The sequence below is a fragment of the Hyaena hyaena genome, unplaced genomic scaffold (assembly GCF_003009895.1).
Source record: "Hyaena hyaena isolate Hyena2069 unplaced genomic scaffold, ASM300989v1 scaffold_5, whole genome shotgun sequence".
Lineage (NCBI taxonomy): Eukaryota > Metazoa > Chordata > Mammalia > Carnivora > Hyaenidae > Hyaena > Hyaena hyaena.
The window spans coordinates 2,544,531-2,616,619 of NW_024080637.1; the positions used below are offsets into that span (position 1 = coordinate 2,544,531).

Here is a 72,089-nt window from a genome sequence, read left to right on the forward strand (position 1 = left end):
AAATGTAGGTGTGTTGCAGTATCTACTTTTTTTAAATGTTTATTTATTTTTGAGAGAGAGAGAGAGAGCATGAGCATGAGCATGAGCATGAGCAGGGGAGGGACAGAGGGGGAGACACAAAATCCAAGCAGGCTCCAGGCTCTGAGCTGTCAGCACAGCTTGAGAGGCTCAAGCTCACAAACTGTGAGATCATGACCTGAGCCTAAGTCAGATGCTTAACCAACTGAGCCACCCAGGTGTCCCACAGTATCTACTTTTTAAAGTCTATATCATTTTGTTATAATTATCCTCCTTTGATTTCTCCTCTATGCTTATCTTTGAGTTTCATGGGTCGGTAGTATGATTTCCATTTCAAGATTTTTAAAAAGATATTTAAAACATTTATTTTTTTAGTGTTTTATTTATTTCTGACAGAGAGAGAGAGAGAGAGAGACAGCGTGAGCAGGGGAGGAGCAGGAGAGGGAGACACAGAATCTGAAACAGGCTCCAGGCTCTGAGCTGGCTGTCAGCACAGAGCCCGAAGCAGGGCTTGAAACTACAAACCGTGAGGGGCGCCTGGGTGGCTTAGTCGGTTAAGCGTCCGACTTTCGCTTAGGTCATGATCTCGCGGTTTGTGGGTTCGAGCCCCGCGTTGGGCTCTGTGCTGACTGCCAGCTCAGAGCCTGGAGCCTGTTTCAGTCTGTGACTCCCTCTCTCTCTGACCCTCCCCTGCTCACGCTGTCTCTCTCTCTCTCTCTCTCCTAGAAATAAATAAAACATTAAAAAAAAAAAAAAAGAAAAAAAAGAAACTACAAACCGTGAGATCATGACCTGAGCTGAAGTCGGACGCTTAACCGACTGAGCCACCCAGGCGCCCCTAAAACATTTATTTTTAAAAGTGGGTGTTGTAGAGTTAAGAACCACTGATGTAGAATTTTAGTCACATAAGGACTTTGGGTTTGATTCCAAGAGCATGATAGAGACTTAGGGCTCTAAGTGGGAGCCCTGGGAACATGGCGAGGGTCTTCTATGAAATCTCACCCTCCAGCAATGTCGTACCACGGTGGGCTTTCCTCGTTGGTTCTGCTGTTGGAAAAGCCCTCTTGATGAGCTCTGGGTTAAAAAGTAGTCTTTCTCACTATATAGCACATTTCACAAGGTAGAGTATGGGCTTTGCTCAATATCAAATCAGTATTGGACAAAAGCAAATCCTGGGCCAGTGAAACTGTCATAAAAGTGACCATTGTAAAATCTACTGGTTCACAGGCATTTAAGGTACCCTCGGTTTTCTCTTCCATAAAGTGAGAGAATCAAACCAAATGTATGTATGACAGTGTAGTGCAGCAGAAGGAACCAAAACTTTGGAATCAGGCATAACTGTGTTCGGTCTTTCACTCTGCCACCTACTGCTTGCGAGTTACTTACTCTGGGCCTCAGCTTCCTCACTAGTAAAATGGGGATAGTAACACTTACTTTGTTGGGTCTTTGTGAGAATGAGCAGTGATACTTGCGGTGTGCCCCTGACATAGAGTATTTCAATAACTGTTAGCTGCCATCTCCCTGCCCTCATGTTACCATGAAGGAACTTCTGAGACGTAAAAATTAAAAATGATCACAAATGTTTTGCCATTCTCCTCACTGAGAGGTGGAATCTAGATCCTCTCCTCTTGAATCTGAGCTGGGCTTAGTCACTTGCTTGACCATAGAATGTACCAGAAGTCATGTTCTAGGACTTACAAAACTAGGTCATAGGAAACCTTGCAGTCTTCACCTGGGCTTCTTGGAAAACTTGCAATGGAAAACAAGCCGTCTGCCATGTAAGTATCTGATTACTCTGTTCCCCATGCTTTGAGAAAGCCTAAGCTAGAGAAGACAGTGAAGGAGGGATGTCCAGCCAGTTCCCAGCTGGCCAATCATCCCAGTCCAGCTGCCAGACATGAATGCAAAAGTTTCCAACGACTCCAATGCCAGCCGTTATCTCTGACAATAGCCACGTGAAAGGCTCTAAGCAAGAACCACCCAGTTAAAACTGTCAACAGGCAGAATTATAAGAAAAAATACTGTATTGTTGTTTTAGCCACTGCATTATGGGACGGTTTGCTAAGCAGCAGTAGACAGCCAAAACATTCAGCTAAAGTAAAATCTCTACCTGTTACCAACTTACAAGTGGTTGGTGGTTTGCCAGTAGTTTAGACTCCATTAGCCCACAATCTTGTACTGGCCAGGAGGGTGGTCAAGGTTGTTGTTCTCACATGGCCTGCCCTAACTTCCCGTTTTGTGATCTATGAGCATTCTCTTCCTTCTCCTCTCTGATTTGAGTGCCTGTACTGGGGTGGGTGGGAAGAAGGCTGCTTGCCTCACTGATCTTGCCTGTCTATGACTGGGTAGGTAAGTGAGTGGAAGCCGATTAGGCTTCAAGCTGAGGTTACTTTCTCCAGTCTAGATCTGGTATTTTGACCTCTTTCTCTTTGACTCAACTGGCTCGGAACTAATAATGGGGAGCAAATTGGGACTGCCCCCTCAGAAAGACCCCAATGTCCCTTACAGCTCTGACATTCTGTAGAGCAAACAGGCACAGAGCAGGTTCCTAATTTTCCCTGTACCCTTGCTGATATGGAACTCTTGCCTACATTGCTAATAGTGTGTTTAATTTCCGCAAACTTCCAAACAAGCTAAAGCAATTATAATCATGGTTAGTAAGTTTCTGGTTTTCTCTTGATGCTTTCGACAGTTTGCTTGCATTAGTTCTCACAAAGATCATGACAAAAACTTTCTACCAAAGCCAAGCTGATAAACAGAGCCCTGGAGACTGCCATCATATCCTGTACATGACTCAAATATGACTTCTAATTTCCTCAGCCTCTGGGAAGATGACAGTGTGCATCTGCTTTATTAAATTCTGTTGGGCCTTCACTATTTATTTACTTATTTTTAGTGATTGTTGTATTGCTTCCAATCATTCTTGTTGCTCAGGGCATAGAGGGAGAACGGAAATTCTGTTAAGGTGGCAAATATGGTGGTTTTCTGCCTTCACTCCATGACAATGGTAATTCATCCATCTGTCCATCCATCCATCCATCCATCCAGTCATTCATTCAGCATGTCTTTATTGGGAGGCTTCTCTGAACAGAGACGTGTGCTAAGTCCTGGACATATAACTGTATGTGAGATACTTGTAAGCTCCTTCCTTGAAGGGAGTGCATCTAGTGATGGAGCGACTGAGTAGAAAGAGGCAATGCTGTATAATGAGTGTTCCAACCAGGAAATACATATACAATCCACATTCCTCTGAGGGAAAAAAAGTAGAGGCACTGAGGACACCAACCTCTGATAGCATTCTCCTTGGAGTATTCAAGTTTAAGCACAAAATTTGAATGTTTTTCGTGACTCAACTCACGGGCACATCTCACCATTGCATTTTGTGTCCTTCACGCACCTTATTTACAAAATCTTAAGCGACACAGTTGCTGGGGTTGGAAAATGAGTCTCTAATAAAATGTATTATCATAGTGATTGCAATCTACATCAGCTTAGTTAAGCCACACCACAGCCCTGTGAAGTGGCTTACTGTAGAGGCCTCTACAGGTTAAGTTACTTGCCTACGGTCGTACAGCCAGTGAATGGCAGAAACAAGACATGAAAACAGGTCTGTATGAGTCCAATTCCATCCTCTCTCTATCGAACTGCACAACAGGAAATTATCTACAGAAAGAGCACTCTACCCCTAACATTCAAAAATAATAAAATAATTTAAAAATAATAAAATCCTTACTGGGGAAACAATGATAAAGGACAACAGGAAGAATGGTAATCGTTAAATAATATTAAGAGACAAAAAAAAAAAAAAAAGCAAGTGTTATGGGCTGAATGGCCCACCCCCAAAATTCGTAGACTGAAGTCCTACTCCCCAATATGATGGATGGTATTTGAGGTGGAGCCTTTAGAGGGTGATTAGATTTATATGAAGTCAGGAGGGTAGGACCCTTATGATGAGATTAGTGCCTTTATCAAAAGAGGAAGAGAGAGAGATGGATTTCTCTATCTCCAGGAATATGTACCAAGGAAAAGCCATATGAAGACACATGGAGAAGGTGGCCTTCTGCAAGTCAGGAAGTGTCTCTCCCAGTCACCAAATCTGCCAGCACCTTGATCTTGGACTTCCCAGCTTCTAGAACTGTAAGATATAAATGTCTGTTGTTCAAGCTACCCAGTCTAGTTTTTTGTTATAACAGCCCAAGGAGACCATGAGAGCAGAATACAAAATTCAACACAAGCATAAAAATGTAACACAAACAAAACAAATATGTACAAAACAAAAAAACAATGTACAAAACAAAATAGGAAAAAGCCTTAAAATGTTAGCTCTATCTGAAGTGATAAAAATACTTTTTTCAAACTTTTCTACATTTTCTAAAATGTTTATAAAACAGCTCATATGAGCTTCAGTGGCTCTGAGGCTAATGTTTATTGAGCACTGAAGCCCATGCCAGGATCCATAATTTCAGCTGGTCCTCACAACAATCATACAGAGCAAAGACTACAGATTCCTCTATTTTACATAAGGGAAAAGTGAGGCCAAGAGAAGTTAAATAATTTGTTAAAGATCACACATCTGGGAACTGACAGAGTAGGTATTCAAACTTCATTCTGTATGGCTCTGCAACTAACTTGCTTATTCCAAAAACAATAAACTTTATGCTCTTCTTTGGCTTCATCCTAAATTGAGACTCCAAATATGTTATGTCACTACAAAATTTTAACCTTCATTTGTATATTTATATTTCGATACTGGGAAGACAATAAGCAGAGGTGGCTCAAAGGCCTGGACCACCCTGAGGGAGTAAATTCCTTAGTGTGAGGACATGAATTAATTCTTAAGGACCACTTAGTAACTTGTTTAATCCCAGGGGGTCTCCTTCATCCTTTCCAGCTTTTCCTTTCTGTTACCCTTCTCACTGGCTGACCTATTAAATCACAGAACCCTGAGGTTGGAAGGACCACAGAGACTATCTAGTCAAATTCCCCAGGGGATGCTGGAGGCCTTCTTTAACCCACCCAGCAAGGGGTACTCTAACTATACCTTGATTACATCTCCAGGGTAACTGCTGCCGTTAACTCCACGATTCCAGCACCACCCAGCTCGTAACTAGGACCGTGTTCTGGCTTTGAGGGAATCTATAACAACCACATTATCTGCAGAGAAAAATAAAGCAACTACAGTGCTGTCCTTACTTTTCCCTCATGAAAAAGGAATTTTAATGTGCTGCAGTAAATTGCTTGTCCAGCATACTCAAGACATTATTAGTGCTTAACTATGGGCAGAAATCATTGCTGATAATGCAGCCAAGAGGCGTCTTGCACGAGGCCTGGCTGCCTCTGACCGCGGGCTTCTTCTTCAGGCTGCTCCTGCTCCAGTGTTCCCCATCTCAGTAAACGACACCTACATCCTAGCTTAGCTCAAGCCAAAATCCTAGGAGTTATTCCTGTTGCCTCCTTCTTCCTCACCCCCACAGACAATCTGTCACCAAATCCTGTTGATTATACCTCTAAAATATAACTCAATTTCATCTACTTCTATCATCTACTCATGTCCAAACAGCTATCATTTCCCATCTGGACCCCTGGGCTCCCCTACTTTTGCAATACTCCCCCCACCAACACACACACACACGCACGCACACCACAATTCATTAACTGTCCAATACCCAAAGTGATCTCTTAGAAAAATATGCTAGGTCATATCACTTTTCTGCTTAAAATCCCAAAATGGCTTTCCATTGCCCTCACAATGTCATTAAAAATCCTCACTGATACTTCCAAGTTCCCTGTGATGGCCTTGGAACCCAAAAGCTACCTTTTGGCTTCGTTTCAACAGACAGCTTTTAATTCCTGCCTGCCTCAGGGCTCTCATCTCCCACCATCCTGGAATATTCTCCCTGTACTGCCTGCCTCCTTCCTTGACTTTTGTTTGCCTGGTTCCTATCCATTCTTCAAATGTCAGCTTAACTGTCACTTCCTCAGAGAGGTCTTCCATGATGTCCCAGTCTATATTAGCTCCCCGTGGAGGCCAGAACTCTTCCCTTTCAAGTAACAAAAACTCTGCTCTAACTGATTTAGTTAAATAAGCAGTTTTTCTTGGAAAAAGTAACGTTTTGACTGTTGGAACTGAGAAGTCTAGAATTGGTCTTGCTGCAGACACAGTAAATCCACCACTCAAATGATGTCATCAGAACTGGGTTCAACTCCATCTTTTCATTCAATCTAACATTCAAAGAATATTTATTGAATATCTAGTAGATATCAGGCACAGTTCTAGGTGCTGGGATATATCAGTTGTGAAAATTACCCTCATGGAGCTGTTATGCTAGCAACAGAAGATACACAATGAATGGTAAAGATAGTAATCAAGGAGAGTATGCTGTATATTAGAAGATGTAGAACAACATAAGGCAGATTGGTAGTACAGAGAAAGGGAACGGAGCCTGAAGTTTTAAATAAGGTAGTCATGGTAGACTTCTACGAGAAGGTGCCATTCGAGCAAAGAGTTGGAGGTGAGTAAGCAAGCCGTGTAAGTATCTGAGCTGGTGGGCTTTCAGGCTGAGGGAACGGCTAGTGAAAAATGACCCACACAAGAGCGTGTCTGCCATCCTCAGGACCAGCAAGGGAGCAAGAGTGACTAGAATAGGTGAGGGAAGAGAGCAGGAGGTCATAGGGAGCAGGAGTCCCAACCTAGAGAGCCTCATGAACCAGTTTTCAAGTAGAGGAGTTAAAGATCTGAACAATTCTGAAAGAACCGTTCTGTGTTGAGTGAAGATTTCAGGGGAGGGCAAGAGGAAAACCAGGGGTACCAGTTAGGCCCCTACCACAGTCTTCCAAAGGAGAGTAATGGGGACTTGGACCATAGTGAAAGCAGTGAAATGGTGAGAATGGCTGGACTCTGGACCCATTTGACAGATGGGATGTGGGGTGTGCCAGATGCCCAGGATTAAGACTTCATTTTCCAGCCTCTCCTGAAGGTAGGTGGAGTCACCAAATTCTAAGTTTTGGTTCATGGGACATAAGCAGAAGGAGATGGGCAATTTCTCAAAGGGATGAGGCACGCCTTCCACTTTGCCTCTTACCTCTGCCTTGCTGGCTGACTTTCAGCTGTTAACGCTGGTAGTTGTCTTGCACGTTGCCATCTTGGATCCCCCCAGCAGAGCCACAGAGTGACCCAGGGAGGGGCTGTCACAGCAGCGCTGATCTTCCAATGCATAATCTGTTGCTACATGAGAAAGGAAGACACCTCCATGTATGTGAGCCATTTTACTTTAAATCTATGCATAAGAAGGCAAATGTGTACCATATCGAAGACAATGGCCATGTGATCTTCATCTCATATATGCCAACAGGACTTTATCCTGAATGGGAAAGTCTAGGGTCAACCCAAGGGAAATATTTTGATGGCAGAAATTAAACCTTTTAGAAGTTACTAAAAGGAAGCTGAACATGTTCATACTTTACTTCCCTAATGAACTACTTCATTCACAAAATACTTTTTAAATGGAACTATAGTTGATGTACAATGATATATATTCATTTCAGGTCCACAACATAGTGCTTTGACAACACTATACATTCACAAAATACTTTTAACTACATTATTTCCTTCAATTCTTGAAACAACACTGTGAATATAGTGTTATCCTCCACTCTATTGTGATCACCCAGTGGATAGGGACTGTATTTTAATCATCTTTGTAACCACATCCCCCGTATCTTCAGTCCAGGGTCTAGCATCCAAACGTGTTTCATAGATATCTGATTAATAAATGGATTTGCAAATACTTGGATGCATGAAAAACATGGTTCTCCCATTTTCAAGATACTCAGAAAAATACCAAGGTGGTAAGTGACTTGCTCCAGGTCACACAGTTTGTAAGAGATCAAGTAAGAAAGCTAGGCTCTCTGAGTTGACACTTGGCTTTGGATTTTACCCAAAGAAGAAAGGACGCAGGAGAAAGATGGAGAAAGGGGGAGCAAGAGCTGAGGGAAAATAAAGGAAGGGAGAAATGGGGTGTAAGTAGGGACCTTACCCATTGACTGGGACACACTGCCTGCAGGGAAGGAAACAGATGCACTAGGGATTTCCTCACTTGGAGTCCTAGGGTGGAGCATGATGACATGGCAAAGGCACATCAAAAGCCAGCCTCTCTGAGGAGGGAAGCACGCCTCAGAGCAGACTTGGTGCTCTCAGCTGTCTGAACTCCAGAGCTGCTCTGAGTCACTTTCCCGCTGGCAGATTCCGGACACAGATACTCTCTCTGGGTAATGGATCCTTCTGTAATAAGGATCGTCTAAGAAAACCAGACCAGGAAAGCACAAGCTGCTTGTGTTTGCCAGGAACAGAAACTAGTGTGTCTTTTCCTTTAAATCGTTCTCGTGTGATTGTAAACCTTCCTGCTTGCACAACCTGAAAAGGAATTATTAGACCAGATTTTTTTTTTTTTTAATCATTCAGCAGCTTTAAAGTTGTCTGTCTTACTCATTTAGTGGGGAGAACGTGGGCAGGGTCCTGTGATATAAAGTAAGCAACAAGGCCACGATACTCATCTTGGGCCACAGCTGACAACACAGAGCCATGATGACCAGAAATCACAGAGCCCTCCTCCCTGGGCAGATAGCAAGGCTGATAGCTAGTGGTCTTAGCCACACCTTGCAGGCAGGCTGGTGCCCATTTGAAGGAGGAGCTGTTTTGAGCACAGACCTACAGCAGGCGTTAGGATCAAAACTAGCCCAGTGTGTATGGAGCGCAGCAGTAACCTAGATGGGCTGTAGCCTGAGGCAGCAACGTTTAAGTACCTATCATGCACCAGCCCCTGGGCTGGGCAGTTTCATTTCCATTATCTTTATTTCATTTTTGGTTCATATCATTTCTTCCTTGCAACAGCCCACTGAGATAGGGATGCTGACCCACTATTGTATATGGTGAAACTGGGCCTCGGGAACAAGTACCTTTCAAATGCACCCTCCTAATAAATGCAGAGCCAGAATTCCCTCCTGTTCACGTTGCACTCCACCATTTGTGGTCTACGCCAGCAAGCATCACCTATGCCGTTTGGAGAATCCACCTAAACTCCTATGGGAGAAGATGAAGGAGAAATAAAGATGAAATCTCTGCAGCAGGGGAAGCATAGGGTGGCTGTGCGCCTGTCTGCACTTCCCTGGGAAGCAGCTCAGTGACTCTGTGCTGCATTCCTGAGGCCCCACAGCCAGAATGGGAAGATGTAGACCACAGGGGAAAGGAGGGAAGGCAGCCCCTGCTCTGGGGCTAATGAGGTGTAACCACTGCACCCCAGGCACCAGAGCCCTCCAAGGTCTCTGGAACCTTTTATGGCAGGTCCACTAAGACTGCAAATCCGAGTGGCCATAGTATATTTTCAAAGGTTTAGCCAGCTGAGTAAGAAGAATGCCCTGGAATCTTCACTAATTCCATGAGGTCTGTTTCTAAGACATGAGGCTTAGAGTCCAAGAATCTTACTGAATATCATCTGGGCTGCTTAATCACAGTAAGTTCAAGGTGTCGGTGACTATGATGGAAATGGGCTCCAGTGAGCATGAAATTAAATCAAATAAAAGCGTGGAAAACCTTGAAAAACCCCTTCCTGTCTTAAATGAAAACCACAGAAAATGTATGTGAATAATTCCTTGATGTCCAGTTTTTTTCTATCCAAGTAAATCCTTTCAAAGGGTTAGAAGAGTTAGGGACTGCATGTGGTCATGCAAACACACCCTCACATGTAAATAATTAACACGGTATCTCTACTTTCAAAATTATTTTTACTACCACATTTACCGAAACCATTTTTTTTAAAGAAGTCCTTGGTTTTCTTTTGAATGTGATAGAATATAATCCATGGCATTGAAACAAACGTATAAAACACATTGTGGATAATCACACACATTAAATCTCGAGTCAGTATTAACAAAAAGATGGTAATATGATATTTTTGTTGATTCTGAATCGTAGTGGGTCTATTTCATGATACTTTGCAGATTTCTGAGGTAGATGATGAAATTTTTTTAAAAGACTTTATTTTTAAGTAATCTCTACCCCCAACACAAAGCTCAAACTCACAGCCCCAAGACCAAGAGTCACACACTCCTCTGACTGAGCCGGACATGTGCCCCTGGATCATGAAATTTTAATCCCATGAACTCTCCTATGCCAAGGCAGGTAAGGATACATAGAAATCTGTTCCATCTCATCCAAGAAACATTTGCTGAACACATATCAACCATACATGTACCAGGAACTGTATCAAGTATTAGGAAGAATCAAAGTTGAAGAAGCCAAATCACTGTTCACCACTCGGGAATTCACAATCGGGAGGGTAGGGATGGAATGAAATTCCAGGCATCAATTCTAAGTGATACATTTTCTCAAATCTCTGAAATCAGGATGGGATGCATCTTACAATCCACAATACGTCAAAATGTAATTGGCAGCACTTTTTTTTCTTAATGGCACATGAAATCAGGGAATAACCTACTATCGATGACAATGAAGTTTAGATTCGATGAAATATGGTAATTATTGCACCAGACAGAATATACTGCTAAAACAAAGAGGTCCAAAATTTCCTTTCAAGCCTAAATGTACCATCCCTCCCTAGAAGAGTAGTTGTGGTTAAAGAACTGAAGTCCAAATGGGTAATTAAGGGTAAGTAAGGTAGGTGCACTTATAAATTGTTTTGTTCATAATAATAAGACAATGAACATGCACTGCTATTTTATACAACTTTAATTAATAATAATAATAATGGATATTATATAATTCATTTCTATTCACTTCACTTCCTTGAAATTTTTCAGGAACCCCTGTCTTTTGGTAACAATAAAATGGCTGTAAATGTGTTTTATGTACCTGCTGATAATATGCATATTGAGAGCAGTGTTAGTTTCCAGAATTTGGTCTTTCACCCAAATATTCAATTTCGTCTTGTGTGCATGACTCACAGTTATTACTCAGTCCATGGGGCACTAATTTCCCAGAGATGAAGAACAATATTAATGCTTATTATTTTTTAATAATATTTATTACTTTTGAGAGACAGAGAGAGTTAGAGCACAAGCTGGGGAGGGGCAGAGAGAGAGACAGAGACACAGGATCCGAAGCAGGCTCCAGGCTCTGAGCTGTCAGCATAGAACCCAATATGGGACTTGAACCCACAAACCTGCGAGATCATAACCTGAGCCGAAGTTGGAGCTTAACTGACTGAGCCACTCAGGCGCCCCGAATGCTTACTTCTTTTTAAATATTATTTTATTTTTCAGGCAGGCTCAATGCCTGACGTGGGACTCAAACTCACAACCCTGATCAAGAGTTGCACACTGTACCAAATGAGTCAGCCAGACACCCCTAGGACTGTGTGAATGCTTATGGTAAGGAACAAACAACAAACACAACTTGGGGGTAACATTTTTCCAATATTTTCAGTCTAGTGAATCTGACAGGTATTTCTCAACAAACCTTGCCACCGGTTTTCTCTCCCTTGTGTCCTCCATACACCCCATGCATCTACCATAGCCACTTGCTGCCAATCCCTTACCCTGCCTTCTTGTATCATCCATGCTTCCTTGTCTTGTCTTCTGCATTTTTTTTTCCTTTTGCCTGGAATGCACTCTCCCTCTCTCTACACTTGAACAGCTCTCGCTCAACTTTCAAAGTCCAGGTCTAACTTAGCCTTCCCCAGGAAAGAAACTCCTGCTTATCTTAGGCTTCCCCAGGAAAGAAACTTCTGAGACCAGGGCTTTAGACACTCACATATTTGGCATGTAGTCCCAAGGATTATGAAGGGGGACTGGAAAGAGCATAATGGTAAAGGAGGGAAAGTCATTTCAAGAGTAAGTTATTGCTTTGTTCCATTCTGTGGCCAACCGTGGCTCCATCCCACAGGGATTTGCATCCTATTGGTGATCCGTTGTCTCGTCATCTCATGGGGTGTTAACACCCTTGGTTTCCCAGACGGCACATGCGAGCACTTTCTGGCGCAGAAAGTGAGAGATGCACGGTGCTGTCAGGTTATATCTGTGTGAGACTGGTTGCCATGGCTCATATCTATCTTCGGTCTTGCTAGGTCCCTACAATGACTCCTGGACTTGCCCAGAATGAAGCCAGAATACCCTTACGATGACACCTAAAACTCTACCACATGTGGCCCTATTACCTGTCTGGCCTCCTCCCCTCCTACTCTCCTTTTGTTCATTTTCCTCCACCTGGCTAGCCTCCACCAGGCACATTCTTGCCCAGAATCTTTGGGCTGCATTTCTTCCACGTGAACACTTTCTCCCGACATCTGTTTGGCAATTCCCTGAGCTTGGCAAGATTCTGCTCAAATGTTACCTTCCCAACAAGGTCTACACTGAAACTCCTATTTTAAAACCTGCACCCCTCTACCACTGTGAGCACTTGGGATCCTTATCCTGCTCTACTTTTGTTTCCTTTTTCCATAGCACTCAATCACCTCTAACAAATATATAATTAATTTATTATGTCTATTGTTTATTTCCTTTTCCCCTCTGCTAGGATATAAGCTCTATCAGGGTAGAAACTGAGGCTTTTTTATTTAATGGTGTAACCCAAGCATGGAGTATAGTGTTTGACACATAGAGGTGCTTAATAAACATTTACTGAATTGAACGAAATACCATGAAGCTCTGAGATAACAAGATGCTTCATAATATAGAGGGCATGTCATTCATCCAAACATTGGTAGGGCGCCTACTATGTCCTAGGTTTGGATAATATGGACATGATCCCTGTCCTCAAGGAGGTCCCAGGTTAGTGTGGACACAGGAAGGCCCACAATTACTGGTCAGAGTGATGGGCACTCCAACACAAGCATAAATTATGGCTATAGGGTCACAGAGGAGGGGGGTTGTGTGGGTGGTCAGGAAGATATTAAGGAAGGACACAACATTGAAGCTGGCTTTTCATATAGAAAGGGAGCTACCTAGGGGTGCCTGGGTGGCTCAGTCGGTTAAGTGTCCAACTTCAGGTCATTTCATGGCTCGTGAGTTCGATCCCCATCCCCATGTTGGGCTCTGTGATGACAGCTCAGAGTCTGGAGCCTGCTTTGTATTCTGTCTCCCTCTCTCTCTGCCCCTCCCCCACTTGTCGTGTGTGTGTGTGTGTGTGTGTGTGTGTGTCTGTCAAAAATAAATAAACATTAAAGATTATCTTATGATTTATTTCCCACTCTTTAAAAAAGAAAGGGAGCTACCTAGACAATAAGGACATTGAACTGGATTTTATGCACACACACTCGATCATGTATGAGCTATAGAACTGAGAGGTTAACACTTCATCTTAAACAGCCCTTCAGAATAAATACAGAATGAACTTTTCCCTTAAGCTTGGTTATCTGCCTTTTTCCTACCCTCAATTCCCTCCGAAAGTATAGGCAGTGTACAAAATAAATAGGCAGGCAATAGAACTTCATACACCTCTTCTTCACTAATGAGAAAGGGCTTTGGGAATCTATTTAAGTCTAAAATTTTTCCTTTCTCTGTTGGGATGTGTATTTTTTGTCAGGATCATAATGCAACTGTTAAGTGTGTGTGTGTGTGTGCGTGTTTCTCATTTAAAATATCCATTGATTACATATTTATAAAGTAAGTTTTTTGTATTCAATTAAAAAAACCTCTGGCTTTATTCTTTCTAGTTGGTTGACTCATTCATTCAACAAAAAATTGTTAAGTGATTATTATGTATCCAGCATTGTGCTAGATACGATGAATGCAAAGAAGAACAGAAACCTGGGGGCGCCTGGGTGGCCCAGCCAGTTGAGCATCTGACTCATGATTTCAGCTCAGGTCATGATCCCAGGGTCATGGGATCGAGCACCACTTAGGGCTCCCTGCTGAGCATGGAGCCTGCTTAAGATTCTCTCTCTCTCTCTCTCTCTCCCTCTGCCCTTTCCCCACTTGCATGTGTGCATGCTCTCTCTTTAAAAAAGAAAAAAAGAAACAGGTTCCCTGCCCTTAAGAAGACTCTAGTCTAGTGCCATACTCAGACCTGTGAAAAATAAGAATACTGAAGTATTACATGTAGTACAAAAGAAAGATTTAGGACACAGTCACAAGCTGCAGGTCAGATGCAGCCTACATATGTGTTTGGTTCAATACCGTTTTTTTTTTTTTAATTTGAATTGTTTTTCACAAATTAATCTTGATTTCTGGCTTGTCTTAAAAGAAAAATCAGAAGATCTGGCAACTCTGAGCCAGAATTCCAAAATGGCAACAGTTGACTAAAGCTGAGTCAGAACCAGCTCCTTCAGAGGTGGGAGAAAGAGAGGCAGAGTGCCCCTGGATCGGATGGGTTGGGAGTGGGGGAAGACTTGCAGACTCCAGGCAGAGGGAATATTTTGTTTATGGTCCATATTTAACTAAGCAGCCAATCATACACAACCCTGTGCAAACTTCCACAATTCTATCCCCGTTTTGTCCACAACAATGTTCCTAAATGTCTGTGAAATAAATAAGAACTTGATGAAAGCATTTCACCTCTGAAGGAGATTATTTCATAGATCATTTTATAAATGAAGAAGCAAGAGTCTAGAGAGGTTGAGTAAACTGTCCAATGTAGTGCTAACATGAGCCTGTAGCTGATAACATTTGTACTAAAGGCCTGAGGAAACAGAGGGGACTTGCAACACAGAGCAGTAGAGCGGGCATCTGTTGTTTTACTTAACCCAGCATCCATTCTTCTTCTCTCTGGAAACAGTACCCTTATTTTGTTTGGGGAGCCACCGTGCCTCCTTATTCCATGTGATGCTGATGGAATTAAGTCCACCTGGCTTCTTGGATGACATGTGACCCAAGCCTGGCCAGCTATACCCATCCTCCCAGAGCTATTAAGAGGCATAATCCATGTAGAGTATCATGTCTTCTGCGAAAAGTGAAAGCTTGACTTCTTCTTTGCCAATTCTGATGCCTTTGATTTCCTTTTGTTGTCTGATGGCTGATGCTGGGACTTCCAGCACTATGTTAAACAACAGTGGTTGAGAGTGTACATCCCTGTCGTGTTCCTGATTTCAGGGGGAATGCTCTCAGTTTTTCCCCATTGAGGACAATGTTAGCTGAGGGCTTCTCATAAATGGCTTTTATGATGTTTAAGTAAGTTCCTTCTATCCAGACTTTCTCGAGGGTCTTTAATAAGTGATTCTGTATTCTGTCAAATGCTTTTTCTGCATCTATTGACAGGATCATACAGTTTTTATCTTTTCTTTTGTTAATGTGATGTATCACATTGATTGATTTGTGAATATTGAACCAGCCCTGTAACCAATGAATGAATCCCACTTGATCATGGTGGATAATTCTTTTTATGTGCTGTTGCATTCGACTTGCAAATATCTTATTGAGGATTTTTGCATCCGTATTCATCAAGGATATTGGCCCGTAGCTCTCTTTTTTTGCTGGGTCTCTGTCTGGCTTGGGAATCAAAGTGATGCTGGCTTTGTAGAATGAGTCCAGAAGTTTTCCTTTGATTTTTATTTTTTGGAATAGCTTGAGAAGAATGGGTATTAACTCTGATTTACATGTCTGGTAGAATTCCCCAAGGAAGCCATCTGGCCCAGGGCTCCTATTTGTTGGGAGATTTTTGAGAACTGATTCAATTTCTTCACTAGTTATGGGTCTGTTCAGATTTTTTATCTCTTCCCGTGTGAATTTTGGTAGCGAGTGTGTGTTTAGGAATTTGTCCATTTCTTCTAAGTTGTCCAGTTTGTTAGCATATAATTTTTCATAGCATTCTCTGATAACTGCCTATATTTCTGAGGGATTGGTTGTAAGCCTACTAGAACTGATCCATGAATTAAACAAAGATGCAGGGTACAAAATCAATGTACAGAAATTGGTTGCATTTTTATACACCAACAATGAAGCAACAGAAAGAGAAATCAAGAAACTGATCCTATTCACAACTGCACACACACACAAAAAAAAAACACATAAAATATCTAGGAATAAACCTAACCAAAGATATCGGAGATCTGTATGATGAATGGTATAGAAAATTTATGAAGGAAATTGAAGAAGACACAAAGAAATGGAAAAACATTCCATGCTCATGGGTCGGGAGAATAAATATTGTTAAAATGTCATTACTACCCAAAGCAATCTACACATTCAATGCAATCCCAATCAAAATTGCAGCAGCATTCTTCTCAAACCTAGAACAAACTATCCTAAAATTTGTATGGAACCACAAAAGACCCTGAATAGCCAAAGTAATACTGAAAAAGAAAACCAAAACAGGAGGCATCACCATCCCAGACTTTAGCCTCTACTACAAAGCTATCATTATCAAGACAGTATGGTATTGGCACAAAAACAGACACATAGATCAATGGAATAGAATACAGAACTCAGAACTGTACCCACAAACGTATGGCCAACTAATCTTTGACGAAGCGGGAAAGAGTATCCAATGGAAAAAAGACAGCCTCTTGAACAGATGGTGCTGGGAGAACTGGACAGCAACATGCAGAAGAATGAAACTAGATCACTTTCTTACACAATACACAAAAATAAACTCAAAATGGATAAAGGATCTGAATGTGAGACAGGAAACCATCAAAACCCTAGAGGAGAAAGCAGGAAACAACTTCCTTGACCTCTTACTGGACACATCCCCAAAGGCAAGGGAATCAAGAGCAAAAATGAACTATTGGGACCTAATCAAGATAAAAAAAAACCTACTGCATGACAAAGGAAACAATCAATAAAACTAATAGGCAACCGACGGAATGGGAAAAGATAGTTGCAAATGACATATCAGGTAAAGGGCTAGTATCCAAAATCTATAAGGAACTCACCAAACTCCACACCCAAAAAACAAACAATCCAGTGAAGAAATGGGTGGAAGACATGAGCAGACACTTCTCCAAAGAGGACATCCAGATGGCCAACAGACACATGAAACGATGCTCAGCATCCCTCCTCATCAGGGAAATACAAATCAAAACCACACTGAGATACCACCTCACACCAGTCAGAGTGGCTAAAATGAGCAAATCAGAGAACTCAAGATGCTGGCGAGGATGAGGAGAAATGGTCACTCTCCTACACTGTTGGTGGGAATGTAAACTGGTGCAGCCCCTCTGGAAAACAATGTGGAGGCTCCTCAAGAAATGAACAATAGAACTCCCCTATGACCCAGCAATAGCACTGCAAGGAATTTACCCAAGGGATACAGGAGTGCTGATGCATAGGGGCATATGTACCCCAATGTTCATAGCAGCACTCTCAACAATAGCCAAAACATGGAAAGGGCCTAAGTGTCCATCAACTGTCGAATGGATCAAGAAGATGTGGTTTATCTATGCAATGGAATACTACATGGCAATAAGAAGGAATGAAATTTGGCCATTTGTAGCAACGTGGATGGAACTCAAGGTTGTTATGCTGAGCGAAATAAGCCAGGCAGAGAAGGACAAATACCATATATTTGCACGTATAGGAGGATTAGGAGGAACATAACGGAGGACCATGGGGGAGGAGAAGAGGAGAAATAGTTGGGAAGAGGGAGGGAGGCAAACCATGAGAGACTCTTGAATGCTGAGAACAAACTGAGGGCTGATGGAGGTGGGGGAGAGGGGAGGGGGAATGAGGGCATGGAGGAGAGCACTTGTTGGGATGAGCTGGGTGTTATATGGAAACCAACTTGACAAAAAAATATTTAAGAAAGAAAAAGAAGAAAGAAGCATAATCCTTTCAATGGGGGTTGCTGAGAAGAAAAGATGCAATTCTGAATGATGCTATTAGAACCTAACACAGGATAGCATGATGTCAGGAAAAAACGCCAAGCCACGGTTCCTTGGGCTTAACTATTCTGAACCTCAGTTACTACATCTGTAAGTGGAAATAATAATTCCTTACCTCAAAGAGCTGTAAAGAAATAATGTATGTAAAATGCCTGGCACACAGTAGGAGCTCATTAATATTGGCATCTTTTCTTTCCCTTCCAAATAATGTCAGATGGATGTAGCATTACTGTAATTAAAATGTAAGAAGTGCATTGGCAGACATTCCTTACGACATATTGAGAACAGCTTTTTCAGTAGCTACCTTATGTGATTTCAGGGAACTGGGGAGGGAAAATAAAATAAAATGCAGCTTGTTTTCCTGGAACAATTCAAGCCATATCCACTGCTTGCCAAGTGTAGCCCATAAGTAAGTCTACGTCTGCATTCATCTATTATCTCACCTCCTATAGATAAAGTGGTTTTCCTATCTGCTCACTGGCCATTTTATTTTTAAAATGGGAACTCTTTTGAATGCCTGGCAATCATTTAGCTGACAGTTTGGATCATAACGTAATAATAACATTAGTGAGCAGTTGTGTGACAGTTCCCGCTTTTAAAGCACTTTACAAATCTGAGCTAATTAGCATGAATGCTAACATGCCAGCTTTTTATGGATTAATATTGCAATTATACTTTGCTTTTTCAATAAAAATGCAGTGATCTTTTTTCACCAGAAACGGGGAGAAACGAAATCATAAACTGTCTCTCCAATGGATGCAAACACAATGTAGTTAAAATGTGAGACAGACATCTTACTGACTGAATGTTCCTCTAACAACATTTGTGAGGATTTGCAGATATGGCACCTCTTCCTAATTCTGCTTGAGGATCAATGAAGGAAATAGAATGTATTTATGGAGGACAGAAAAGGAAATTGCTAACCCAAGATAAGTTTCCAACCTTCAAAATACACTTTCTACTCACTTCTAGACTTAAGCACCTCAAAGAGATCAGAAAAGTAGTTGATTGTAATTTACTATTAAACCAAATGAGAAAATACCAGTTCATATAGTATTCCAAAAGGCCCTCTTCTTTATGTTGTGAATCAGAATATAATAGAGCTAAGTACAGAAGGATAAAGACCTGGGTTGGAATCCCATCTTGAGTATTCAGCTGTATAACTGTAACTCTATGAATTTTGGTTTTCTCACCACTAAAATGAGTGGAGCGGGGGGAAAAGAGGTGATAGTACTTACTTTGCAGAATTCCTGGGAAGCCTAAAAGTGATTCTACCCTACACAATATCTGGGATTCTACCCTACACAATATCTGGGATGTGAGAGGTGATCATATGAGCCATGAGCCATGCCCTCTGTAACTCATCTTCCTCCCTTTCTACTCTAAAAGTTATTCTGACATTCATTCAGTTTCAGTTTATGGAAAGCAGAGCATCATAAGGAATTAAAATGTTCTTCTCATGTTCGTGTTAGATATTATAAACGACTAAATTTACAGCGGTTGGAATAATTATAAAAGTTCATTTTGATGGGAAAAATCTAAACATGATAATTTGAAAACTTTCCTTTTAACATATTATGAAATTGTAGAGATATGGCAATTAAATTTTGTCATTTTGTCTCTGTTCTTTGTACAAACTTAGCAAAAACTGGTGTGAGGGGGTATGACAGCGGAGAAGCTGCCTGGGTCAGTTAGAAGGCTGTCTTGAGCACACTTAAATTGTTTCATTCATTCATTCATCACTTCAATATTTATTGAGCATCTATGAAGTATCAGACACCATGCTGAATGTTGGTGGTACAAGGACTGGTATACAGACTAGCAGATATAGTCTGCTAAAGAATTCACAGTCCAGAGGTAGAGGCACACAAGTGAATGAATAGTTACAATAATGTGAGTTGATAAATGCTAAGGTAGATGAATACTTTTAAAAATATTTTTTTAAATTTGAGACAGTGAGCATGAGCAGGGGGAGGGGCAGAGAGAGAGAGAGAATCCAAGCTGGGCTGGAGCCCAGCAACCGTTGAGATCATGACCTGAGCCAAAATCAAGAGTCCGCACTTAACCCACTGAGCCACCTAGGTGTCCCTAAGGTAGATGAATCCTTAAACCCAGTATCTAATTTCTTGAGTAGCCAAAATTTCTTTGAGAGAAATAGTGTTCATCTTTCACAGTTTCCTAACAACATGATTTGTAGAGGGTGAGCACTCAGTAAAGAGTCAAAAGACCCAGATTCTGGTGCTAGCTCTGTCTTTGACTAACTATATAGCCTTCGGTAGTCATTTCAGTTTTCTGATTCTGTATGCTCATCTGTAAAATGTGATGAGGACTGATGATACCAGTCCTCACTGGGTTACTGTAAAGACCAGTGGTTATGAAAGTGAATATTTAATTAATTGTAAAGATCTCTATAAAATCAGTTACATTCTTAAGTGTTGTTTGAATTTTAAAATAGAAGTTCAGTACTTCATATAATCGCTGAATGATTCTTTTCCTTAAAAGAAAAAAAAACAGAAAGGAAGGAAGGAAGGAAGGAAGGAAGGAAGGAAGGAAGGAAGGAAGGAAGGAAGAAAGAAAGAAAGAAAGAAAGAAAGAAAGAAAGAAAGAAAGAAAGAAAGAAAGAAAGAAAACCAGCAGGTAGGGGTCTTCCGTTGTCGCCTTTCATTGTTCAATGCAGGTCTGGTTTGACCTTTTCAGCACTCTAGATAGATATTTACTATTATTTCCATTTTACCAATGAGAGAAGTGAGGAGCCAAGAATTTGTCCGACAGCACAATCTCTTCAAAGCCCAGGCCTCAGCTGCTTCCCAAGGCCTTTACACGGCGGAAGAACCAAAACGCACACCGCTATAACCCCCTTTTTTCTGGAGGCCCCGCCGCCCTGCGCGGAAGGGGCTGGACGAGGCTTCAACTCCGCCCCGTGACGCACGAGGCCCCACCCCCAATCCTTCCACCTCTCGCGGGATCTCTCGGGAGCACGGATGGGTTTAGGTCCCATCATGGCGGCTGAAGAGGCGGATGTGGATATCGAAGGGGACGTGGTGCCAGCCGCGGCACAGCCAGGGTGAGGCGTGGAGATGGAATGTCGCTGGGATGGGGAGGAGCGCGGGTACGAGGAGAGGAACCTGGAAAGGCTGCAGGTCCGGCAGGGAACAGGGGACGGAAGACCATCAGCTGGGCCAGGGTCTCCTAGCGGCCAGACAGGCGCCGCGCCCATCCCGCCTGTGAGCTCCCTCTTGAGCCCCGCGGGCGGAGACCTGAGGCCAGTGTCGGATGGCTGTTTAACCTTTTGCCGGGATGTTGCGAGGGCGCCGATTTCGCCTAGCCCATTGCACTCTATGCAGCAGTTAGATTCCTTGTGCCGGTAGCTCCACCGCAGAATCTCGCCAGTATCCGCCCACTTGCCCCCTTCCGGACCATAACTAAAACAAGGGCGGCCTCTGGGCGGGACCTGAGCTCTAGAAGCCTTATTCCGCCGCCCGAAAGCTGTGTGACCTTGGGCGTGTCGTTTCATCCCTCCGGGGGGGTTAGTTGTGAAAAAATTCCCGAGAGGCAGTTTGACTTAAAGGGACGGGAAGGGACTTTAGAGTTGGACAGCTTTGGGTTCTCCAGCTTTGGCCGGCCTGGCCAGTTACTAGCAGTGTGACCTTGGGCCAGGCATCTAACTTGCTTGAGCTTCAGACAGCTCATGTGTAAACTGACAGTCGTGGTATGTGCCTCATGCGGTTCTTGTGAACATCAAATGAGGTAATTATGGGATGTCCTTTAGCATACAGTACAAACGATGTAAATGTTTTGTTCTCCACGGTCTCCCCGTGGAAGGTACTGGTGTGGACCTAGTGAAGGGGTCACTATTTATTTAATATAGATTCCTGCAGACCAGGCCAATGTGATTTTAAGCAGCAACCTCCAGCTTGAGAGATCTAGCCTTTTGGCTGCTTGCTTTCCAAGTAAGAAATTGATACACACTATTTTTAAAACGTGCTTCCCCAGTCACCTTTTAGAAAGGGAAGAGGCCTAGACAGGTCGGGAATCAGAAGACCTGCGTTCTAAACTCAGCCAGTTATGTTGCTTATAAATGCAACCTCATTAGAAGTGTGTTAGTTTGAATGAACCATGTGGAATTGCCGATATTAGACCAGTTTTGACTTTAAAAATGCAATTTCATATGGTCATACCTAATAGGAGGGCCTCTGTAAGTTATGGAGAATAGTACCAACCTTGCCCATGAGGGGTTAAGATAGTGGGTCTAAAACTCTACTCAAGTCTAAAGCAATGTGAGGAATAATTAAATTCATATAGTCATTCTCTCCCAAACCTTTAGGCAAATTCTGCAGATGAGTAGGGAGCCTTTTAACGATTAAACTAAATATGAAATAACTTGTTCATATTTGTGTAGACCAAGTTAATCTTGACCAGGTGCTCTTGCATTGATGATTTAATTTATTTCTCAGAATAAGTCTCTGTGATAAGTGAGCAGGGATGCCTATCTGCAGTCCAGAGAAAAGTGAGTTGGCCTTGGAAATTCAAAATATCTGACAGCATTGGCTCTACCCCTTTACCATAAGTTCTTTATTTTTCGGATCATGTTTAATTTCTCTCCCTTTCTCTTTTTCTTTCCTTTCTCTTTCTAGTGTGCTTGAGCCTTAGGTCTGCTAGTGACATCTCTGATCATCTTAGACTCATGCAAGCAGGACTACAAAAGTTATTGGTTCCTGATGGTCAGAGCCATTGCCTTACCCAACTCCAAGGAGCGTCATTAACATTATATTCTGCTGAGTGGTGTTCTCTGAGGTTGGAGCTCCAATCTTAGGGAATGTAGTGTGAATGGTGCCCCTTGAAATATGTAGTTACAGCTAATGACAACAGTTGTGGAACCCTTGAGAATGAATTGAAAACATACTTTTAAGTACTTGCTAAACTGGCTACCAAAGTTAGAAGGTAGCATTGAAACTTTGGTTTCCCTTTCACTTCTACCTTTCATTTTCATCTTCCTTTTCTTCTGCGTATCCTTTAAATCAGTGTTCCAAAGGGTTTTGTCATAAGACAGAACTAACACTAACCACACAGTCCTGGTTATACCATCTCTCAAGACTTAAAATTTCTCTCTCGTAGATTGGAACGTATAAAATTTTGCCGATGTTCAACCATTTTTGACCATAAAAAAAAAAAATGACAGCTATTTCAAGTTCCACCTTGAAATATGCTAATGTTTCCTAAATCTGTCACCAACCCAAATCACTCCTGAGCTTTAGATCCATTTATCTGATTCTCTGGATCTGTTTTTGGATGTTCCATAAGCACCTCAATTTCAGCATGTACACTTTTCCCACCACACCTGCCATCTGCTCTCCAAGTTCCCTAGGTCAGTAAATGGCACCATCCACTTAGTAATTCAAGGCACAGACCTAGACTTTATCCCTTTTCCTTACCTCTCTGCTTTCACCTCTTCTGTCCTATCACTTGCTATGAGTCTGTTGATTCTAAGTATCCTCTCAAGTGTACCCACTTCTTCCTGTTTATACTGCTTGTTCCCTAGGTCTAAATTACTGTCACCTCTCCAGTATTCATATAATCACTCTTAATTTGTCTTTTTGGTCCCCTTCTATTCTTTACTGAAGTTAGATCAGTCTTTCTTACATCCGAATCTGATCATGTTATTCCTTCAGTCCCTAATTTGCTTTATGATAAAATCCTCATTCCTTTACTCCTGCAGATCTGGGTGATCCATGCTCTACCTATCTTGTTCATTCAATCATTCAACAAAGGTTGATTGAGCACCTTTTATATGCCAAGGCCTAGGTATATAGCAGTTATCAGACTAACTCCTTGCTCTCCTAGAACCAACATACTTATTGGGTGAGAGACAGTAAAACTTACATATGGGGATATGTGGAAAAAGTTAAGGGAAAGTGTCAGCTTTATCTTGTACACTTCCCCAGGAAAAGTGGGTCTGAAACTATGGGACCTTCGAGGTCAGCGTGAATATAGTGGAAGGACTGGATTTGAAAAGGGAGGAAGCCACAAGGTTGGCAACAAATTGAGCATACATTGTGAGGAAATAAGGGCAGGCCCAGATTTCTGGCTTGGGCATCTAGGGCAATGGATATGTTTTGAGATAGGGAACAATGCAAGAGTAGTAGATTTGGGTGGAATTTCTCAGCTAAGATTTAAACATGTTAATGTATGCTACCTGTGGAAATTCAGGTAGGTGTCCAGATGCATACACCAGAGGTGTAGAAGTTGCTAATCCTTATTGAGGAACACTGTGTAAAACGATATCTGCATTAAACCTGACTTGATACTAGTCCCACCTCCTGCCCCCTTGGCAGACCTCCTTATGCAGAGGTTTCCTTCTGCTGACACAAGCCTCAGAATCCTTTGTTTAGCATTCCTGACAGCCTCTACCAAATCAGAGTTAACACCAGATTTAAAACCTTTTTGCCATCAACAGCGGAGAGAAATTACTGCTGTTAGTTCATTGTACATAATCCATTAGTCCTGCAATTTATTATAACTACTGTAGAACTGGTTGAAGATTCAAAAGTATAAACCTGTAGATAGGTTTTGCATCCTAAGGTACAAAATTCTTACCACTAGATTAGGTCTGGGAGAAGTCGGTAATTTTCTAGGAAACTTTATAACTTCAAGACATAAAAAAGCAAATATTAAATTTAATTATATCCTAGATTGGGCCCTCCAAAATTTAACTCTTTGGCTTTTTTGCATAAGAAGTGAACAATGTGACTTTAGAGAGTTTTTAATAGTTTGGTGACAGGAGTGAGAATGAACAAAGTTTAACCCCCCATGGAAGTAGAAAAGCCCCCAGATAACCCAGGTTAATTTTTTTTACTATATAAGTTGTTACTGAAACATCACATTTTCTGTTCTCTTTACTGTGAGTTTTTTTCTATTTCGGTTCTTCGATCTACTGTCTTGTTTCTTCATTTTGAGCGTGGTGGTGTTGATGGCTCTTATACCTTAGATATAACTAAAAGAATTAATTGTAAAGTTGAATTCCTGTATTCATATGCGAGTGCATCAGAAGAACAATGAAGTGTTAGTTCATGGCCATAGAACATGTTGTGGTTGCTGCAGCGGGGTGTTTTCTCAATGAAGTTGTTTACTCTTGGCAAACAGAGGTGAACAGACTTGCTGGTTAGCGGTTGAGATAGGGTGACTTAAAGCCATTGTATATATGACAGGCTAAAGAAGTAGAGAAGGCATTTCTGCAGGGTAAGTCTGTTTGTTAAGGGAAGAAGGGAACAAAATATTTGCAAAGCGTCTATACCCTACCAGTCACTGTGCTGTGTAAATTATATTCATTAACTGGCATAATATCCCTTTTTTTTTTAACCCATTTTCTTTTTTTTTTTTTTAAACCCATTTTCTTAATTATTACAGAAGTGATGAAAATACAACATCTGTTTTACAAGATCACTATCTTGATTCATCATGGAGAACTGAGAATGGTCTTATTGTAAGTATTTTATGAAAATATTAGGTGCATTAAGCTACTACTCCTTGCTCAGGTACCTCTTTTTTACTTAGTGGTTCTCAGCAGTTGTAGGGGTAATATTCTGAAACATTTTTCCTACTTTAAAAGTAAAAGAGGGGCGTCTGGGTCTTACTTCTTTTGACTTTGAAAAATGTTCTGTTGAGAAACAGCTTTGGATCCAGCTAGATTTAGATCCAGCTTAGGTATTATCTCCTTGAGCTACCACTTATCAGATTTTTGAACTCCAGTTTTTTCTAAAAGATGGAGATCATTGCAAGGCTCATTTTTTTCATTTAGCACTTATTTATTGAGTACTTACTGTGTGCCACTAGGCCAGGTTCAGGGATACAGCTATAATTGAGGTATAATCTTGCTCACAAGAAGCTTGTGTTCTAAAAAGGGAGTCAGGTGATAAATAAGTAGGCTAATTAATTATAGACCATACAGAACCTAAGACGCTGGCTGAGAGTAACGGGGAGGGAGCCTATTTTAGATGAAGGTGTCATTGAGGAAAACTGAGAAGGTGACAGTTAAGTTGACAAGTAACAGAGAGGAGTAGATACATGAGGAAAACATGAGGAGATGTTTTGAGGAAAAACATTCTAGGCCGAAGGAATAGCAGCACAAAGGCTCCTTTTGAAAGCCAGTGTCTAGAATATAGTGGGAACGGGGGGAGTAGCAGCTGTGATGAGGTTGGAGAGGCAGACCAGAGCTCTGTCGTGTTTGTATGAAGCAAGAGTAGCATCAAACAGACCAGGAGGGAAACATTTGCAATAATCTAAGCAAGAGTAGCAAGAGTTGGTGGCGGTATGGCCTGAGGTTGTGGTACAAGTATCAGATTTTAATTATATTTTGGACATAGAACTGCTTGGTAGGTTGGATAGGGGATTTGAGAAAAAAGGGAGAAGTCCAGAATGATTCCTAAGTTTCAAGGTTGAATAACTAGGTGACTAATGGTGCTGTGTACAAAATCGGGAACACGGGAGAAGCAGGGGAAGGTAAGTGTTAGTGAGTTTTGAATATGTTAATGTTGAGAAGGCTGCTAGGTATCTGAGTGGACATTTTGAGTGGACAGTTAGATATAACAGTCTATATGGAGCCTGAATAAGAGACCTGAGTTGAAAATTTTTAACTTTTGAGAGTTGACAATGAGTATGATCATTTAAGGAGAGATTGTGACTTAAGGGAAAAAAGAAGTGTAGTGCGTTTTGGAAATAGGTGAAATATCTAGCAACATGCTTGCTACCTGATAACTCCTCATACATGATAGCCGTTGTGACTTCGTGGTGCGTAGGAGCCTGAGCCTTGGAATCCAGCAATTGTGTGTACCAGCCCTCTGCTGTTCCACTTGAGACGCTAGCGGGGCTATGGATGCATCAGGGAAGGAATAACACCTACCTCACAGGGAATCAGAGATATGTCTGTGCTTAGTAAATGGTAGCTTTATTATTTGTAATCCTTGTATCATGTATTTTGTTTAACAAAACATAGAAGATAATTTCAAAAACCATAAATAAAAAGAAAAATACATTCTTTTTTAATAGCCTTGGACTCTGGATACCACTATCAGTGAAGAGAACAGAGCTGTCATTGAGAAGATGTTGTTGGAAGAAGAGTATCCTTTAATGATTTTGAGGAAAGTAAAACTTTCAGGGTTAAAAACCAATAAATGCAAGACTTACAAAAGAGATCTCTGTTACCACTGGATGGATCTTGTTTGGCCCCAGACTGCAGTTACATAATGTGTTACCTACCTGGGCAGAAAGTCACATTTTATTCCTTTGGTTCTGTTTTACTACAGAGTCAGTTCTGACTCAGTATGTTTGGGTTTCTGTTGTCAACCAACTCTTTTAATATCTGAATGTTGAGTAGGACTTGTGGACTGTTTTATGTCAGCTAGAACCATGTCCAAGAGTATTAGTCCGAGCCTCCATCTTCAGTTATAGAAGCTGAAACCTAGAGACAGTAATTTACTCAGAGACACAGAACTAGAATATGTAAAAGTTCTTATGCCATCAAATTACAGGTATTATGTGGGAGGAATCTAGGTAAAAAAGCACAAAACAAATACTGCAGGTTGAAGACTTTTTTCCCCTCAGAAAAAATCTATAACCGTAGATCTTTACCCACAGTTTAACTACTAGCTTCTTATCCTCGTTTAAATTTGATGATGGCAATTTAACTTCTTTGGGACTCTGTTTTCTTATATGTAAAATGAAAGGGTTGAACAAAATGATTTCTGATTTTATGATTTTTAAAGATTATTAATGATAGTCTAATAAATAGTGGTTTATTTTTAACTCTCTCATCTGTGTTTTATGGATATCTACTTCCTTCTTAAGCCAGAACTTTCTCTGTTCCCTTTATTAAGTTATTGCTATGTTGATTTCAGAGTGTCTATGTAGCTTTAATTATCCTAGATTAATTCCTTTTAGACTTTCTTATTCTCTTCCCCAACATCACAGCTATAGCCTAGATCGTTGCTTTTCAATAGAAAAATAGTGCAAGGCACGTATATCATTTAATATTTTCTAGTAGCCACATATAGATCAGGTGAAATTAATTTTATTAAGATATTTGATTTAATCTAGTATATATAAGATAATATTTCAACATTTAATCAATAGAAAAACATTATTGAGATATTTTACAGTCTTTGTTTACATGTGGCTATTGCCAAATGTATTGGACAGTGCAATTCTCAATTAGTGAATACTTAAGTGGTCATTGGCTCACTTCTAGATTGGGAAACAGAAATAATGAGAGTCAAAACTCTGTGAACTTTCAGAGGACAGGGATGTTTTCTTGTAGCTTTGTCCTCAGCTCCTAGTACCTAGCATAGTTCCTGACATACAAGGTACATAGTCTGTATTTTTCAAGGGAAGAACACCTCGGACTAATCTAAAAGGATTACAGTGGGCCAGTTTTAAGAAGTTTGAGAGGGAGGCTCCCTAGTAGAGTTGACCTAAGTTATTTTTATTAAGGTAGAGAACAACCCTGAATTTTGTTTTCTTTAGAACTATGAAACCATACTCCCCAGTTAATCCTGGCCAACCAGGCAGATTCATCCATTAATTTTCCCATATGCTTTAAGAATTATTTAAATGAAACATTTAAGTCTACTTTCTTCTCTTAGCCACTTCTAAGAGGGAATATAGGAGAAGCTAATTTTTTTGTAGCACAGGTTTTGTGATTATGTGATTTCACATGTAATATGTAATCCATATAACACCCTTGTGAGGTATAAATATTTTCATCGTAATTTTGCAGACCTGAAAGGATTTTAAGAAGAATTGATTTAGCCAGGTTCAAGTGTGATTTCCATGATAATGAGTGCCTACTTAATATAAGTCACTATAAAAATCACATGATTTTATTATTGTTTAAAAAGTTTCTTGGGGCACCTGGGTGGCTCTAGGTAGTTAAGCATCTGACTAAGGTTATGATCTTGCAGTTTGTGGGTTCGAGCACCACATGGGGCTCTGTGCTGATGGCTCAGAGCCTGGATCCTGCTTCAGAGTCTGTGACTCCCTCTCTCTGCCCCTCCCCTGCTTGCACTCTGTCTCTGTCTCTCTCTGTCTTTCAAAAGTAAACATTAAAAAATTTTTTTAAATAAATAAAAAATGAAAAGTTTCTTTAATAATAACACAGGTATTACTTATCTAAAAAATCACTTCCAGAAAATTTCTGGCTTGATCAAAAGGATGATGATAAAAAATACCTGAAGAGGTAAAATCAATTTTTAATACTCTTAAAATTATGAACTATATTTTTAAAAACTTGCTCACAAGCTCCCTTGTTTTCTTTTTCATGTGGTGCAGTCTACAGAAAACAGCAAAAATCATGTATGTACTTATATGTTTTACATTTTAAAATTATAGGAGAATTAAATAAAAATTATAGCCTGTGGAAAAACTCTTGACCTTGGGTTGTACAAAAATATAAAATCAAAATTTCTTATACAGATATTGGAATGCCACAAGATAATTTTATAATGTTATTTATACGTCAGAATTTCTTTTATGGCCCTACATAAGCAATTCCATTAGGTTATGGAAAAGATGGTTTCTTAGGGACTTGTGGGGAAATAACTTTAAAGCTGCTAATGTATTAGGAATTGGCTTGATTTCTATTGCCCTGTCAGTTAATTTTCACTCATTTCAAACAAAACTTTAATTTGAATTTGTGGCCTTCAAAAATTATCTAAAAAATTAAGTATTAACTATTTTATATTCTTTACCTATAATTGAAGAAAATTTCATGTTATTGTTTACAAACTTTCACGTTAATGGTCCTTCAAAGGGTAGACTTAGAAGGATAGATTTAAAATTTCCAAGGTTTTGAGCACTGAGCAGACTTTGGCTTTTGCATTTTGCTGAATAAAAACAAAGAAGTTAATGAAGATTAATGGTTTGCTTGAATTAAGTTAATGAGCTTCATCACTTTTTTATTTTTAATTTCTTAAGGAACTGCATTTCAGAAGTAATAAACATAATGCCACAATTTCTTCTTGCTCGATATTTACATAGATTTACATGGAAGAATCAAAGAGATAATATTTCTGGAGCCTATTTAAACACTCCTATACCTTTCAGGATTTGGAAATGTATTAATGTCTGCTGCTTTGTGTCCAGTGTAAGGAAGCCTGTTTGTTGGCTATCACATTGACTTCCTTTGATGTCTTTTAGTGTTATCTTCACTCAGACCCAAGGATTATGTGTTTTGAGGCTCCTATCCTGGGCTAGAGAAGTTTACGAGACAGGGTAAATCTGCCCCCAGGTAGAGGCTGCAGCCTTGTTTTTCTTCTTCTTTTTACTCTTAGACACAGTATTGAATTTAGCCTATGGCTATCTGTGTAACCTTTAGCTGCATAAATATGGAATGTTCCATTTCAGACTTTTTTTTTGCAATTCCTTTTTTTCCCTTCAGGGCACACTCTCCTACAAAACCAGCCAGTTACTCAGTAAAGTGGACGATAGAAGAAAAAGAGCTGTTTGAACAAGGGCTGGTAAATAGTGCAATTTTTAATTCATAGTAAAATAATTCTAGAAGCCAATATTAATAGAATTATAAGGTTAATTCACAGAGACCAGAAATTTCTTTTTAATGATCACATCTTTAGTCTTTCTGTAGTGGTGATGTTTGTAGAATACCATGCGAGAATTCCTTTTAACTCGTGCCTAAGTTACTAAAATATTAAAATAGATTTGGGTCAGTATTGTAGATAGTTTTCATTCTCTCCGCCTCCCCCCCTTTTTGGTATTAATAAAACCCAAGAAATTGAGCTCTGTCTGTATACATGACACTAACTACCTGGATTAAAAGGAACAATTATTTAGTTATCTGCTGTTTTCTCTTGGGGGAGAAACCAGAAAAACAAAAAAACATATTATTTGGAACTGTCTGCATAATCAGCTTAGTTCTTTTTTATTCAGATAATTTGGCATTGTGCGCACAGTCTGAATATTTTTTTAGTGGATCTAGTGGAAGACAGAAACATTTCTTTTGCACGAATGTTTCACTGAGATCTATTTAAGTGTCCACAAGTTACATAATAGAAAAAAAAATGTATGCCAGTTTCTAATTCTGAAAATTCTATTAATATAAAGAAACTTCTAAGAAAATATTTGGAAATTTTTTTCTAACTATTAAGAGTAGGTTGTATCTTTTTCTTTTAAGGTACACGTCACCCAATGTTATGCTAATTTTGAAATTATATATATTTATATGTAGGATATTTATGTAATATTTATGTGAGATTTATGAATTCAAATTGAAATGTCATTGTTAACATTTCTACAGATGGTGGGAAATAAAATGTATTTGTATTTTTACAGTTATCACCATGACATCTATATATTCTGTGATATCTTTGTATAAATAAATAAACTATCTTGAAGGTTTTATCTTGAGGTTTTTTTATCCTGTACTGTTGATGATTTTTATATTGGTATTTCATTGTGTTGCATGATTATCATTTTTATAACTGAACTTTAATTAACTAGTTACTTATGTAAGATTGCTGACTGCTTTTGGTGTTTTGCCCCTTACTGAAGACTGTGTGTGTGTGTGTGTGTGTGTGTGTGTGTGTGTGTACGTGTACATGTATACACAATAATGGGTTGTGAATTTTTAGATTACTGTTGACCCTGGTGGTAATGACAGGGGCTACATCTGCATGACTCAAAATTCAAAGGGTATCTAAAGTTAATAGGGTGTTAAGTCTCCTTATCGCTTCTATCTCTCCCTCCAGTTCTCTTTGCCAGAGGTAACCATTGTCCTCTGTTCTTTGTGTATGCTTCCGGAGATACCTTGTCCCTATATAAGCAAATACATATTTATTTACATACGTATGTAGGTGTCTACCTATATACATAAGATATTTTAAACTTAGAATTTTTTCCCACAAAACTAAATGGAACTATTGGTTGTATTTTAATCTCTTGATATAGTTTGTTTATACACTGAATTCTGTCAGGCTTTAGAGAAGGGAATTATGTGGTACTGAATGATGAAGGAAGATTTTTCTTTCCCTTTCTGGGGCATAGAGCTGTCTCTTTGCCCTATTTTGAAATTGGTGAGTTTTTTCTTTGTTCCCCTTGTTAGTGCACCCTCTCCACTTTTCATAAGGCCTAAGCTCCTACAGTCCTAATTGTCCAGATCTTTGCTGTGTCCAAAAGTGTTCCATGCTATGAAGTTATTCATTTGCCTTCATCCCACAATAAATATAACTAATTTTTCAGTAAGTTGACCTCAGCTAGGTGTTAGATAAGAACAAGATTATTTAAGATAATTGTTAATTACTTAATTGATAGTAGGAATTATCTTAGAAGTACTTTGAGGGTTTTTTTTTTAAGTTTATTTATTTATTTGGGGGTGGGGGGAACGTAGAGAGAGGTAAAGAGAATCCTAAGCACACTTTGCACTGTCAGCACAGAGCCTGATGTGGGGTTTGAATTCATGAACCTGAGATCATGACCTGAACTGAAATCAAGAGTCAGAATCTTAACTGACCAAGCTACCAGGGCCCACAAAGTGCTTTCAGTTATAAAAAATTGTTCGTGTGTCAGATTTTCTCATGAATATCAGAAATAAATCTATAATCAGTTTATCATTTGGGTCAGGTCTTAAAGATGACTTGCCACTGTAGGTCATGACCTGTACATGTCATAACCTGACCTGTAAATCTGGCCCTGGGATCAGCTTACCTGAGTTGTAGAGCTGTTGTGAAGATTTATGTATCAAGTAATAGAGTTGACACTTAAAAATTCCTTTTAGCTTTAAAATTAGATTGCATTCCTAGGGGCATCTTAGTGGCTCAGTTGGTTTTAAGCTTGTGACTTTTGGTTTCGCCTCGTGTCATGATCTCACGTGGTTCATGAGTTTAAGCCCTGTGTCAGTGCAGAACCGGCTTGGGATGCTCCCTCTCTGTCTGCCCCTCCCCCGCTTGGACTCTCTGTCTCTCAAAGTAAATAAATAAACTTAAAAAAATTAGAACACCAAATCTAGTTTTAAAAAATATTACATTCCTTTCTATCTTCAGAAAATTCCAGATCTCCCTTTGGGTCTCATTTCTTCCCCACCACAGTTTCACTGTCATCAGGCACACAGCCTTTCACGGGACAGGGCTACAGGGAGCTGTTGGTTGCAGGTCCTGTCATGTGTGATTCGTTCTTGTAAGTCTGTTTATTGCAGTACTGTGTAGAGTGAAAGAACTATGGGACAGGTAATGGGTACTGTTAACACATGGATCCGGGTAAAAAACAAAAGGTATTTTGAAATCAGTGTTAGAACATAATCGGTTGATTCTGTAAATGGGAAACGTAACCTGCCTTTTTTGAGGCATTTTTTTAGATTGGGAACCTCCTAATGTGCAATATGAATACATATTGTTAGGAATACATAAGTGGTGCATCTTCATTTCAGTAGCGGTAAAAACTAATTTCTCCATCATTTTGGTCAGTTTTCAGGTCTAGATTCCAGTGATTTTAAGAGTCTTAGCTATATATCAGACTTGATTGTGTGCCTTAGAAAATAAATAAAAATGGGTTGTTCTTTTAGGTGTTTTTGGTTTAATGCGATGGTTACTTGGAATATTATCAAGTTAATCAAAATAAATTTCTTTTCCATTTTGATAACTTAGGCTAAATTTGGCCGAAGGTGGACCAAAATTGCAAAGCTAATTGGAAGTCGCACTGTTTTACAAGTTAAGAGTTATGCCAGGCAGTACTTTAAAAATAAGGTAAGCAGGCTAAAGATATCCTAGTCAGTAATAATATTTGCAGTAGAAATTAGTAAGCAAATTTTAAAGTAGTTCTTTAATTGAGGCATTAAAGTCAATGTCCAAAGTTTTTGTAATACAAGTATTTTATATTCATAAAGTACTTAACGTATGTTTATCTTTGAAGATCTGAAAGCATATCTTCAGTTTCTGGAGTATTGCTATTTGAGGTCATTGTTTCCTGGAAAATTTTAAAGATTTTGCTGCATTGTAGCTTTTAAGAGTGATTAGAACTTAGGAGCCGTAAATACTAACATGATGCCAAAATCTATTTAATAGCAGTGAAACTTTTATAATTTTTATGAAAAATTATCTGAAAACTTCAGTAAGTTATAGTGTTATGGTCTAGTGCCTTACTCTTTCAAGTGATCTATGCTATATTTTACTGTGTAGTTGTGATATTTAGAAAATTTTAATATGTCATCTGCTTGAGTTATGGGAACACAATTAGATAGAATTCGAAAGGGTCTTAAATGAAATTTCCTGTTTTCTTTTAATGCAAATAATAGGTTTTACCCTGTACACAAGATTTATCTGAGTGTCATTTGAGCATAGGAAGTAAGCAATGGAATGGATTTGTTACACATCAGTCATGTGCTCCCTCTTTAACCAAACAAAAGCATTTACAGAGCAGCCCACCATGGTTAAGGTATTATGGAAGAGAATAAAGATTAACTTGGTTATTTGTACTCTTGTGCTTCTCAGACTCAAACATGGAGAACATCTTGTAGTGTTACTCTTACTGAAAGATTTGGGGTGAAAGGATGCTAAAAGAGACATTAATATGTTATGAAGTATTATACAAAATTTTATCTGAATTTTAAGGTAAAAACTGGAGATTTGGACTAATAGCAAAGTTGTTAAAAGCTATGCCAGGCTATATGTCCACTCTCTTCTTCTTCCTCCAACGCTTTTGTTCTTTACATAGTAAGCCAGTTAAGCTCGACTACTGACTCCTGGGATTCTAGTGTGATATAGGATCAATAAGTAAGCTCTTTTAGGAGCTGTCGTCCTTGGGAATGTCATCATGTACAGGATTTTTCAGAAACTGTTTATGTAAAGATTTTATTTCATATCATTTGTATTCATTGACAATCATTTTCTTTTCCCTGAGGAGATATTTATGTCTATAACAGCAGATATGTAAGATAATTCCATGCCTTCAATTATAAACTATATAATGTTGGAACTATATTAAATGAACCTTTGAAAAATAGTTGTTTCTATTACTCTGTGATTACCTTCAATTTACTAAATAAAGATACGTGACATAGATGCCTTTAAATAATGAGCTCTTCAGCATGATAAAAAAAAGATCAGTGGAGGTATCTGACATTCTAAGTAATAAGCCATTGAAAATTCAGAATCCCTGAGTATGTAAGTTTTTGGTTCATTCTTTGTGGCTCATCTGCACCAGATTCCTGTTTTAAACTTAAAATGGAAAAACAAGTAGTAGTTGTATATAGGTCATGATTATTTGATTAATAAAAATCACCAGACCAAAAATGAGTTATTTATGGAATTTTGAAACGATGATATTCTACATTTAAAATGCAGTTGTAATTCCTTAGAAGGAAAGCACAGTAAAGGTATAATATACCCTTAATGTGTACTCAGTTTAATAATGTATTTATTCTATATGTGCCAGTGGTTACATTTTTTAATGTTAATATGAGGATTTTATCTTGATTTTTAATAAGGTAAAATTAGATGGTCCAGAGAAGGAAATGCCAAATCAGAAGAGCAGCAGTGATCTTCAGATTAAAAATGAAGATGAAGGCACAGAGGCATGGACTCCATCAGGCTTAAGGGGACGTGCTGATCCCAACTTGAATGCTGTAAAAATTGAAAAGTTATCTGATGATGAAGAAGTAGACATTACAGATGAGGCAGATGAGGTGACTTCTCAAGCTCTCGCTCAAAATCCTAGCAATGGTATCTTATTAAACATTCCTAATAGTGAAAGTCATGAAGCCAGTCAAGGAGAATTTATTGCTTCTCCGAACCAGGACGTTTCCAGATCTAAATCTTCCAAGGAATATTTTCAGAATACAAAGCAGGGTGAGATGGAAGTACTTTCAAGCTCAGGAATTACATTTTGGACTGAAAAACAGAGCACTAGTGACAAAAAACCAGTTGAATTAAATGATCAGAAATGTAATAAACTGATGAAAAACTGTGAAAAACATGATGGAAATGGAGTAATAGACAATACCAGACCGCTGCCTTCTCCAGAGCTTTGTGAAGTTCGGGAAGATCTGAGTGAGGATGAAATGCTTTTTCATTCTTCCTGCCAAATGGAGGAGGAGAACCACGAGGAAGAGGAGCTTAAGCCACCAGAGCAGGAAGTAGAAATAGATAGAAATACCATTCAAGAAGAAGAAAAACAAGCAATTCCTGAGTTTTTTGAGGGGCGCCAAGCTAAAACACCAGAACGCTATTTGAAAATTAGGAATTACATTTTGGATCAGTGGTAAGAAAGAATTATATTTTAGATACTGTTTTAAAACTTCTGATACTCTAGGATATTTTAATTAAGCCTATTGAGATTTTAGTCATTTACATTGCTAGTGATGCAGAGAGCTTGAACATATGAATATATTTTAATAGGCAAGACTAAAATTTCTCATAAGGAAGTTTTCCTTGAAAACTTTGGTAAATATTGTTATCTATAGCTATTTCAACCCATCTGTCTGTTCATTAAGAGTATTTGGTCCTGGAAAAAAGGGATAATTTGCTTTAAGAAGCAGTTTCTTAGGACAGTGTTAGGAAGATCTAGAAAAAAACTGCACTGGAAAAAGAGAATGTCTTTCCTAGTTTATCATGTACTTGTAAGTACAAAGAGAAAATTTTGATGATAGAAGGATAGTGTCATGAAATGTGGCTAGATTACAGAAACCATTCTAAATTGCTACAGATGTTTTTAGTTTTTAACTTGTAATATAATGTGTTAATAATCCCTTCATCCAGTTTCATCGGGATACAGGGATTTTCTAATAGATGAAGTTTATCTTCAGAATTGTCAGTACCTTTTATTTGAATTATTTAGTGTTGGGTGGGGCACAAACCAAAAAACTTCCCACCTTATTAGCCTAAGTGCTCTGCAGATTGAATTTTTCATAATAGTTTAATTAAGACATTACCAAACATTTATAATTGTTACTGCTTCCGGAGACACTGAATTGCTCAGAGCCGTCTTTTACAGAGGACTTCTGCCGTAACCTCGGAAGATTACCAGAGAAAAACAGATAACCAGGCATGTTCCGTCAGTAACCTTCAGTACCCACACAATATTAATTTGGTTTTTAAAAATAGCTTTGTCATAAAAGAAAGATTTTTGATCTTGGCTCATGGTTGTCTTGCTGATGGTTAAGATGGCTACAAGTAAAATGTCTGGGTAAGGTGGTCTCAAAGGAAAGCATAAATATAAGGAACAACTGCTATTCACATAGCGCTTTACAGTTTGCAGAAAGCTTTTCTATGTCGTTTGATACCTCACAACAGTCCTGTAAAATAGGCAGGTGGTATTTTCTGTGTCTGGTAGATTATGAGGTCAGGAGAGGTCTAGGGGCCTGCCTTTGATTATGTAACCAGCTACTGATGGAAGAAGGACCTATGAGCCGGTCCTGATTCTGTCAGTCATTCCCTCTGTTATTTCACATTGCCTGATTCACACCGTTGAAAAAGAGCAGTCAGATTAGATCTCCATGGGTATCTAATTTTGTTTTTGGAAATAAGCCGATAAATGGCCAAAGTTGAAGGACTTTAAAATAATAACTCAAACATTTTTTATGTGTATGAATCATCAATGAGTGACTTAAGGTACTTTAATGAAACTTGATTTGTTTGAATTTTGGATTTTCAGTAAGGCAGAGTAACTTACGTAGATAGTATAAATTATATGGCAGTAGTTTCTTAATGACATTTGCCTTAGTCATAACACCAGTTAAATGCTGTTTCAGTATGGTGATTTAATAGAACAGTGTGAAAGCAGAAAGAAATGTTTTGAACAGGAACTCAAAACTATTCTCTTCAGAAATAGAAGAGGGGACTGGAGGTGGTGTTTAAAAAAAAAGAAAAAAAAGTAGAAGAGTTAAAGTTTTAAAATAAAAGACCTGAAGATTTGTTTGTAGCTATAAGATCCTTCCCATAAAAACACATGCAACTGACACTCTGTTTAGGGGTATGTTTTAATTAAGATAGTTAACTAATACTGTTATTGAATGCCTACCAGATGCATTTAAATGTATTTAAATCATCTCCAGTCCTTGCTGACAACTTTGTCCTCATTCTACAGATGAGGAAAATGAGGCTCAGAGAGGGAAAAGAACTTGTCCCAGGTCACATTTAGGTGAAGGTTGACATCAGGGTCTGCAGTCTTGACTCATGATTTTCACACTTCATCTCAGGTCCTTGACCCAGACTTTTTCACTGCTTTGGATGCTTCACCCACGCTGCCCCCCATATCTTGGTGAATCGTGCATCCTCGTCTCCCTCAGGTCTGCTGCAGGGAGATGAGAGGATTTCACTGACCACACTGTCTGAAATAGCTCACATCTCCTGCCCCTCAATCTCTTACTCTGTGTTCTCTTTATCTTCATAGAACTTATTACTACTGAAAATATGTTTTTATTTCTGTATTTTCTCCTCTTCCTTCCCCTTTCTTCCCCTTCCGTCCCCATGATGATACAGGCTTCACATGGACAGATTTTTGTCTGTCTGGTTAATTGGTACACCCCTAGTGCTTAGGGCAGTGCTTGTTCTAAGCAAGTATAAAAGGCACTGTACTTGTTAAGGGGGAAAGTTGGCCTGAATGAGTCAGGAACAGGTGTCTTTAGAGGCCTTACCGTTTGTTCAGCACCAAAGTAGTGCTGAGCTCTGTTTAAAGTCTTTCAACTTAGGCAGTCTTTAATTAAATCAATACCATTTTTAGATTGCTACAGATCTTTGGTAGCTGGTTACACCATGCTCATTCCTGCTCTCTTGCCTTCTTTTGTGGACTGTGTTTCCTTTTCTTTCACACTGAACTGAAGTGAAAACACTGAAATCTCAACTTTTCAATGGAATGTCTGATACCCTCCCACGTCACAAATTACTTCTTGCCCTCATTGAATGTGTATAGAATGTATGATTTTAAATTTGGTTTCTGCTTAGACAGGCCTTCCCTGAATACCTCTCTGAAGTAGTCTGTGCCTGTTTGTCTATCCCTTTATCCTCTTCTTACTATTTATTCCTAGCACTTATTGCTATATATATAATTATTATTATATGTTAATATGTTAATATTAACAATTTCATATACATTAATATGTAATATCTAGTAGTCATATTTTCTCCCATTAAATTTTTTTAAATGTGTATTTTTGAGAGAGAGAGAGCAGGGGAGGGGCAGATAGGGAGACACAGAATCCGAAAAAGGCTCTAGGCTCTGAGCTGTCAGTACAGAGAGCTACACAGGGCTCGAACTCATGAACCGTGAGATCATGACCTGAGCCAAAGTCAGACACCTAACTGACTGAGCCACCCAGGCGCCCTTATATATTCTCCCATTAGCATGTAAGGTTGGGAGCTTGATATTCATCTCTATATCCTTAGTGCCTAGAATAGTGCCTCATGTGTGGGATGTAAAGTAAATATATGTGGAATAAAATAAAGATTGAATAAGAAATCCTGTTACATGACATATCTGAATACTTGGTCTGTAATGTCTACATGTAAATCTTGACTTTCACTTCCTTAAATAAGTACTTTAATTCCTCTGACTTTTTGCTTCCTCATCTCTAAAATAATCTACTTCGCAGAACTGTTGTGAGAATTAAGGTTGTGAACTATTAGTACTGGCGTAAGCACTTGGGAACTATTTGCTACTGTTACTAAGTTCTCCATTACTCTTAAACTCTACCAGTGTACAATAAGCACATTCAGTAAACATGAATTTTATTATCGTAGCCTTATGTTTTTTTCATGGTCTTCGGGCATTTCTTGATTCCTTGGAAATCCCCTATATCTATTTCTGTTTTCCACTGAGAGTGCTTACTCTTATTTCTTGGCCTAATGATTAAAAACCAATATAAAATTTTTAAGCACTTATAAGGTAGCTTATAATTAAAATATACTCTCCAGCAAATTAAAAGTGGATGGATCCACCTGAGTAATATATTAAAAGTTAGAAAAGTCTAATAGTAAATACTTTAGATATGTTATCAGAGTGCCCTTTTTATTCAAAGATTGAGGCTTGAATTTGGATCTGTTGACAGAACCTCTAACTTTAAAATCCTGGGATAAGTGGAATCTGTGGCATTTCATATGGGAAAAAATAATAATAAAAATCACATTATACTTGTAAGTTATTATATCATTTAAAGATAATGTCAAGAAAAAGTACACTTGGATATTATGTATTAGCATTGTTTTTACTACACATTTACAGATTGAGAGGGGGTAAATTTTTAAGATATTTCAAATATTAAAAGTTTTCCCCAGAAATTTTTTTCATGTTTTTATTTATCCAAAATAACTGTACTTCCGTCTCTTAATTAGGGAGATATGCAAACCGAAATACTTAAATAAGACCTCAGTACGTCCTGGCCTGAAGAACTGTGGGGATGTTAATTGTATTGGACGGATTCATACATACCTCGAATTGATAGGAGCAATCAATTTTGGATGTGGTAAAAATAAAAACCCAACAACATCTTTTACTCAACATTTTTTATCCTTAGAGCACCCATTAACTTCCTTGATGGTTAGAATTCAAGCAGATTTAGTATAGATGCAGAATTCAGAAAGATGCTATAACATTATGGAATAAATGTATTACTGAGTTTTTTTGTAAAACAGATTTCTGTTCATTACGCTATATTTTCCTGTAACCTACAGTGAAAATTGTTGGTATGAAAAGGAAAAATATTCTCTTAAGTAGGAGAAATAATTTAACAATGCAGCTCTTTGTGAAGTAAAAGTAGTCATTTTAAGAAAAGTCTAGTTAGTAGCCCATTTAATATGCGAAATCTGTGTTAGTGCTAGAAATACTGTCTAGCAGTGTTTAAGTAAAGGAGATAATTTATGACCCTCTACACTTAAATGTAATAAACGTGACAAAATATTTTTCACGGAGGAAAGTTTCATTCACCCTAGTTTTTCTCAAATATGCATGATTTTAAATGTATTCTTCACTTTTATTGAATTAACTTGACACAGACATTTTGAAGAAAGTTAATAACCATAGATGTGAAAAGGTAATTAGATAGATAATTAGAACTTTGTAACTTATGGTTTCAGAAGAGTATATAGAAGACAGCTAACCAGAAAATGTCCTACCAGAGATTATTTATTTATTTCAGAGAGAGCAAGAATTTACAGTCTGCCCTGTGGTGTGTCCTTCATTTTGGTGTCGGTGTTTCCCCAAGCACTGGATCTTGGGACTGGCTGCTCAGGAAAACTAAGGGATCAGAGCTTCCTCAGCCACTAAAGAGAAATGAAATCATGTTTTCTGTATTAGACCTCTGAATTCAGGGAAGTGGGCTTAGCACTCGTTTGATTAGAAATTAAATTACCCATCTCCTGAATATCCCATTTTACTGAGATTTCCTTAAGAGCATTACTTTTGAGGACTGCCAAGTGCTTGTAGAATTAAGATAGAAGCTCAGGTATAACAAAACTTAGAAATTGGCTTATGAATTACAGTCAGTATAGGTGTGCCTTCCCACTGAATGAATGAGTTTCAGAAAATAATAGATGGTTTTATTTTTCCTGAATTCCAATAGAACAGGCTGTGTACAACAGGCCACAGCCAGCTGACAGAGCACGAGTCAGAGACCGGAAAGATGCGGCAGAAGCTTACCAGCTTGCACAGCGCCTGCAGTCTATGGTAAGCGCTCCCCTGTCCACTAGGGCGTGCCCCCTTCTCGCCGACTACAAACACCTGGGCAGTTAGTGAAAGAACGTGTTTTCTCTTGTATGTCACCTTAGCCTCAGTGTCATGTTAGGTTGTATGGCAGAAACCAAAAACACCTTATAATTCACTGGCAGACTTGACACAGAAGCGTCGGACATTGCTAACCTGGTCTTAGAATTCTTGGTTCTGGTTTCTGAATATACTGTGTCATAGATTCCATACCTACAGCTGAGCTCGTTTTCTTTCAGTTACTTTGTTTATTTAAAAAGTCTTATGTTAAGATTCAGCTTTTTGGAATAGCTATCCAAACTATTATAGCCTTTCTTTTGTAATTCTTGAGGTTAGGGAGTTTTACAGTATCTTACATTTCATGAGTCTTATTTTAAAAATGAGTGATCCTACAGGTCTCCTAAAAGGCAGAGTCATAGTGTGAGCTCGTTGGTTTTACTAATAAAGTAGGTTGGTAATAGGTGAGGTAAATGAAGAAAAGTATAGATAATAGAGTGTACATTTTTCTCAGAGTATTTAGACTGTAAACCATTTCTGCCTACCTAGATTTACTTTTATAAGAAAGGATCTTTTTAGATACAGTTGCTGGAAAAGGTGCCACTCATACACTGGCTTCTGAGCCAGTCTTTTTTTTTGAGAGAGAGAGAGAGCGCGCGTGCATGAGAGCGCGAGCTGGGGAGGAACGGAGGGAGGGAACGAGGGAGGGAGAGAATCGTAAGGAGGCTCCACTGCGCCCCGCACAGAGCCCCCATGGGGGCTCACAACGGGGAGGTCATGATCTGAGCCAAAGTCAAGAGTTAGACACTTAACTGACTAAGCCACCCAGACACCCTTGAGCCAGTCCATTTTAAAGGCTTCAGTATTGAGGTTTATAAAACTAGATATTAGTAATCCAGTCGACAAACTTTGTAATGTTTTATTATTTGTATCCACTAGGCAATCTTTCCCTTTCTCAGGCTGAGAAAGTTTCTCTAGTTTTAATATTCTACCTCTTGCTACGTGTTCTTGTGAGTTTTCTACCACAAATGGTTGAAAGGGAAGTCATTTTCTTGATGGTTCTTTTTGGTCTTAAAAATACTTTTTGTTCTGGTATTTTAATTTCTAAGTGGTAAAAAGAAATGAAAATTCGAGAAGAAATCCAAGTAAAGTTCAGAAAACCATTAGTGATTTATTTCTGAGTAGAGTGCTAACTATTAAACACAAATTAATAAAATAAAATTTAGTCGGGCATTGCTGATCAGAGATTACAATATTTTAATGGAGAAATTAACAGATTTTTTAAAAGAAATATCATTTTGGCTTTGTGTATTGATGTGCTGTGATTTCTCCAAGTTAATCTTGTTACCTTTTGCTTCATTTTAATCTGATCACAGCGCACAAGGAGACGTAGGGTCCGAGACCCGTGGGGAAATTGGTGTGATGCAAAAGACTTAGAAGGACAAACCTTTGAGGTAACTTTGACCTTTTGACCTTAGCAAATAGGTCATTACTAAAAGTTGTTTCATCAGTTATATTTATATATCTTAATGTCATATATATTACACTTGTTTGCATGTGCATGTGTGTATCCTTCCCGTGTTAATTTGTCTAGAAGACACCAATAAACAACAAAATAGAAGGCATTGGTGCAGTTAACTAGGAGTTTGATGAATTTCCAGATTTTAATTATCTAATCTCTGTATTCTGGTTTCTAGCTCAAGAATATCTGCCAAGGTACCAGGAAGTTGGTATGCCTAATTCATTTCAGTAACCATTTGTTTATAGAATGACATTCTGATATACCAATTAAAATATTGTCCCAAGCATTAGACATAAATTGAATTAGAAATATTAAAGTATTATTTCTACCAATAAAAACAGTGGTTCTGAAAGGAAACATAGGCAGTGAATGTGTGTGTGTGTGTATATTCTGTATCTGTATAATTTATTTGTGAACACCCAGTGCAGTAGAAGGGAAAGAATGTGTGAATGTGTACTTACTGGCGTTCTCACCTTGAGCAGTTTCTTAACCTCGCTGAAGTTCAGGTTTTTATCTATGGAGTGTGGATAATATCTCTCTCCAAGAATTGTTAAGAGAATTAAGTGAAGTAAATGGAATAAAATGGATGAAGGTCCTGGCACTAGGTACTTAGTAAGCCTTGCAAATACAAATTACTCAGTAAATGTTAGTTTTCCTCGTGAGTTGCAGTACAACACAACAAAACAAATTGTTCTCCTGTGTTTCGCCTCCCCATTCCCTGCCCCTAGCCTCACCTGGTCTCTAATCCAAGCATTAGATTACATTAGTAATGCGTGATTCCTACCTAGAAAGGACTGGTTTTTCGTAGGAAAGTTGAAACCTGTGTTAAGTTCCGTTAAGATTGACCTCAAGAAATGTCAGGTCTTCCCCAAGGCATGTGTGTAATGACACAAGGTTTCACAGAAGACGTGACTTGAAGGATTAGCAGGACCGTCTCAAAATGTAGAAAAGTAGGTGAGGGCATTCCAGGCTAAGGGAGCAGTGTAAACAAAGGTAGAGATGGGAGAAAATACCAGACATATTGTGGAAAAGGTGCATAGTTATCTGGGCTAAAGTGTAAGAATGGTAGTAGAAATGGAGTGAAAAGATTTATTTTGTACGTACGGTAGACTTACCATGTATGTGTCCAACACTCTTGTCAGTGTTTTCTAAACATTAATGAATCATTACGATAACAACATGACATTGTTATTATTACTGTTTTTGTTCCCATTTTAAAGGTAAGGAAACTAAAGCACAGAAATCTTTGATAACTTGGTCAGGGTCATCAGTAAGTAGCAGAGCGAGGCCTTCTATCTCCACAGTCTGTACTCTTGATCATTACGCTGCGATGTCTTGCTGTTGGGAAAGAGAACAACACAGTAGGATTTGGTGACTGGAGATGGGAAATAAGTAAGAGGAGGGCTCAGGTGATTCTGAGGTTTTTAATTTGCTATGGCTGTGGATTTTGGAACAATTTTTTTAATGTAATTAGCATTTCAGTTTGTTAGTAGAAAGACAGAGGTACGTCTCCATCAACATAGTCAATCCTGTTCTCACATGCCTTTAATTATGGTTTTAAAGAGTATTTTTTATTATTATTATTGATTCTGCCTCTCAGTGGCTCACGGACTCTTTGATCAACTGGTTGTTTTATGTTTTAGCATCTCTCTGCTGAGGAATTGGCAAGAAGAAAAGAGGAAAAATGTAAATCTGTTAAATCCTCAAAAGTACCAAGACCAACAAAAAGGTATAGTGTTATACAAGTATAATTTTTACCCTAATCACAAACAATTAGGAATGTATGGAAAAGATACCTTATATGATTAGCAACATATTATTCATATTAAATTTAAAAATACTACTAAAGCATTTGATATTTTTTATTTCACTGGTTATCAGTTTGGAAGAGCTTGAGCAAAAGTTTTAAATGTATAGGTTTAGTGACTATAGGATCCAACATATGTTGTAAAGGGGCCTTGATTATGACAGGTGGTCATTCAGCTCCTTAGACATTGTAAACAGGGAACCTCATGAAATGACTAGTTCTTTCTTTGGTTGGTGCTATTAGCAAGGTTTTTTGGGGTGTGTGTGTGTGTGTGTGTGTGCGTGTGTGTTTTAATAATCTGATATTTGTAACATGTAACAGTGTCACCAAATAAGTTAAATGTCTTGATTTTCTGGACCTTCACTTTCTGTAGATGCAGAAAGACTATAATTTCACCAGTGCGCCTTTTGAAACAAGATATTTGAGAATGCCACTAGGTCATTTTCAGTGGAAAGAGCCCTGATGCTTAACCAGGTGTAAGTCCCTAGATGAGTTGTGTAAAGCCTTAAGTCTTCAGCCCTCATTCATAAAATAATAGCTCTAATAGCTGACACTGTTAGCTATGCTTTAAGCACTTTGTATATATTAACTCATTTAATTCTCATAACCACCCTATGCAGTAGTTAATACTATCATTCATTAGGAAACCGAGAGGCACAAAGAGGTTGAGTAACTTGTTCATGCTAGTTAGTGGTGGAGCTGTGTTTAAGTCCAGGCACTAAGGCTTCCGAATCCATATTGCTAACATTACATTATATATCACCTCTCTAAAATAAAAATTAAAACTTACAGTAGTTGTGAGAGTAAATTAAATGAGATAAACTGTGTAAACAGTATCATCACCCATAAGCTAGGACTCCTTATCCAGTATCCAGACATCTGATTTTCTGAATCTAAATGTAAGACATATTTATTGTGATTTCCAAGTCATTGTTCCAGTTTGTCACAGTCTGACTCCAGATCCACTTTTCTCATCTTAGCCTTTGTAGATGTGAATCAACATTTCAGTAAGTTTACCTCTTCTGCCATTAGTCACTGCTTAAAATGTTTAACTGGGGTAAGGGTGTGCCTCAGACAGTGCCCCATCAGCAGCACATCGCCCCAGTTGACCCATGTTTTTCATCTTATGCAGAAGAAAAATCATAGTAGATGTCTTGCTTATATTCAGACAAAATACATTTGAATCTTTATGAGTTTGCTAGTTTCCATCAGATCAGTTCTATCAAAAATGAAATTTAGATTTGCTTATTATCATGACTTATATTTTCACGAATTCATTATTCTTCTTCTTAGTAGTCATCTCTTCACTTGCTAAAGGCTCAAAATCGGCTGTTTAGTAATCTTTTCCAGAATTTTCTCAGTATTCACATTTAATTCCTCTGCTCCCCAAATCTGCTTTTTTTGTTTAAGAAAAAAAACACAAGCCCAAAATTGCCTCTTTGTAGCACTCCAATAATTTCTCCATTCTGTACAGTTCCTCCAGAAAGGTCAGTGGGACTCACATCGTGGTTCTTCAGGGCTCTGGGATGCATACCCTGCCTTTGTGTGCTTTTTTATTCATGTTGATGAAGCATTTTTTTACTCGAAGATCTTTCCTCTTCATGCAACAGATATTTCTGAAAAAATGCTTACTATGTATCAGGCACTGTTCTAGGTACTTGGAGTACAAAGTGTCTGATTTGCTGACAGTAACAGTATTTGGTAGATATAGGAACTAAATAGTCGCTCTTTTCTGGTTGTGTTAACATGAATATATATTCCTTGTTTGGGTTTTTCTTTCTCTGACCATAGCCTAAAGAAACCTTACTGTTCAATTCTTTACTGGTCAAAGCCTTTGTAATATTTCTCTCAGATTTACACATGCTTTTGTATCTACCCTTGCTTACATGCCCCTCTTTTTTGTCTTTATTTTTTAAACTTTTGCTCTTTTTTTTTTAATGTTTATTTTTGAGAGAGAATGTGAGTGAAGAGGGGCAGAGAGAGGGAGACGCAGAATCTGAAGCAGGCTCCAGGCTCTGAGCTAGCTGTCAGCACAGAGCTGATGCAGGGCTCGAACTTACAAACCATGAGATCATGACCTGAGCCGAAGTCAGATGCTTAACTGACTGAGACGCCCAGCTGACCCTAACTTTTTCATTTTAAATACAAGTTTATCATTGAACTTTTTGTATACATTAATTTCTTTAGTAGAATCATTGTTATTCATTCAACAAATATTTGGGTCCCTACCCTATGCTGATACTGCACTGACAAGTGTTTTTTGAGAAGCTTCCATCTTTCTTGAGCTTTCTTTCCCATGTCATGTCAGGGGGTTGTTTACATTTTCTTCAGTCTTTTTGGAACCTGCGTTCAGTGTAGGACACACGTGTGGGTACAACGTTCTTCTCTTTGGGTGTTAAAAGAAATTACGACAACAGAGTTATTTTCTCCCAAAAGTCCTGCCATTTCCCATTTTTTTATCAAGTCCAAAACTCAGTAGGGTTATGTAGAACGCCCTAAGAAACTCTCCTAGCTTAGTATTTTCTGAGAATCTAGGTTTAGATTATTGATACACATTTTCAAATTTAAATGAATGTTTTTTCTGATCTTGTTACTGAGATTATATTAGAAATGATTTTTTTTTCTTTTTCAGCTCATTTGATCCCTTCCAGCTGATACCTTGTAATTTTTTCAGTGAAGAAAAGCAGGTACTATTTATGTATCACTGAATGGCCATAAATCATGCCCTCCTGTCGACAGGAAGTATTTCTTTCCTGTGTGTGCAAGGCATATATGTATTTGAAAGATTAGACGAGGCAAGGTACATTAGGGTCAGATGAGTGATACAGATGGGAAATGAAAGAATTTCTCCATGCTAGGGTTTTGAATGACAAATTTTTTAAAAATCTCTGGTTTGTGCTGAGGCTTGGTTGATGATGGGAACTTGGTATGATAGGTAAAGAAGAAAAGGGTGATTATTCCAGTGAGAAAGAATAAATCTCTATTTTTATGCTCCCCCTTTTTTTTTTTTTTTTTATATTTCAGGAGCCATTTCAGGTGAAAGTGGCTTCAGAAGCACTTTTAATAATGGATTTGGTAAGGATAATCTATTGTGTTTACTTACTCTGATTTCTATTCTTGTGTATTTTTATTGCAGGCTTAAGAGAGAGTATGGAAGACGTGTATTTTGGATCTTAACTATCTTCTTTTGCAAGGAATCTAAAAATAAGTCTTTTCTTTTGGAGAAAAGCCAAACAATTGCATGTTTCCATATTTTAGAGAAAATAAATTAATGTGAGTTTTTGCAGACTGTTTATCATCATTAACCCTGTTTTCATTTCCTGGCATCCTTTGTCTGCTGCCTTGTAGATAACTCAACAAAGCACAACTCCTACCCCTTGGAGGTTCCTTATTTATACTAAGTTACTGAGACCTCCAGTAGCTGTGTTGGTTTTGGATGTTTTTCGGTAGGATGTTTTTCTGTAGGACTGCCCGGAGTGAGTTTTACTTGGTATCCTTAGGGTCCTGAGTGAGGAAAGCAAATGGTGTCTTCATTTTGTAAATTAAAAAATGACATCTTGGAGTGTTTGATTGTTTGGTTTCGAAGCTTCTTAGCTGGCGACGCAGATAGATCTGAAGTCCTAAGTCTCTGTGCAGTGAGCCTAGCGTCTGATTCCTCTACTGAGTTGTACTCTGATTTCTTGTCTGATGGATTTGTGTGTTTGGGCTAAGTCTATGCTGTGCTTCTTTTTAGCATGCTCATGTCTCTATGGCAGAAGTGATTGGTCTGTTAGGAGGAAGATACTCTGAAGTTGATAAGATCGTTGAAGTAAGTTTTCTCTTTTAAATATTTTTAAAAATTATTTAGTCCTGCTGCCATACCAAATATTTTTATAGATTTCAGTGGATTTAATTAAAATATAGACTTACCTGTGACATAAATGAGAATATGCCAATTTAGGTTTGATATTCCCAGGAGTAAATTAACATTCCATATATTGAGCACCTTTTTCCTTATGCCATCAAGAGAGTGGGAGCACTCCCAGGCCTTGCCTCCTCATTGCCTTCACCAACAAAATGCTACAACTACTCTTAAGAGGCCAGGAAACCTGCACCAACCTCATAGTTGAAACCTAGCATGCATCACTTTGTTGAAATTATTATCATAAATAATAGGAGTTACTGAAAGACTTTGCATGTGCAGGTATTATGTGGGCTGACCTGGAACACTAACAGTTATTATGGCCTCGTTTGAGTAGAAAAGTGGATTCTGAGTTCCTACACACAGTCACACTTTTGAAGTCTAATTCATTTGCAAGTTAAAGGCTGCTTGTGATGCTGTCAAATACAAGACTTGGCTTAAAAAAAGTCTCTGTGTCTATGTACAAAAGAACTAAAAAAGTAATAGAATTAGCAGGTTTCAGGGTAACCATATAAGGATTAATCTTTTATAGGTCTGTGCAGCAGAGCCATGTAACAGTCTGAGCACAGGACTGCAGTGTGAGATGGATCCTGTCTCACAAACACAGGCCTCGGAAACCTTGGCTGCGAGAGGCTATAGTGTTATTGGGTGGTATCATTCTCATCCTGCCTTTGATCCAAATCCTTCTTTGAGAGATATTGACACTCAAGCCAAATACCAGGTGTGCCTCTAAGTCTTGATATGTATGTTGTGTGTAAATAGTTGCAGGTTTTCTCTCTCTCTTTGTTTTCTATTATATAAATATACCTTTTATTAAAAAATGTTGATTCATCTTTGAGAGACAGAAACAGAGTATAAGTAGGGAAGGGACAGAGAGAGAAGGAGACACGGAATCTGAAGCAGCTCCAGGCTCTGAGCTGTCAGCACAGAGCCTGACACGGGGCTCGAACTCATGAACCGTGAGATCATAACCTTAGCTGACGTCGGAAACTTAACTGACTGAGCCACCCAAGTGCCCTCTATAAATATACTTTTAACATTTCTAACAAAGTATTGCATTTCTAATATTATTTACATCTGGAGTTTTGAAATAACTGCATTTTTTCTGATTACAGAATATATGTTTATTTAAACATTTGGAAAATCAGCTCTTTTGTTTAGTACAGACAAACCATCTAAGTGACAGTGATAATTACTCCCAGAGCCTTTAAAACTTGATGGGAACAACTAGGACAGGGACTGGGTACAAGTGAAATAATCAGAAGCAGTCTATTTTGCATCTCTGGAAAAAAGAAACTTTTGTTCTGATAGTTTATGTTTGATAGGTATATGTTTTTGCTATGGGCAGCTATTGTTATCATATCGATAAAGATTATAGCTGAAGGGTAGTGAAACTAATTTGTAGACATATTCATGGTATATACAGATTTTGCAGGCCAGGTGATTTTTTTTAAGGGTCATTTCTGGTTGGGTTGAGTACATTTTGCCCTGAAAAATGTAAAGAGTGTGGAATGATATATAATATATTTCATTTGGTTGCTGTTTGGATGTGAAGTTTTTAACACATTTTAGTGTTCCTTTTTCTTCCATTAGGTATTTAAGATGTTGCTGTGGGTAAATACTGATTTTTAAATTTATGTAGTCAAGATTAATTATACTTTTCTTTTGATTGTAGACTTACTTCTCCAGAGGCGGTGCAAAGTTCATTGGAATGATCGTTAGTCCTTACAATCAAAGCAATCCTTTACCTTATTCCCAGATTACCTGCCTGGTTATAAGTGATGAAATGAGCCCAGATGGCTCTTACCGTAAGTTTTCAACAAAAACAACTTCATCCTATTTCTACCTTCATTTATTTGAATCTTTCATAGCAAAGAATTTGTTATTTGTGAAATTGTGTGATGAAAAACTTTGCATGCTCAACTAGACAGTCACTGTGTGCATACCATGTAGTCAGCTTCCCTCTTCCCTTCAGTGATATCCTCTAGACTAAATTCCCCACTGTGTCACCGTGGCCTCTGGGCCAAAGGATTAAGTTGTGCAGAAAAGTTAGGGCCAAGCAGCGTGCATGTTAGCTACAGGCCTCCCTCAGAGATACTGCAGGTTTGGTTCCAGACCACCACCATAAAGTAAATATCACAATAAAACTAGTCAAATGAATTATTTGTAAGTTTTTGGAAGGAAGAAATGAAATAGAAGAGAATTGAGAAATGAAAAAAAAAAAAAAGATCCACCGGGGAAAAAAGACCATTTTAGAGCATATTGACAAAGTATGCTTATGTTGTAAGGAAGGACAGTCGTAATGTTTGTTTTTTTTCCATCATTTTTTTCATGTTTTTCAATTTGCCAGCATTTTATTTACCTGAAAAGTCTTAACATTGGCTAAAGCCCAGTTGAGAGGCAGTATAATGTAGTTAGTAACTGGAGCCAGACTGCCTGGGCTCAGATCCTGGCTCTACTTAGTAGTTACATATATGCTGATGACCAGGTTATTTAACCTCTCTGTGGCCCTGTGTCCTCATCCAAAGATAAATAAATAAAGGACAGTACTGGTAGCTAGTTCACTTAAGTGGCATCCATATGTAAAGCACCGTAAGCCTGCTACGTAGTAAGCATGATATAAGGTTTACTATTATTTTCATGATACTGGCCTTTGCTAACAAATCAACTGAGCTTTTCTTATAACTACAGGGGGATTTTGGTGGCTACATCAGAAATTCCTAAGTAGACTCATCCTTTGGTCTTTTGCCTTTCTGGCTATGTACGTGCTATCCACCCCTTGGGCTCCTTTCTCTAGAACTGAGCATGTCGGTTGTGACAGGAGTGCAGTTGCTGCCCTTCCAGAGTTCATCCCCCTCCCTGGCTGGTTAGGTTAGCACTGTAGGGAGGTGAAGTGAGTGCGGGCCCAGAAGCCGGGCGGACCTGCTCGGGCTTAAAAAAACCTGCACCAGTCTCAGCGGGTTGTTTCACATGTCTCGGCCTTAGTTTCCTTATCTGTTAGATAGAAATGATGCTGTTTTATTTATAGCAGTGCTGTTAGCTTAGTAACCCATGTGAAAATAAAAAAATCACTTGGATGGCGTTGTCTTGGTTTGCCTACCTCAGTGTATGGTTAAGCCGTGCTTCTGGCACCGGTTTAACAGTGCCCCCTTTCACTCCAGAAGTCTTTTGATTTGGATATAAATTCTGTGATCATCCTGCTTCTCAGTTTCTTACATAGAATTGTCATGCAAATGGTACTTGTACTTTTATTATTATTAATTGGTTAGCATTAATGTGCTCGATGGGCCAGGTTCAGCCAGGCAGGAGATATTTAATGAAGGCCCACTATGTTTAAAGTGCGTTCAGCTGGTCTGCCAGGTTGTTGTGGTTGTGGGGATTCTAGGTCATTAAAAGGAGATTGGGGATTTAAGCAATAGTTGATGACAGTCTGCTTCATTATGTTTTTCTAGGTTTACCTTACAAATTTGAAGTACAACAGATGCTAGAAGAGCCCCAGTGGGGATTAGTGTTTGAAAAGGCAAGATGGATAATAGAAAAATACCGGCTATCCCATAGGTATGTGCCGTGGTTTGAGACGGCTGCACATTCTGCAGTGCTTCTCATTAAGTGGTGTTTTAGAGAAAGCCCACGTTAAATATAAAATGATGATGTATGGCATCAGTGACAGCTTATTAGAAAACTGATTCGTTTATGGTATTTGTTTCATTGGTTTGTCTTCATATTTCTTCCAACAGCAGTGTCCCTATGGATAAAATCTTTCGCCGGGATTCTGACCTGACTTGTTTGCAGAAAGTAAGCTGCCTTCGTTTTAATTGGTTCTGTTGTTCACAGATTCTAAAGCTATTCATCTTGATGTGTTTTCCCATGATGCCTAATGCTTTGTGGATACATTTTCTGTGTATTTTTGCTATTGCTGTTTCCTTTCTAAAATTAATTTCTGGGAGATAATTAGTAATGTGTTTTGTTGCCCACACTTGCCCATAGAAATAATACTGTTTTAGAATATATTTGTCCGTGTTGGCTGATAAATTTCCTAGCATATTATTATTGTATACAGAGGAGAACGTTTTTCTTATTTTATTAAATTCAAAAGTCTCATGTTGCCATTTAGCTTTAACAGTCATTCATTTTTAAGAATGGTAGTGTAAATCTAATAATTAAATTTAAGTGTCATTTTGCTTAACTTTCTAGTAGGAAATAGTCCTGAATTCTTTTATTTCACTTCTTATTTTGTTTCTATGAGTATAAAGAGTGAAAGACCAGTAGACTGGCAACATCTATTTTTTTTTTTGTAGCAATTTAAGAAGAGAAAATTTAAACATATTAAATTTCTTTTTAATATTTTTACCCCTTTGAATTAAAACTTTATTTTCTGTTGGAAGATTAATATGCTTGTTTCTCAGGAAACAGACTGTTTCTACCATCCTGATTTTGAAATAGTAGAACCTGAGTATGTACATAGATTTTTATTCTTCAGGATTAGTTTGCTTTGGAAATGTAACTACTAAAAAAAGATGCGAAGTCACATATTTGTCCAAAGTAGGAAACATCACACTTAAAATCTCAGGTTTGTCTCCTCATAGAGAGTCATAAAGGAACCAGCCCAAGCGTTTCTCAGCAGTGACTTCCCACACTCTAGATGCATGATTATTGGTCACAAATCTATCTTCAGCCACATTTAAGGAGACTGTTTCTCTTTTGCTTATTAGAAAATTGAGATTCGGAAAGGGATACAATAATTATAGTAGTGAAAACCCTCTTCTTATACTGTTTGTGTTTTTAAATATAAAACTTTTCTTTCCAATAGCTCTTGGAGTGTCTGAGGAAAACTCTGAGCAACGTGACTAATTGTTTCATTGCTGAAGAATTCTTGACTCAAGTAGAAAATTTATTCCTTTCCAATTATAAAAGCAAGCAAGAGAATGGAGTGGCTGAAGAGGACGGTGCTGTGGGTCCAAAGGAATTGTTAATGTAATTGTTTTAAAGTAAGGCATTCTAATCTGGACAGAATAGATCCTACTCTCAAAGTAATAACCTTGAAATTATTTATTGTAATTTAGCTAATAGTGGCACAACTTTAATATTTTTTCTCTAGTTCACAAAATCCAGCTTAGCCACACAGATCATATGACACGGAGATACGGACTTGTTTTCTTACAGTGGTTATCAGAGCGTTGTGTGAACCAGGGCCTGCTGCAGTGTTCCAGTCCAACCATGGCCAGTAAGCAGTGCAATAGACTCTGAAGGGCTGTCTGCTGTACTGTTGTGTTCAGGTCGATAAATGGAACGTGTCTGTAATATTTATTTCTCCCCAAACTAGTCACTCCATTTTTGGTACTTTGTGTGTCATTAGGAGCACTTCCATTTTTTTCCATGTGTTTTGGTGATATTTGGTTATGGTTACAAATGAGATATGGATGGATGGTTACTGAGGTAACTAACATGGTTGAGAACTAGTGGTATGGTAAATCTAACAACGTGCTGTAGGAGGCCAGGGGAGACCTCAGGAGAAAATCTTAAACCATGCATAGAGAAGAGACCCAAAGGAGAGAATCAGCTTGCCAGTTTTCCCACTGTAGATATTTATTTCCATTGTATTTTATAGCAGCAACGCAATACAACAGGATATGCCGTTTTCTCAGCTATCTGAAAATTTTGTGTGGATTTCAGATACAAGAAATAATTAGCTTCAACTGTATGTCCACTTCTAGTAGTGTGTGTGGTAAAACCTCATTTAAGTAGAAGATGAGTAATCATAACCCTCAAACTAGATTTTTCTACTACCTGCTATGAGAAGAGGCAAATTATAATAATGCTTAAATATTAAATCCGAGATTTAATTTGAAAAACAAAAAAGCCTCCAGGGTATATTACATATCTAGCCCAGTTTCATATACTTTCTAAATCTAGAACATAAGTCATCAAACGTCTTATGCCCCAGTTTTGGGGCATTTAGTCAATAACTTAAGTTTGTAGGCCACATACTATCTCTATCAGACATTCTTCTTTGTATTTCTTCACAGTCCTTTAAAACTGTAAGACCAATCTTATTACCTCATGAGCCTCACAGAAAACAAGTTGCTGGCCATTATCTTCCAACCCCTACTCTAGAGAATTACAAACATTTATGATTTATTTCCAGAGGCATGAACCCGACACACTGAAAGCCCTTATTTACATCATCTTCCAGCAACAACAAAACTTACGGTTGTGATTTACATTGAAGTACATTTTCAGGTAAAGTTGGCAATGATGCTGCCTGATTTACTCAAATAGACTTGAGTTTATTTTTGTTAGCCTTGGAACTGATTTACACTCATTCCCCAAGCATCCTTACTAATAACAGTTTTATTACATCTTATCTGGATATGATTCTTGTTTGGTTGTAATCATCAGCCACAGAAGAAGATGTTTGAGAGAGCAGTGAGCCAGTTTTAGGTGGCCTGGGTCTTGGCTCAACCTTGTGACTTGGAGGTGGGGGGTGGAGAGAGGGATATAGTTGACCTTCTCTGGGGTGTAACTGAGGTCTGAATTACCTTCCTAACATCCTTCCAGGTCTAAAATGTATTCCTCTATATGTAGTTAGGATAAACAATGAAACAGTGTATAAAGCAATTACTTTTGCGACCGGGGTTTATAAGAGCTACAGACCAAAAATCAGGAAACCTGAGTTCTTATCCTAATTCTGTTATCAGCTTTGCTCTGTGACAGTGATAAAAATCACATCTGTCTGGACCTCAAGCTCTTCACCTGTAATCCACGGGTCTAAGTTTTATGACTTAGTTTTCCTTCCAAGCACAGAAAGTCTGCAATTCTGTAAAAGGTAGTAATTGATTCCTTTGTACTCTTCCTTTTGACATATTTTTCTCATTGTACATTGGGAACAGATCCTAGAAAGTGGTATTAATTAGCTCTCTTGATTGATAGTTCTGTATAATATTGATGTATTTGGGTGATGGAAATTGTTAAAATTTCTGTTCTCAAAGCCGGTTCTTCTGCATGCCAACAGTTAACCATATTTACCAACCTAAGCCATACTGTGAGGAAGTCAGAGACTTCATTACCTCCGAGACGGTAATCTTCAGAGTTTAGAGTTGCAGAGCACAGTTTTTTAAATAATATCTACAGAGTGTTTTTTCCCGATGATAGAGTACATTTATCATAAAATATTTTTTAAAAAACAGAAAATGAATAAAACAAAAACATATAAATCCTATTATCTAGAAAACCACAGGTAACATTTTAGCATAAATTCCTCACTCCCCTTTTTTTCCAGGACCATGTAATTTTAGAACATTAAAATCTGTAGTATTTTCCTCTCCTTCCTCTTCGTTCATTCTACCTGTTTTCTTTTGCTCTTATCATATTCTTAAAACATCTTTGCAACTGCAGGGACCACATTCACTGCTGGCTTGGGCTACTGAGGGCGGTCAGAGCCAGGGCCTTGGAGAAGCACAGAGGAAGTCTGTTGAGGGGCCACGTAACATAGGAAGTGGAGGAGGCAGAGACCCAAAGGAAAACCTCCCTCTGGTAATGTTTACGGGAGTGGAGACACGACCTGAAAACATGCAGATCTCTCCATCCTCATTTGATTCTTATTGTTGTTGCCCAGTGATGATGAAATAATGAACCATTTTTCTTTTTCCTGCTTGGCTAGTGGAAATTGACAGTAGTACTTCGCCAGTATTAGACTTAGCTCTTTTTAAAATCTAATCTGAAAGTAACATTCAAAAAAGAAAAAGAATAAAATCAACAAGCGCAGACTCTCCTTCCCCTTCCATTATTGTATCCTTGCACTATCTTCAAAGTCACATTAGGACTTAGACACTTTTGCCTTCTTGGATATCTTCTTCCATAAAAAAAATTAAAATTCATTACAATTGCATTTGTATGAAATGAACCTAATGTATATAAACATGTCCTCAATCTGTAAGATTGAATTTTTTCCTTCTGAATTTAAAAGGAATTAAAACATTTTACGGGTCTTAAAGGTATTGTGGGCTGGAGTCACGGTGCCTAATAGATGGTGAGGTGGCTCTGCCGGTGTTCCGAGGGGTATCCTTGGGAAGACCGCAGCCTTTCCCCTCTCCCTGCAAAGCCAGTGTCACAGACCTAGGGTGGCAGCTTCACCCCAGCCAAGAACGTCGCAGTTCCTGGGGCTTTAGATCTATAGATTTGAACTTCATTCTTTACTCACCTGACCAAAACTTGTTGATTAGGAACAGTCCTTCCAAAAAAAGATAGGCGGCAGTGATTAGTTTTAGCTTTCATGTAGATAGTTTTGTTCTGATCCTTAATCTATAGTTTTGAAACTCAAGCCACGTATCCTACCACCTTCGTTTCTTCATGTCCCTCAAGCCCTTCTCTTCATCCCCACCCCCTGCACCTCTTACCTCTCAGCATATGGCATTTGTTGAAACGGGGCCTGAGGAGTGGAGTTAAACAGACCCATTCGTGTTTTGTGGGAGCTAACGGTGCCCCCGCCTTCCCTCCGTTAACTATGCTCCCCCACAGGAGCGGGGTGGGTGTGGGCCGCAGAGTGGCCACAGCCTCAACAAGCCAACCCCGGCGGGCTTCCTGCTCTGCCATCGTGCGCCTGCTTCCCGTCAGTCTCGCCGGGTCCTGACGGGGGAGCTGGGGGACCCGGGGCAAGTGATGCAGGCAGGACGCCCCAGGATTGATGCTTTGCATGTGGACAGAGAGACTGAAGGACACCTAGCCCCCTGACCTATGGCTGCCTCTCCTCAAGTCATCAGCAGGCATTCAGTTGATGGATTTCTCAGTAGTTTAATTAAGGAAGGGCAAGTAATTTTTTTTTCTTTTTTAACCTACATTCTCCTCTACCAGTAGCAAGAGACTTAAGTCCAGAGTCCTACATCATGGCATTTAGGAAAACTTACTTCATCCAAGCACAAAGGAAAAAGCACATTTTTATCATATCTCTATCAGGATTAATATAAAATTTAACAAATTTGATCAGTATCCCCAGTTTACCAGCAGCTAAATAGTTTTCTTACAAATTGATACCATACTTTGCAATATTTCCAGAAAATCACTGTGGAGAATAATGTAATATACTTTAATTCCTGACCTTTTCTTAAGTGGTTTTATATGTGCTTTCCCCCCAAGCTCTATTTTTCTGTTTTTGGGGTTTTTTTTTCCTTTCATTTACCCTGTAATTAGTGCTTTCTGGCCTTTTATGAATCTTTTAAGCCACCTTAAATTCTTTCTGGAACAAAGCAGAGAATAAGTATGTTAGCTCCCTAAAATGAGGAGAAAATCAAAATTTGAGAATGTAAAATTAACTTAGGATATCTGGGTTGTTTGTATTTTCTTCCTTCGACTATATTTATGAAGATATTCATAAGAACTTTAATTTCAGGGAAAAATGCCTTGTGTGCTGTCTTTGAGGTTTTCTAGAATATTTCTTTGAGGATTTAAGAAGAATGTTAAATGTGATTTCATAGTTTGTACTCCTGTTTCATAGGTTATCAAGCTATGAATATTTGTTTCAAGCTATGAATTGTAAAATAGTATTTAGATTCCAGCATGATTTAAATAGACTGGCCCTAGATCTTTGAATTTGTGGATTTGATGTGTAAATTGTATATTATGTATAAGTTCACTTAAAGCCTGTGGCTGTTGTTTTCCCCAAATGTTATTAGTGTTTATGGATTTCTTTTATTACTTTGAATTTTGGAATGTTCTGTAATGAAAGATAATTGCTTAAACTATTTTGTACATTTAAATATGATGCCACATTGTCTAAATCTATATTAAAGAATATTGTAAATATTAATGTTTATACAGTTATGAAAGTTTTTCCTCAAAATGGTCTAATTCTTCCCCCTTTACTTAACAATGACATGTTTAAAATATCTGATTTTAAGCTTTGAAATTTTAGCTTGCGGTAAAAATTAAACGCAAACATTCTGAAGATTCTATATAAATAAAATTTTGAAAAAAAACTGGTGAATCATTTGGTCTTTCTCAATTTTTTAAAATGTTTTATTTTTTTCTGAGAGAGAGAGAGACAGCGTGAGCAGGGGAGGGTCAGAGAGAGAGAGACAGAATCTGAAACAGGCTCCAGGCTCTGAGCTAGCTGTCAGCACAGAGCTCGATGCAGGGCTCGAACCCATGAACCGCGGGATCATGACCTGAGCCTAAATCGGACGCCTAACCGACTGAGCCACCCTAGGCGCCCCTGGTCTTTCTCAATTTTTAACATCATATACATTGAATTGCAAAATATACCTCATTAATTCAAACATTGATTTTCTATTATGCTGAACATTGTAGGGGACACAAAGATGAGTAAATCTTGATTTTTTTTTTCCCCATAAGGAACCTATTACCTAGTACATGAGAAACACATAAAACCAACATGAACGGCTAGGATACAAACTGGAATTGATTATAAGTGCCTATAAAAGACTTCAAGGGTAATCGGTGTTTAGGCAATAAGAATTCTCTAGAGTGTGAGTGGTGAGATCGATTTCTTAGAAGAGATCACCTTAAACATCTTGGCGGGGTTTGGTTACATGATATTTAGGGAAGGATGCTCCAGAGAGAAGTGACCTTAGCATAGGTATGGTGATAAGGAGTGGGAAATTTGGAGAATGGTGAGTCTTTGGCCAGAAGGTAGAGTAAGTGAAGATGTTTAGGTAATTCATACTGAGACAACTAAGGATATAGAAGGTATAAAGTAAGAAAATCTCACCTTAAAGCCAGAATTAATTCATTAACTGGTCTTTAACTTGGCAGTCTTCTTTTTCTAGCATATACAAAATCTACTGAAAGACTTGACTTCTATTTTTTTTTTTAAATTGTTTAATGTTTATTTACCTTCGGCTTGCTGAAATTCTTTCCAGCTTATCTGTTAACTCAGGCAAAAGAGACCTGGCCGGCAAACATCCCCTGATGGGGGCTGAAACCACCCTTTCAAATAATAGGGACTGCCCTGACAGCAGCAAAACCCTGCGGACTTAGCAGGAGACAGTGATGGACTTGACCTTTACTGCCCACCTGCCGTGTATCCACCCACCATTGTCCCACATTTTCCTAATACAAACCCGAAGAATTTTCGGCACTCTGGAGACTATCTTTGTGACACCAGCCGCTGTCTTCCTGGTGTTGCCTCACAAATAAATCCCTTTCTTACTTTACCTCCTTTGTTACTTTACCACCATTGGCAAAATCCAACACCTTTGCATTTTGTCAGTGGCGAGTGGCCAAACCTGGTCCATTGGGGACCCCCAGAACCAGATGCTCTTGCACCCTGTGCCCTAGTTGCAATTCTTGGCAAGCCAGCCAGGAGCTGTACGTTCACAGTTTATCCAGCCCCCTCGAGATTCCCCTGACCGTTGCGGTTGGTCCCGGCAGTGCACCTGGGCTCCGCCATTCCTTTACTGAGCCCGTGGCTTTGACAGGTCAGCATCAGCTACTCGTGGTCAGTCCACCCCGAATGGATGGCGAGGACAGGAAGTCCTGTGCAGCTGCTGACACCTATGTTTTGAGGACTTGCCCTGAACGGCATCGGTCCACTGCCTTAACTGCATTTGGTGAAGCAGAGAAACCAACAATTTGAAGAGTAAGCAGGTGCTAGAAATTTGGCTCCCGGTAAGTTTGCCCCCATAGGTGCGTGCTGGACACCATCCTTGTTTCCCTGCTGTTGGGTTCTTATGAACCATTTGTTTCAGGTTTTCATAACCCATTTGCTCCGGTTGTGTAGCTAGAGTTGTGGCAGGGGCTGTTGTAATGTGTAAAGGTACTGTGAGGTACACGGGAATCCGGGGTGTGCATTTGGGGAGATATGGGGAGATTTTTGTTGGAAATTGTGTGTGTGCAAGTTGGGGAATGCTAACTAGCCCCTACCAGTACCCCCCCCCAACCCCTCAGGGAGAGTACAGGCTGACTGGTCTGCTTTTAGTTATAAATATATCAATAAGAAGATGTTTGGGTTTTGTTTTAAGTTTATTTGTTTTGATAGAGTGTGTGCACGACAGAAGAGGGGCAGAGAGAGGGAGCGAGAGAGAATCCCAAGTGGGCGCTACAGTGTCAGCGAAGAGCCGGTCACAGGGCTCAAACTCAGGAACTGTGAGATCATGACCTGAGCTGAGATCAGGAGTCTGACACTTAACCAGCTGAGCCAACCAGGCATCCTTAAGAGGATGTTTTTTTTAATTCTAATTCTGCGTGGCCCATGTATGTTAAGCTCAGAGAAAAAATGGCCACTGAATGGCTCTCTGGGATTCCTTCCTCTCATTTGTTTGCCTCCCTATAGGGACTTCCCTTTGGCTGTCTTAGTTTGGGAAGCCATGTGGTTCAGTCAGTGAAGCTGACTTTTGGGGAAGAACAAACGCGAATGTAGGTACTCTGGGCTTCATTTAGTCACAGTTGTGTTTTCTGTGTTTTTTCTGAACTTTGATCTAGGAAGATTGGGGAATATGCCTTCCGTTGCCAAAGAAAGGCGATTAGAACATATTTTGAATAAATGGTGCAAAGGGCTGAAAAACAACCAGAGAAAAAGGAGAGAAAGGAGACAGATTAAGGAGTGCTAGTCCAAACTTTGAATCCCCCTCTCCTGTGTCTGTCTACAGCACTGCCTGTGTCTCACGCAGCCAGCGCCTTTACCATGCTCCCTGCCTCTGGCCCCATCACTCCTGAATTTCCTACTCTCACTATTGAGTGGCTGTCCCCACCTCCTTATGAGGTTCAAACTCCCAAATCATCATAAAGGGGCTCCGGACCTCAGACTGCCCACTTCAGATGCCCCACAGGAGACCCAGGTGAAACTGACAGTAGGGAACAGAGTGATTGACTTTGTCACAGGTGTAACCTATTGGTATTAAAGCTAATTTAAGTCTGGTGGTTTAATTAAAATGGGCGTGTCTTGTGGAGTTGTCAACATCAAATATAAATGCAGAGAATCAACTTCTACCTGAGTTAGTTAAACTCATGTTTTATCTGTCACAGTTGGACTTAAAATGAAAGCTAATGTTTGTTTCATAAAGATTTCATGGGTAATTATCCAGAGCAAGGTTGAATGACAAGGTTTATAGCTTTTAACATCTTCTGTAACTTAAATCTTTTTGCTAGGTTAAGTAATAAATTCGTTTGAACTCATTGGATATCTACATCTTTTCGAAATAAGATAAAATACTGAAACATTAATTACTAAATATAGCCTTATCTACTCTTGACTTCTTATTATAGAGTAACCAAAGGTACTGGGGTCTGCTTTTATGCTTCATTGAAAGGTTATATTATGGAAAAGCACGTTTCTAGAAAATATGAAATGTATTTGTAAACTTCTGATCTAAAGAATTGTGTGTAATGGACAGTTTACAGTTGGTTGCTACTTAGGTTTCATTGGAAGCTAAGGTTTCTAAGAGTGAGAATTTTGATAAATGCAGTAAAATGATAAGTAACTTCGTATGCAAAGAAAGTGAGATATGGTTTTGAAAAGAAAGGCATGAGGAATGGGAATACATTTTTGTGGAAAAGGGAGTAATTTTGTCCTAAAATGAGACTGGTTTAGTTGAAGAGAGAAAGCTTAGGAGCAAATCTGAATGAAAAAGGAAATTGTAGGTTTGTAAGGGGAATCTTCAGAAAAGACTTTTATGCATGGCCAGGACTAAGATTGAAATGAATGGATTTTTAAAAAATACACTCCAAGATTGGGATTTGGTTTTTCTCTTTGTTAAAAAGATTGTTGGTGTACTCTTGATAAGAAATCATAAACAATGTTTTTTTTCTTTATCTGCCCAGAAAACCCCAAAAAACTTTCTTTTTTTGAAGATTTTATTTTATTTTGAGAGAAAGGAGAAAGAATGCATGGGCATGCAAAAGTGGGGAAGGGCAGAGAGAGAGAGAGAATCCCACTCAGGGTCCACACTGTTAGTGCAAGCCTAATGTGGGGCTCAAAACCCCCTTAAAAGCCAGAGCATGCCCGCACTTTATGGGGTTACCTGTGGATTCGTGAAAATAGTGGACACGTGACTGGATTGGATGGTGTATTTAAGAATGCACATCTCTCCCGAGAAGAGTCCCCTCCCACTTGCCAGTGATTCATAACTGGGATATTGTTAAAAGCTAGACACCAGGCAAAGAAGGCTTCTTCATGGTCTTCTGCCTTAGCCCTGTTTGTCCATGGAGCTGCCTCTACTGATGTAGAATTCCAAGTAGAGGCTTTAGCTAAGCACACAGCAGCTGCCTTTAACCAAATCCAGCACACAGTCACCCTCATAAATGGTGAAGCCACACAAATTTGAAAACTAGTCTTTCAAAACCAAATGGTCTTCGATGTCTTGACTGTAACCCAAAGAGGGACCTGTGCTCTCATTAAAACAGAATGTTGCCTATATTTTCAAAATCACTCAGAAAAATGTAACCGAAGCCATGAAAGCTTTAAACAGACACATCACTGCTATAAATGCCCTAGACCTAGATCCTTCTAGCAGTTTGCTACATTAGATCTTTTCCCAAACAGAAATATACCCTGCTATATTTCTTACTCTTTTTCTTTTTGGTTGTTGTTTTGGTCTTTGTATTTGTCAAACGGGAGCCTGCGCTCTTCGCAAAAGCGTGGAGATGCCTTTAGTGTCTATTTCAGGAGAGACTCAAGAAAAGTTCTCCTACCTGCTGAAGTCTTCCATTCCAAACTCCCTACATCATCCCCATCAGCAGGGAGTAGCTACAGAAGGCATGGCCGTCATCTGTTCACCTTCTGTAGAAACGAAACAGTGTTTTGACAGTGGGGATTCGAAAGCGGACTTCAACTCCCTCCATTCTGACCTCAGTCTGTACTTTCTACTTGATGAAGTTCTTCTTGTAGCTTATCTTTTAACTCCGGCGAAAGACTTGGCAGGCAACCTACAGGGACTGAAACTACCCCTTTAAATAATAGAGAACTGTCCTGACACCAGCAAGAGCCCTCATGACTTTCCCAGGGACGATGACCGACTTCATCTTTACCGCCCACCTGTGTGCACCCACCAGCTACTGCCCCACATTTTCCTAATATAAACCTGGAAGTATTTTGAGCGCTTTGGAGAGGATCACCGTGACTTCAGCCCACTGTCTTCCCGTTGTTGGCCGCACAGAAATAAATTCCTTTCTTGTTTTACCATCACTCTCTCTCTCTCCCTTTGGATTTTGTAAGCAGGGAGTGGCAGAGCCTGGCCTGTTTGGGGCTCTCGGAACCAGATGCTCTTGCACCCTTGGGCCTCAAGTTACACTATGAATTTGAAAACAACAAGGACCAACAGAGTCATATGATATATCTTCAATTTCTATCCTTTCATTGAGGACTTCTTCCTACATCAGCACATAAATATCTATTCATTCTTTGCAAGAGGTACACAGCATTCTATAGTACAGATTTGCCACAGCTGATTCAATCAGGTTTTAATTGATGAACTTTAGGTGTTTCCATTTTTCTACAAAAAATACTTCTTTTTTTATTTTGCACAGTTAATATTTCTCTGAATAGATTCCTAGAAGCTTAGCTGTCAGATCAAGCAAGCTCTATGTACCCTTTAAATGTTGTCACTATCTGAAGAAAAATCTTCAATTTCTATAAGCTAATTTTCCTCATAGTCATACAGCCACATTTATCATCTTGTTTACAGAACCAATTTAAACCCCAGGCTCCTAAGTGATATAATTTAGGTGGCAACGTACAATAAAACCCTAAGAGTTTTAATTCCACAAGACATTTATCTCATTGGAAGTTCATTCCTCTGGACAGCTGTTCTGGATGCATGCTAATTAAAACTTTGCTGTAATTTTCGGATTGTGACCAGCATCGTGCTCTGCCGATAGCTCCAGACCAGCGTTGTGCCACAATCTTATTTGTACCGTAATGGTTTTTCTTACTGTTGCTGATATGTTTCTACATCACTGATTCTCAATTATCTTCCCATAGGATTCTGGCTTAAATAAAATAGTGTCAGTGTTTGCAGGGAGAGATAGCTAAGTAAAATCCTTGTTTTTGTCTTCCATGTTTTTCTCACTATCAAAAACAAGGCTTAATGATTAATAACTCTGCTATGTGCTACTGGGTGTAATCAGTGATTCCTTTAACACCATCCCCTGTTAACAAGGTCACTTCAAAATGCAGACAAATCGGAAAGTTTCAGAAGCTATTTAATGACTTTGCTTATTTTATCCAGATCAGCAGTCGTTGAACTTTGTTTTGTTCCAAAACACCTGACAAGTATGAGTCAGCAGTAATTGCAGTGTCTATACCCATCCACAACCAGAACACCCGGGAGATCGTCTGCATAGGACTCATTTTGTGTAACAAAGTTCAAAGGAAATCCTGATAAGACCTTTTTCAGAATAGAACCATTTTCCTAATCAGGAAACAAACATTAAGTAAACTAATCCTCGCCTTCTCCTAACCCCTCCTCTTTCCCAGAGAGAGAGAGAGAACTTGCTTTGATGAAATCAGTTTGTTTTGATACAATGCTCCCAATTAGATTTCAGCATCATGCAGATGGAGAATATGTTAAGATAATGAAAGCTAGCTGCCATACCAAGCCACCCCTAATTTTCGGTCACTTAACATAGTAAAAGTTTATTTCTCACTCAAGCAAAGTCCACTGCAGGTATTCTGATTGGGTGGCTCCCCTGGGCGGCCCATCTCCAACAGGTAATTCAGGTACCCAGATACTTTCCCATGTGGCTCTGTCATATGACTACAAGTAGCTCAAGTGTCATCTATTTGAGGACAAGGGGAGTGAGAAAGAGTGAAGGAACACACATTTGATATTTAACTACCTTGGCTTGGAGGACACACATCCTTTCCGCTCATGATTCTTTATCAAAAACTAGTCATTTAGTCCTACCTGGATGCAAAGAGGGACTGGAAGGGGCGCCCAGGTGGCTCTGTCGGCTAAGCATCCAAATCTTGATGTCAGCTCAGGTCATGACCCCAGGGTCGTGAGATCGAGCCCCCATGCTATGCATGGAGCCTGCTTAAGATTTTCTCTCTCTCTCCCTCTGCCCCTCTTTCTCACTCGTGCTCCCTCTTTCTCTCTTTAAAATAAAAAAAAAAAAATTACTAAGGACTGCCAAATGGGCTTCTGCACAAAATTCTACCCTATGGAAGGAGAACACTAATCTTTATTAATGACCAGCCATTCTGCTACAGATAGCTAGAGATGATTTTACAAAATGTTACAAACTCATCTTAAACTACTGTGTTCGAAGCCTCCAATTCATAAAGAAAAGTTGACATCAAGTTTCTGTGAAGCCAGAGCCCTAATATTGAAAGAAAATGGAAAATGTGTCCCCTGCAAGTCAAGGAATTTGAAAGCTGGAAAGAACCTGGAAATGATAAGGCTTAGAGTCTTATATCCTAATACAAGGCAGCAGGTGCACAGAAATGAATCACCTTGCCCAAAGCCACCCAGCCAATTTTATAGCAACGCCACCCCTAGAAAACCCCAGTTTTGCTATGGCACCATCTTTTGAATGATGCCAAACTATCTTCAACTTCATGGCATAAAGAACTACTGGGAAGATTCCATGTGCAATTCAAATGTTCAGTGTAATTTATGTTTTAATTTAAAATGTAATTTTGTCTTTTCGAACTGCAAGATCTAATAAATGCCTGGAACATGACTTTTATGGAAAAATTGACTAAAGAATTACTATTAGAAGTGATATAATGAATGGTACTTTACTAGCTTTATCTAAGATTAGCAATATTAACTTTATCTAAGATTAACGAACCCACAAAGCCTTGCTGTTTGCTTTATAAATCCACAAAGCTGCGTTTGCTCTTCAATCATCTTAATGAAAATGTTAACTGGGACCACCAGAGGGCGCTCTGGCACAGTGGATGAGCACGATTGATCTTAACCTGTAATGTAGGCAAAGCGGTCAGAAAGCACTGCAGAGCTTAATTTGTAAACATTGTGAAACATTCAGTTGTCTAGTTCCTTGACACTACGTGATCAAGGGTGAGTTTCCTTATTTCATGGTCTCACCGGGTTAGCCTTTTTTTTCTTTTTTAAATATGTGAAGGTATTTTATAAGAATGGCATCCCTCCATGTCTAAAAAGATAGAGTGCTAAATACTTTATGTGCAGTATCACATTTAATCCCCACCACTACCCTGCAAGAAATCTTATTATCCCCATTTTAACCTTAGCCTTAGAGGGTTTGAGTAACTTATCGAAGGTCATGCAGCCAGAAATGACAGACACAGAATTCAGACTGAGATCCATTGGATTCGAAAACCAGCTCACCAAACTGTCCATGTTGTGGGGTTCCAAGCTGGAAAGGACCTAAGGAACCATGTAATTCCATCTGATTTTTGGCTGGGAGAATGGATGCCCAGAGATGAGAGGCGATGTGTCCACATCACAGACGGAGACAGTCAAGGCCAGATGGAGAGAACACAGTCTTCCCATTGCCAGCGCTCCTGGACCACAGCTCATGGGAATCCTTGCCTTCCTGGGCAGCCAAGAAATCCGATGCCCATAGATTCTGCACACACTATACCCCAATACAATCCCGTAGATGAAGTCATGGGATTATTAGTCTATTACCCAGACAGAAGAAATGTACCTTATGGATAGAAATTTTGCTTCAGGATGGCTCTCTGTCTTCCCCATCATGGCCAAGCCTGGGAAAAGTGAATTATAAAAGAACACCTTGTGTTCTCAAAAGTAGTCCCTGTGCTTGCAGTAGGTCTCCCTCCATCCTCTTTACTGCCACCAGACGGGTGTGTTTTGTTTTGTTTTATTTGTTTCACGAAGCACAAACTTAGCATGTAAGTTCTCTGCTTAAAACTCTCCAAAGGCTCGCTAAGCTTTCTGCACCAGGTCCAACACGGATGCTTAGAAGACCCTTAGGATGTGCTTCTGTCCTTTCTCTAGGCTCTCTTCTCTTGGCTTCTCTTGCCAGTCTTGCTCCCCTTCCAACACACACACACACACACACACACATACACACACACACACACACACACGTGCACGTACTTTTTGCCTGAATCGTACTGACCTATTTGGCGAATCCCAACATGTGTAGCCCCACCCACCAGTTGTATACACACCCCTCCTTTCCCATGGAAAATGTCTCCAGCCTAGTCTTACTTCTGTGAGGCCTTCTAAATTCAAACGTCCCTTCCACCGAGAAGCCTGCCTTGACTCATCACTCCAGACTGGGTTAGATCCCTTCAGCTGAGCCCTCTGTCACAGCCCCAGTCACACTGGTTTTCCTTGTCTCTTTCCTCGCCTGCTGCCTTCACTGGACTATGAGCTTCTGAATAGCTTGGATCCTGCCTTTTTAAACAGTGTGTCCCTAGTGCCTAGTAGAATACCTAGCATCGATTAAGATGGCATTTAACAGTGTTTGATGAATGAAGAAACCATTGAACGAATGAAAGAAAACAAAAAGAAAAGACAGCAGTTCCTTTGAGGGAAAATCATTTCTATTACACTCAGATGCCAGCCTTCCAAAAGGAGGAGAGAAGTACAGAAGCAGGACTCTCTGTTCTGAAAAACAAGCCCCAGAATCAGGACAAGAATGGAGAGTTTCGGAAAAGCTGCAGGTCTTGTTAGTCTAAGTACAGCAAGATCTTCTGGTACATGAATCAGCTGGTGAGCGAGGGTAGCCTGCTCCAGAAGGTATGTTCTCCTGCAGTTTCCTTAAAAACACAAAGGCAGGTGAGAGGCGAACACTATAGCATCTGCGCTTTCTCATCAAAGGTGCGACATGGGGGGCGCCTGGGTGGCTCAGTCAGTTAAGTGTCTGACTTCGGCTCAGGTCATGATCTCATGGTTCGTGGGTTCGAGCCCCGCGTCGGGCTCTGTGCTGACAGCTAGCTCAGAGCCTGGAGCCTGTTTCAGATTCTGTGTCTCCCTCTCTCTCTGACCCTCCCCTGCTCACGCTGTCTCTCTCTCTGTCTCAGAAATAAATTTTAAAAACATTAAAAAATAAAAGTGCGACATGAGCAGGATAATCATGAGGCTTTAGCGGTTTTGTCATTGTGCACTAGAGAAGGGGGCGCTCAAATATTTGCGCCCATCCCTGTTCTTTCCTCCACATAGAGGAAACAACTTAAATTTAAAAGACAGGCAATGAGGTAGCATGCATTTTAAGATGACAAATGTGCCTCAGTCATCTGAGGTCTGGCAGTGAAAATGGGCTCTGCATTCTTTCAGCACGTGGGCAAATGGGGAACATGAATGGGTCATCCTGGTGGCCTGGATGCTATTTTGACCTCCCGTCTTGCCAGCCTCGCTCCTACCCAAGCCCGCTCTGGTTCCCCTCCCCTCCGGACCACACATCCCATTGCAGACAGCATGATCCTGATAAACGCCAATTGCATGGGGTCTCTTTTCTCCTCTAGACCATGCAATAGCCCACTATCGTTAGCACAAATTTCAAATCCCTTCCTGTTTTTATCTCTGCCCTTCTTTCTGGATCCATCACGCCCATTTCCTGACTGGCATTCTATATCCCAGTCTTTCTCAAACATTCAGAGTTCGTTAATGTGCCTCATTTCTCAAGACTCCATCCCTGCTCATGTGTCATTCTCTCTGCCTGGAATTGACTCACTTGCATCGGTTTCTCCGTCAAGTTTCACCTGACATCCCCGGTCCCAACACAAAGATGAGGCCCCATCATGGCACTTTCCTCTTAACGCTTACTACCTGGATATGAAGTTGTTTTCTCTCTTTCCCGCTAGAGGGTATGCTCCTTGAGAGCTGAATTTGCTCATTCCTATCTCCAGGGTCTAGCACTGTGGCTGCCAATGATAAGTGCTAGTGTTGGATAGGTGGGCGGATGGATGGATGGATGGATGGTTGGATAGGTCTCCTGTTCAAGATGGCATGGGATGAAGTAACAAGGACTTGAAGTCAAACCTTCTTTCCATATTCTGACTTCCATATTACTTAGTTTTGAAACCAGTTCTCCTACATCTGATTTCCCAAATTATACCTACCACTGCAGCCTGCTACAAATGATGATGATATGTCCGGAGAGCTCTAGCTGCTCAGATGAAGGGCTCTGTGCCCAGTGAGCACAAGGTGGTAATTTGTCCAATGGGCTTTTTGTGTCCTGGACTGAATGTTACAGAACGAGCTAATGAAATCTACATTGTAATTAGGGAAAATGTTCTTCAGCAGGTTGGAGAGATAATTACTGCCTAATTGTATTTTTCCCCAGTATTTTAACCCAATGGTCTAGAAAAATAATTTAGAATAGTGATTTTTATAATTACCTTTTTTTTTTGAGAAGTCTGTTCAGAATTATAATGATCACTTAACAGGTTTCAGAGCTAACTTTGAGTTAAGCTTTGTATACATTATCTCGTTTGGTCATCTGAAAAACGCCATGATGTAGGTCCTATTTGCCTTATTTTATAGACGAGGAAACAGCCTGAGATGGGTTGAATCTTGACCAACGTTGCCCTTGGTAACAGGGTTGAACTAGAGCAGGCTGTCGGCTACCAAAGAACATGATCTCACCCACTTCTTCATGCTGCCTCCATGACTCCCAAAGGAATCATTTATGCAAATATTCAGAAATCCTTTATCGTCAAATAATACCCGACCAGTTATAGGTGCTGGAAATGCATCAGGGAACAAAACAGTCTCTGTTTGCCTGGAACATATGCTCTGAGGACAGAGGGAGGTAAATAATGAATAAATACAGAATATATCAGATATTGGTAAATGCTATGAACAAGGCTAAAGAGGTTGTGTAGGGAGAACTATTTAAAGAAGGGAGGCATCTAAATTCCAAAACAGTAGCGTCTTAGTCGCAGTTGCCTGGAGACACTCTCTGAGCTTGAGATTGTATGCACAAGGTTGATTGGGAAGTGCTCTCAAGAAATATACCTGTGAGAAAATGAGGCCAGCAAGACTGGGCAGAGGAGAGGTTGAACCATAGTGTGATTACATCTCAGCCCTCAGCGGATACTCCAGTGAGCTTGCACTTGAGGGAACTCTTCAGGGTTGTCCAAATTGAGGCAGAGGGCACTCGCTGGACCTTTGGGCCCCGCACCCGCTTGGCTTTGGCCCTTGGCTACCGCTGGGAGGGAGTGAAGCATCTCCCTATGGCCGGGGGGCAATGTCCACTGAGAGGCACTTTTTGGAATCTTGGGTTTTTTTACTGTCAAGCCTCTCTTGTCAAGTTAGTGGCAGAGGCCAAAGAATTAACTGCCTAAGACTGCGTTCTTCATCTTTACAAGCCAGGATAATAACAGCTCTGCCAAAAACGTTGCTATAAGGATCAGAGTGATAAAATGGTGATAAATGATCCTATAGAAATATAAAGGGAGATTAAGTGAATTAAGGTCATTTATACTGTAGAATAGTATCGACTGTGTGAAAAATAAATGATCTGGAGCAACCTGAACTGATAGGGAGAGACAGGACATAGAAGGAAAACAGCAAAGGATGTGACAGCATGTATCATATGATAACCATCTATTTTGAAAGACACCTGTTTGCATCTCTCTAGAAGATAAGTGGAAGGAAATACATCCAAGCATTGACAGTGAGGGCAGGAGTGAGCAGGGGTGATGGGGACCAGGCCATGCTGGAGCAGAAATATGGCTGGACTTGGCCTTGCTTCAGTGTGAGGAGATGGACGTAGAAGGGGTTGAGGCAGATGTGACAAGGCGTATGGCAGTGCAGGGGACATATCTAGATGTGACTTTAGGGATAGCTTGCTGTCCAGTCTCGCTTGTGTTCTAGAGTCAGCAAACCGGAGTTCAAGTCCTTACCCCACCTCTAACTAGCCTACTGACCTTGGGCCAGGCGTGTCTCTGAATCTCAGTTTCTCCGTCGTCTGTGAAGTGGGGATAATAATACCCACCTTAAAGAGCCGTTGTCGAGATTAGATGTGAGTAAATCAGATACGCATTCACGGGGGCCACTGTCATTAGCCAAAAGCGGTCACTTGACATTCCCTCCACTTCTAAACAAGAAGCAAGGAGTCAGAGGGGTGCCTTCCCTGGGCCAAAATAAACAGGCCAGGATAAGCCAGCTCTCCAAATGAGCAAGACTTCTGTCAGTCTGCCGGTCATGCTGCTCGATGGGAAGTCGACTTACCTAAAACTCTTCTTGTAAACCAGTGCTTCACTCAGGCTTTAAAATATTTCATCAAACTGGGCCACCTGGATGGCTCAGTTGGTTAAGCATCAGATTCTTGGTTTCAGCTCATGTCATGATCTCACAGGTTCGTGAGTTCGAGCCCCACGTTGGGCTCTGTGCCGGCAGCATGGAGCCTGCTTGGGATTCTCTCTCTTATCCTCTCTCTCTGCCCCTGCCTTGCTCACACGCTGTCCTTGTCTCTCTCAAAAATAAACTTGAAAAAATTGTAATAATAACATATTTCATCAAACTAATAGAGGCA

General features: G+C 39.5%; 1 protein-coding gene across 6 annotated transcripts; it reads left to right on the plus strand.

Moving 5' to 3' along the window:
- Positions 1-20,763: 20,763 nt before the first annotated feature.
- On the plus strand, positions 20,764-58,503 carry MYSM1 (Myb like, SWIRM and MPN domains 1). Of its 6 annotated transcripts, none has more exons than XM_039238223.1 (21): positions 20,764-20,853; positions 25,194-25,269; positions 26,832-26,902; positions 28,939-29,016; positions 29,109-29,132; positions 30,217-30,295; positions 33,431-33,529; positions 35,269-36,041; positions 40,109-40,239; positions 41,335-41,438; positions 42,848-42,925; positions 44,637-44,722; positions 47,433-47,487; positions 47,825-47,875; positions 48,534-48,608; positions 49,234-49,422; positions 50,377-50,509; positions 52,154-52,259; positions 52,439-52,496; positions 53,512-53,689; positions 53,800-58,503. In XM_039238223.1, the coding sequence occupies exons 1-20, from the start codon at positions 20,771-20,773 to the stop codon at positions 53,677-53,679; spliced, it is 2,517 nt and encodes an 838-aa protein (XP_039094154.1). In that variant the 5' UTR covers positions 20,764-20,770; the 3' UTR covers positions 53,680-53,689; positions 53,800-58,503. The 6 variants fall into 6 exon arrangements, with proteins under 6 accessions (XP_039094154.1, XP_039094120.1, XP_039094129.1 ...); XM_039238189.1 differs by having other exon boundaries at positions 53,512-53,675; XM_039238198.1 differs by having other exon boundaries at positions 52,442-52,496; positions 53,512-53,675.
- The last annotated feature ends 13,586 nt before the right edge of the window (positions 58,504-72,089 follow it).

Bases quoted from the DNA above. Each gene is read 5' to 3' on its own strand.
- MYSM1 (XM_039238189.1), top strand. From the start codon at position 20,771: ATGGGTTTAGGTCCCATCATGGCGGCTGAAGAGGCGGATGTGGATATC. The intron at 29,133-30,216 runs GTATGTACTTAT...TTTTCCCTTCAG, and splicing joins CAGAAAACAGCAAAAATCAT to GGCACACTCTCCTACAAAAC. The intron at 52,260-52,438 runs GTATGTGCCGTG...TTCTTCCAACAG, and splicing joins AAATACCGGCTATCCCATAG to CAGTGTCCCTATGGATAAAA.